The sequence below is a fragment of the Corvus moneduloides genome, chromosome 22 (genome assembly GCF_009650955.1).
Source record: "Corvus moneduloides isolate bCorMon1 chromosome 22, bCorMon1.pri, whole genome shotgun sequence".
NCBI lineage: Eukaryota > Metazoa > Chordata > Aves > Passeriformes > Corvidae > Corvus > Corvus moneduloides.
The window spans coordinates 4,288,800-4,346,909 of record NC_045497.1 but is presented as its reverse complement, the minus strand read 5'-3'; the positions used below and the strand labels follow the sequence as shown (position 1 = coordinate 4,346,909).

Here is a 58,110-nt window from a genome sequence, read left to right as displayed (position 1 = left end):
AGGCAGGTGCTTTAGCAGGCATCCAAGGGGTGAAGGCAAGGCCCCCCCTCCTTGATCCTGCTCCACTGCCACTGAAAAGCCCATTCCTGGCCAACATTCAGCTTTGTGGAGTGGGAACCCGAGGAGCCACGTTATGAATGTCCCCTCTGTGCTCACGGTCTCCAGGGCCTCTGCAGGGGGCTGACCTGGCTCAGGCACAGAACTCGCCCTGCACCAGATCGGTGACAGTTGCTGTGTGAAGTCCATGTTCCCCCCACTTTCTTGCAGAGAAAACAATTCCCTGTTATGTCCCCTGACTGCCAGAGCTGCTTGGGATGTCGGGTTTGTGTTTGACACAGGAAGGTGGAGAAGGAGAGGGGGAAATCTGCCTGAAGTGGGGCAAATTTGCCTGAGCCAGTGGCCAAGCCAGAAAATGCAAAACCATCCATCCAAGGAAAAAACCATATGCGGTTATGTTTAATAATTATTTCTTTGTATAGCACGGCTCTCAGAATTGCCCTTTGATTAGAGGGGGGAGGTCTCGCTGCCGTGCGCCAGGGCAGGTGAGTCAGTGGAAAATACCATCGGCTCCATGCGGGATTGTGCTTGTAGGGAGAGATGCAGAGAAGCAAAGGGGGTTTCCCAAGCATCCTAAACACCAGTGGCCCCAAGGCAGGGCTGTGGAGCTGAGTCACGCCAGGTGATATGACACGTTTCATTGGGTTCGTGATGGCTTTTGCCTTCACAAGGTCTCGCAGGGCTTAAGGGACAGGAAAAACTGCAGTGGCTCGTCCAGCAGCATAGTGATGCAGTTTTTTTGCTTGGATCGGGGATGATACCCTGAGTATCATCTCCAACAGGATTTGTGTCCTTGGTGGTGTTTGTTATTACAGCTGGGTGTGAGAAGAGCCTGGAAAAACACATCCCCATTGCTGCTGGGGTGGCAGCCAAGGAGAGGTGACACTGGACACAGCATTAGTTGCGTTGAAGTTTGCCAGAGCCCAGCTCTGCTCCCCATGGTTCAGTCTGGAAACCATGGGGATGTCTGGCTATGAGACCAAGGCATGTGGCCAGAAGCTGTGGTGAGGGCCATGCCTGAAATGGCTCTTCCTGGCAAGTGAGTGGTTAACTGGGAGTGTTTATAGAGCAGCAGCCTGATAAAAAGTGTTTTCCAGGCTCTCTGTGAGTGCAAGCTTGGCTTTGCAGGGATATTGGCTTTGCTCTGTTGAATGCAGTGATGAGCCTGAGTGATTGGAGTTCCTCAAAATGAGGCTTCTGCAAACACAGCTTGGAACTGATTGAGAAAAAGGTCCACTCATCAGTAAAAGACAGTTTTACAAAGCAGGTCCATTGAAAGATGGGTTTTAAACTATTAGAATAAAAACTAAAACTTGCATTAGGTGTTGGGAATAAATTTTCCCATGGGAGGGTGGTGAGACCCTGGCACAGGGTGCCCAGAGAAGCTGTGGCTGCCCCATCCCTGGCAGTGTCCAAGGCCAGGTTGGGGTGGGGCTCGGAGTAACCTGGGATAGTGGAAAGTGTCCTGCCCATGGCAGGGGGTGGAACGATATGGTCTTTCAGGTCCCTTCCAGCCCAAACCATTCCGGGATTCCATGAAAGCAGAGATGGGGGCTGCAACTGCTCCGAGGGGGTGACCCGATCGGCATCCCCAGTGTGACCCACACCTGGGTTTTGGGGTCTCTCTAGTGGTCTCCCTACTGCTTTCGGAAATCCCTTCGATTCCGCCCCCGCGGCTCTCCCGGTTTCCCGGAACGGATCCCGGTGCCCGGGGCCGGGGAGCGGCGGGGCCTGTCCCGGGAAGCGCCGCCCCGGGAGGGCCGGGCCGGGGAGGGCGGAGCGGCCCCGCCGGACCCACCGCGGCCGCCGCCGGAGGTACGTGGGGTCGGGGGAGCCGGGAAGGGACGGGACCCCCTGTTCTGGAATCCTTCGGAGCGCTGGGAACCGGGAGCGGGGCGGACTGGGCTCGGTTCCGCCGGGAACGGAGACCGGGAACGGGAGGCAGTGGGAGCTGGGTCCGGCTCCGGCTGAGCTGGAATCACTTCCAAAGCTTGGGGAAACACCTGCAAAGCGGGGCAAACACCCCTCAAAACAGGAGCAAAGACCCCCAAAGCGCGGTCGCGCACTCCAGGGTTGGAGCGGCGGCGTCTGGGGAGCGGCGGTGCCTTGGGGTCCCCCCTGGGAGCACCTGGGCTCGGGCACCTCGTCAGCCCTGGCAGGGACCGGGGGGCCGTGCTAGCAGTGGGGAGAAGAGCGGCTGTGGTTTCGGGAAGGATCAGCTGGCACTTTGAGGAAGGATCAGCGGCAGGGAGGGGGTCAGGCAATCCCCCACGGCAAACCCACCCCGCAGCCGGTTCCCACGGGTGGCAGCCCCACAGGGGTGTCACGGATCACGAGCCCGCGGCTGGCGGCGTCCGTCCCCGGGAAGGTGCAGGAGCGGTGTGTGGGCCAGGCTGCTGGGAAAGCAAACAAAGCCAAGGAGAAGGACACCTGCACGGGCAGGTCGGGGCCGGGCGGTCCAGGAGCCGAGCGCCGGTCACTGGGGGTTCGACCCTTCCTGTCGTGACGTTCCCGCCGAAGAAAGAGTGGCCTGGAGCTTTGAGGGGCTCAGCAAACCCGCAGGTGTCTCCCAAGCGTGTCCCAGAGTGGTTTCCTGCTGATGTTGGTGTTTGATTTTTGGAGGTGACATGGTGGGGACAAGTGGTGCTGAGCCCAGGGTAGCAGGGTTTGTTGGGAAGTGTGGATGTGTGAGCAGAAGCCAGCGGTTCCATGAGTGTGTCCCGTGTGAGATGGGCTACCCTTGGCTCTGCGTGGTGGATGGAGCCTGGTGAGGTGAAGCTGCACCAGGAGGTGTGGCCCTGGCCTTCTGGCTCCTTAAAGCCTCTCTGGAGCAGACCTAGGCCAGATGGGATGCTGCCACAACACATCCCTCTACAACAAATCCAAGCATCCTGCAGCTGTCCACAGCCCCAGATGTCCTGGCATGAGAGCCAGAAAGGGAAATCTCCCAGGTGTCAGTGGGGAACATGTGGGTGTGGGGCTGATGAACCAGCCCTGGACTGAGGTGACTCGGAAGTATGTGAAATGCCTTTGATTTTAGCTGTGTAATTACACAGGCTGGAAAACCTTTGGGAAAGGAAATGCCTGGAAAAGGAGGAATGTTTGGCCATCGGTGCCCTGGAGAGAGCTGAGTGTTGGTGCCTGGCGCCGTGGCGGTGCCGTGGGAGATGCCAGAGGGCCAGGGCTGGGCAGGGCTGTCTGCCTGCTCTCTCACCTGGAGCCCAGGAGGAGGGATCCCTCCGGCAGCCCAGGTATGTGTCTGCTTCCCAATGCTGCTCCATGCTTTTCTCATTCCCAGTGTATTTCACAGGCGGAAACTGATGTCAGGGCTCTGTGGAAGCAGCTGAATATCCTGTGTGAGCAGTGCAGGTGACCTGGTGCAACCTCCATCCCTATCAAAATACCTGTGCCCACCTTGCGGAACACTGCTGCTCTGTGCCTGGCTGCTCCGTGTCGCTTGGCTGCCCAGCCAGCTCCGTGTCCCCGGGCTGGCTCTGTGTCCTCCAGCGTCACCTCTCACTCCTTTTCTGCGCTGGGGGCTCCTGGACCATCCACAGTGGGTTTTCTTTGTGTGTCTTATTCGTTGGAAAAGCATGGGGAGAGGTGATGCTGTGTTGGGGAAAAAGGCGTTGCTGGAAATCCAGGCAGAGGATGACGAAGGAGGTGAGGCCGATGGCAGCGTGAGGTGCCAGGTTAGTGGCTTGCAGGAAGGGGAGATAATCATCCAGGGGCTCTGGCATAAAGCACTCCAGAAGGGCTGAGAGGAAGGGGAAATGCTGGGTTCTGCTTCAGAGGACATCAAAAGGGCAGATGGATAAGGTCTAGTGCTGGAAGGCTCTGGAGGAGGGTGTGTTATCTGGGTGTTATCTGGCACGGAGACGGGGAGAGGTTCCAGAACAAAAACCAGGAGGAGGCTGCAGAGGAATGGCTTTATCTCAGCGGAAACAGCAGATTAGGAGAATTAAAAAAAATTCCAAACTCAGAGGTGCAAAGTGGTGTCCAAAGGAAAGCAGGAAGGAGAAAGAGTCAAAGTGCTGGGATTTTCCCACGCAGGCATGCTTTCCCAGGCCGAGGTGCACAGGGAATTCAGCTCCCCGAAGAGAGGTGAGCACCCCTGCTGCCTGGAAAATTGAATAGATCTTCCCAACGACATTAGAGTGAATATAAAAGCAAACCTTTACTTGAAAGCTTTCAGGTACACCATATGGTATGGTAATTCTACAGTTCTTATAAGGTTAGTTGATCAGTACACTCATCATATACTGTCCAATTAAAGGGTTAGTTGGTTAAGGGTAGGACAGCCACAGCTTCTCTGGGCAACCTGAATATAATTCCTGGGGTCCTGCCACACTGGAAGCAGTCCAGAGGCTTCTTTTGCCCCACTTTTGTTACGTCTGGTCCACATTCTGGTTGGAAAACAGAAAGTCCTAGTAGCTGGTTCTCTTCTTGGAATGAGACTAAACAATATTTTAGGAAAGTGTCTATAAGGTTAGCTTATTGTTCCTAAATGTAGGGAAGAAAGATAGGAAAAAGTACTAGAAGCTACAGCCATGCATCAACAATCTAAAAAGCTACAAATGTATGAAAAATATAAAAAGCTAAAAATCGTAGGCATCACCCCAAGCCCCCATCCCTGGTTTAGCAGAGCTGGCCCTGAAAGCATTAGTCTGGCAGTTGCTCCCCGTGCCGATCCCAGAGCCTGGACCAGGAACAGCCACAGGACCGTGTTTACACAGTGACCAGGGCACAGCGAGGGCTCGCCGACCTGCCGAGAGCCCGTGCCAGCGTGGCCTCGGTGGCCACGGCAGCATTGTCCCCAGGAACAAATGGCAACGTCCTGAAACACAAATGTAAAGGGACTCTCTGTCCCTGTCCATTACCACTGTGCCGCAGGCGCCGCTTGGATGGATGTAATGGAATTATGGGGAGAAGGAGTCTGGGAGGCAGTTTCTTATATCTCAGTGCCAAAGGCCAAGGTGATGGCTGCTGCACAGTCATGATTACAGCTCTGGAGAACGCCTGCCGTGGCCTGTGTGGTCCGTGCTGCTTCAGAAACCCTTGGGAATTCCCAGGGACACAGCAGAGGCAGAGGCATGTGGCTTGGGAATGGTCAGGCACCATGTTGTGGAAATGGGGTGTTTTGTGAGCCCTGGCACGGTTGTTCTGCTGTGGAGGCCACAGCCAGCGGGGTGGATTGCAGCATCCTGAGCCTGGGAATGGGCTTTCCCATGACGCCCTTGTTTTGCAGGAAGTGGCAGAGCTGGGGGCCCTGGGCTCCCTCTGGAGTGGGAGAGGGGGGAGAGCCTTGGGCGGGGTTTGAGGAAAACATCGCTGTTCCCCCAGCGCTGTCTACAACGTACAGCTGAGGAAGGGTTGTTAAAAATGAAATTTAAGAAAAAAAGAGGGTAAAATAGCTCTTAAATGTCTGTAGGGAATGCCGGGGCAATGGACATGTGGACGTGTTCTTTTGTGCTCTAGGCAGGAAGTATAAGCAAAATGTGGAAAAGTTCTGATAGTCTGCATGGGGCTGTCCCTCCAGGTTCTTATTCCCTGGTGAGATGCTCTAAAATGGGCTGGGATTTGTCCAAAAGATCAGAAATTGGCTAAATCAGCAGCAATGCTTCTTTTCCTAACTCAGCTGGATTTCTCTGGGTATTCCCTGCATCCCCTGGGCTGCATCTGGCCGGAAATATCCCTGTTTCTGGGGCAGGGGTAACAGGAATAGCAAGAAGGGCCAAAAAGAGAGAAACCATGGCAGGGAGTTGGAAGGAGATGGTCTTTAAGATCCCTTCCAAACCCAGACATTCTGGGATTCTATGAAAATACCTCACAAGTCCTGATCTGTTGCTTTTTAGACCTCACATGGAGTTTTGTGCTCCTGATGGGTTGAACCCCTGTGTAACGAGGGCTCAGCACGAGGTTGTGGCCACTGCAGGAGTGAGCTCCTGAGGATGTGTTGGGCCAGCAATTAGCAGGGAAGGGGGTTAATGAGCAGGTTCTCTGGGTGGAAGCATGAGGATGAAGGGAGAGCCTTGTAATCTAACACAGAGGAGACTCTGGAATCTTCGAATGGTTGGAGAACGAGTTTATTTTCCCCCAGAGTTTTCCAGAAAATTAGTGGTATGACTGGTGATGGAGTCACAGCCTGGTTTTTGGAGGCAGCTCCGAGGGGCTGTGTTGCTCTGTAGTGTTGTCCTGGGAGCCGTGCTCTGATGACTCCTGGGGAGCAAGGAAGCCCTGGAGCTCATCCCACGTCTGGTGACTGCATCGGGGTTTGACCTGTTCCCTGGACTGCAGACTCATCTCTCGTGATCCTGTGACAAAGGTGTTGCTGCTGGAGCGTGAGTGGGAAGGTGATGTCATGGCAGGGAAAATCCAAGGGTTGTGGAAGGCAAAGGAGCGTGGGTGCTGCTGAGGGCAGCGGGGGGTGTCGGGCTTCCTCGTGAGTCACCCAGCGGGGCCGGGGCCGAAGCTCCTCCAGGAGCACCGGGATGCGGAACGTGATCCAGGGCTGACCCTGTCGAGGGGGGTCTGTCTCCCACGGAGGGAAGCTGTTCCTGCTGCTGCTCCACCTGGGCGCCTGTGCCAAAGCCTCCAGGGTGTGTGGTTCGGGCTTATCCTGAACCTTCCCATGCCCAATTATCACTTGGCCATGTCGAAAGAGCATCCCGAAGGGCTCTGGCAGCCTACAGGAGTAGGGGAGAGGTGCAGGAAGCCCAGAAGAGGTGTGGGTGGCCCCCGGGCTTTGCAGCCCTGCTGGAGGAGTTTAATGGTTCAGAGATTCTGGTGTAAATCATTGCCAGGGCAGGGCATGGGCAAGCAGGGAATGGGATGGAGAGGGGTCTGGCTTGAATGCAGAGGAAAGGGGAAGGGGGCTGTAGGGGGCTGAAGTGCTCAGGCACCACTCACCCACCTGATGTGGGGACAAACTTTTTACAGGGCCTGTTGGGAAAGGACAAGGGGAGATCGTTTTAAAGAGGGATGATTTGGACTGGATATTTAGGAAGAAATTCCTCCCTGTGAGGGTGGTGAGGCCCTGGCACAGGTTGCCCAGAGAAGCTGTGGCTGTCCCACCCCTAGAAGTATTCAAGGCCAGGTTGGATGGACCTTGGAGCAACCTGGGATAGTGGAAGGTGTCCCTGCCCATGGCAGGGGGTGGAACGAGATGGGTTTTAAGGTCTCTTCCCATCCAAACCATTCTGTGAGGGTGGGATGAGCATCCAGACAGCACCGGGGATGCTGGACCTGAGGCAGAGACAGCAGCAGCTCCCTTCCCGGAATACTGACGTCAGGGCACTGTTGGAGCAGCGATAGGAACAGCTCTGGAAAGCCAGGAGAGCAGCTAATTCAATGGAGAGATAGACTGGAATAGAAAGTCTCCTGCTTTAATCTGATTGCTGGGCTGATGGGTAGCACTGCAAGGGATCTGTGAAAAACTTCCAGGCACAGAGGTGATGTAGGAGCTTAAATCCTGCCCGCTTCCAGGATTGAGGTGCCTGAGGGGAGCCACAGAGGCTGTGAACAGCCACAGAGGTTTAGACACTACGGGTAGAGGTGACCAGCCCTGTGTGTGTTCTGTGCCCACCATGGGTGCGGTGTGGTTTTCCTGCCCCAAGGCCATCACAGGTGTTCTCAGGTGAAGTCTTGGCTGGCTGATGTGTTTGTGACAAGGATGGGAGCTCAGCTGCATTATCAGGTGAGGAAAAAACCCCACAGGGCACAAGCAGAGAGCAAAACCTTTGTGTGGGAGGGCAGAGGCCAGTGCTGGTACCACCAGTCACAGGCTTGGAAGTGCTTGGGTGGCAGGATGGCTCTTGGAATGCTGGTGAGGACATTTTGGATGCAGTGTTTTCCACATCCTCAACAGCTGCTCACTAGGATGGAATTAAAGCTGGAATCAGGGGATGCCTTCCCCCAGGAGCACACAGAGCAGCAGCCCCATGCTGGAGCTGGGCATGGCAGGGAATGACAGGCTTGCCCCTGCCTGCCTGTGGCAGCTCCCATGGGGCTGGGATCAGCGGCTCCTGAGTGTCCCAGAACCCCAGCAAACTGTGGGAGCCAAGACTTTACCCTGCCCAGACCCATGTGGGGCCTGGGGTGTGTCCAGAGGGGCTGGGACACCCCTCCAGGAGTCTCCACAGCCATGCTGGAGCTCAGGCAGGGATCGGGGAAGTTTCTCTGCAGATTCCTCCTCGCCGGGTTTGCGTGCGTGCCTTTTCCTGCTGCAGCCACTCTGTTTTCTGGGAGTGCTGCTTTATCCTGGCCCTTGACCCTGCAAACTGGGCGTGTGCTCAAGCTAAACAAGCAAACATGAAGCTTTTGAGCTCAAGAGGGCTGAGCTGAAGGTTGTGGGGGGGTGTGTGGATATAGCACCACTGACAGCACAGCCCAGGGCCACCTCGAGCCCAACCCAGCATCAAGAAGCTGGGGAGGGAAGGAGAGATCCCTGACATGGCACATCCATAAATCTGCAAGGCTCACTGGGGTGGAGATGGGGCAGTTCAGCTGTGAGGATGCAGGCTGGCCGCCCGTGGGTCACGGGACCTGAGGTCAGGGAGGCGAGTTGGTAGGAGATGTGGCTCCGTGTGCTTATTTTTGGAAATCGAGCACGTCTGGTCCCGGTGACTTGGAAAACATTCAGAGGAAGCGGTAGAGGAGGAGTTCCCACCCGTGGCCTGGCTGGTCGGGAATGTTGGTGCTCAGACATCCCTGAGGGATCCAGCCAGGGCACTCAACACTAGCGTGTGTTGCTCCAGGGAGGGCGAGAGCCGGCCTGAAGTGAGCCAGGGGCCCTACCGAGGGTTCCCCATCCCGGCAGCCCTTGCCAGCAGCAGCCAGGGGAAGCCACAGGGTCGAGTTGGCTGGGAGAGAGGCAGTTTTGGTTTCTGTTCTCCGGGCAGGAGGGCGTTCCAGGGCAGGCAGCCAGCGCCGTGAGGAGCCCTTCTCCCTCCCAAACAGGGGGAGAGGAGAAACTGTTCAGCTAGAGAGGTGTTTCTGAGCATTTCCAGGTTGGTTTGCATTGACAACAGCTCTTGAAATAGATTTTGATGGCCTTCTTTTGGTGCTGTGAAGCTATCACACTCCTAAGGACAGGAAATCTAAGCCCTTAGCAAACATCAGCGATTTGATTGTTTTCAAAGGTTGGTGGATGTTACAGCTGAGAAAGTAGCAAGGGGTGGGAATGGGAATGGGCAGGAAGGATCCAGCTGCCCTGCTCTATCCTGATGTGCACTCCTCAGGCACGGCAGCGTGAGATTCCAGCGTTAGTTGGATGAATCGGTGTCGTGGTGGCTGCAGAGCCTTTGCTGTTTGCCGTGCACTCACCACGGCTTCCCTTCTGCCCCCAGAGCTCGCTGCCTGCCCGGGGAGGGGCCGCACGCATGCCAGCAGGGCTGCAGCCCCCCTGCCCCGAGCCATGCGGTGACGTGGGCACAGCCCGGCCCCCCAGCAGCCATGGCCCAGTCCCGGGCCAACGGGTCCCACTACGCCCTGACAGCCATCGGGCTGGGCATGCTCGTCCTCGGCATCATCATGGCTGTGTGGAACCTCGTGCCCGGCTTCGGGCCCCCCGACAAGCCCGGCAGCCACGCCGGGAACAGCAGCAAGCCCGACCGCGGCTCCGGGGGCATCCTGGAGAGCAAGACCTTCTCGGTGGCCTACGTGCTGGTGGGGGCAGGTCTGCTGCTGCTCCTGCTCTCCATCTGCCTCAACATCCGTGACAAGAAGAGGCAGAGCGAAGACTTGGCCATCACTCACGTGCAGCGCCAGGTGTCTGCGGAGCCCTCGCAGCAGGAGGACAGGTGAGGAGGAGGCATTTTGGGGACAAAGGGAGCGGGATCGGGTGTGGGAATGAAACCAAGGGCTGTTGTTGCTCAGGAAGATCTGGAGTAAGGAGGGGAAGGCAGCGTGTGCTGAAATAAGGATGCTCATGCTGTGGTTTAGGGTTTTGATATGTCCTGGAGACAGGAAAGGAATGACTCCAGCTGCGTTTTTGCAGCTGTAAGTGTAAGGGAGCCTTGTTGGCTTGTGAGGTGGGGTCTACACAGAGCTATGGTGAAGGCAGCACTGGGAGAGGTGCCACTTCTGGTTCTGTTGGCTCACAGGAGCGAGCTGAGAGAACACTGGGCAGGGTCGTGGGTAACGCAGAGAGCAGCAGGCTCCTGCCACACACTGGGAGAGCAGCCAGAGGGGCAGGAGAGGGGCTGTCTCTGCCTCGCTGGGTGCAGCCAAGGTGCCAAACAGCCTTGAAGACTGGCCATGGAGTTTAGACCCGGTGAAAGTCTGCAGGGCTCTGCTGTTTACTCAGGGAGCTTCGTGGAGCAGAGCAGAGGCTGCTGCCGCAGCACAAACACAGGCACAGGGGAGGTCCATGTCCACCGACACAGCTCGCTGTGCAGAGAGAGGCGGGGGAGCATTGGGACGATGTAGGGTGCAAGGGGACAGGAGGGGACAATGGCTCTGCTGGCTCTTGTCAGGGTCTTCAGATCCACCCAGAAAACTGATTTTCCATGTTTGATTGGAAAGGTAACTTCAGAATGCCAAGGAAATGGCAAGTAGTGAGTGCAGGTACCTGTGCAGAGATGGTGGCATAGAGCAGAGTTGAATCTCTCTGCAGAAGACCCCAAGGTACCCAACCCATAAGACATCAGAATGACAAAGACAGAGGGGTGATGTCCTTTTCTAATGTATTTTGACTGGGTTTTGAGAGTGGAGGAGTAAAACTGATGCTCTTTTGAGGGAAGAAATCACCACTGGGCAATAGAAAAGGGTCTGTGGGCAGAGAAAGTGATAATCAAAGATGGCCATAAATCACAAGGAAAATGTGTCTGAACTTAGGTGGGGTCATGATTTGTTCTGTCAAGCAAAAGGAAACTGGCATATAATGCAGAAGGGCAAAAACTATTTCTGGTGGGGTGGGGTGGTTTTATTCTTTCCTCTCCATCCCCTCCCCACAACGAAGCTGAAGTGATATGCTACCCACAGCCTTAACTCTTTCCCCTCTAGTCAAGAAGAGGATGAAGACGTCTCTTCCCAGTACTACGTGCCCAGCTACGAGGAGGTGATGAACACGGGCTACTCTGAGCCCAGAGACTCGGACAGGAGCAACAGGCTCAGCATCTCCCTGCCCTCCTACGAGTCCTTGGCGGGGCTGGATGACAGCAGCCAGGCCCCGGGAGCCGCGGGCACAGAGCCCAGCCCGGAGAGGCAGCCCAGCCGGCACAGCTCCCGCCTCAGCAAGCGCCTGAAGCCCCTCAAGGTCCGCAGGATCAAATCAGAGAAGCTGCACCTGAAGGACATCAGGCTAAATCTGGCACAGGGCAACAGCAGTGTCCCTATCACGATAGAGCCCCTCACCCCTCCGCCCAAGTACGAGGAGATCCAGGAGAAAATGCCAGCGAGCCAGCAAATGCCTTAAAAAAAAAAAAAGAGGAATCTGTGATGCTGCTTGGTTGAGGGTTTTTTAAAACCCACCATGCCAAGAGGGGCTTGGTGTGTGGGTGCAGAAGCAGCCAGGGCTCCGTGGAAGCTGCCACGTGGAGGACGTGCACAAGGATGGGACATGTTTTCCCTGGGACTGGGTTTTACAAAAGGCTGTGGGGAAAGAAACCTGATCACCACAAGTTCTGCTGCTGCGAAGTAAATGAAGGCTGGATGTGCCAAAGGTGTCACTTGTGGTGTTTGATATGAGACCACCCAGTGCATCCTCTCACCTCCTCTCCCCCTCGCTTCCAGAAAGACTTTTCCAAGCCATCAGACTGATATTGCAGAAAGATTTTCCAAGTGGAAAAGTGAAATGTTTCTTTTTTTGGGTGTCTTTTCTTTCTGAGGAAGGGGAAGCGTGTTGCCAGAGCAGCACCACGGCTTTCCCTGGCTCCCAACTGGGCTGGGCTGGTGGCCCAGAGCCAGCCCTGACTCCTGCCAAGGTCTGGTGGGAAGCAGCTGAAAGGGGCCTCCTGCTCCTCAGGGAGAGGATGGATTTCTTGCCTTGGTTGCTTTCCCTGTTGTGTCTTGTGCTCCATTCGAGGCAAGTGGGTGGCTCCAGGGGGTTGGGAGCTGCGTGCGCCGGTACCGGGGGTGAAGGCACTGCTGAGCGTCCTGTGCAGGCAGACTGGTCTGAATAAATGTTTTGTACGCTGTGTGTGTGCGTTGTGTGTGCGTTGTGCACTTGGGCCCTTCCCCAGGTTTGTGATGCCTCAGCTGCTGTAAGGCTGCTCCCTGGGCACCCCAGCCCTGTGCTGCCTCCCGGGCTTCCAGCAAAGCCATCGGCTACAAAGCCATCAGCACATCCAGCCACAGGCTCCCTTGGGCAGACTGAGATGGGATGTGGAGGTGGCTTTGCTGGTGTGAGGCTGATGTCCATGTGATCCTGGAATCCTGTAGGTTGGAACAGATCTCCAAGATCATCGAGTCCAACACCTGGCACTGCCAGGTCCACCGCTGAGCCATGTCCGTGTTAGGGACCATTCAGCAGAGACTGGATTGGTGCTGTAGTTGATGTAAGGTATGAGGAGAGTCCAAGTGACCAAAACAAAGAAGAGATGCTGGCCCAAAACCACACAGCAGTTTCTCTTGTTAATTATTATTTCCTATTACATCTCCTAATTTCTCTTGTTATGTCACAGGAGTTTTACTTTGCTGTGCCCCAAGGCATCATCTCAGATGGGCAAAATAACCTCATTAACTAAAGGACTCGCTTACTGAAGAGAAGGAATCAAAGAGTATAAGAATATACCCCAGACTGAGAGACTTGGGGTGGGGAGTCCTTTTGTGGGTCTTGTTGAGGGGTTGGAAAGGTGGTGCAGCTCCTTGGAGGTTGTGTCCCAGGGACAGGTGCCCCTAAGAGCCCACTGGGCATCAAGTCCTCTCTCCTTGGTAAAGAAATGCAGCTGTAGCAGTGGTCCTAGAAAATCTGGATGACTAAAGTGAAGTTTCTTGTCTGAGCAGTTCTAAGGTAAAGTTTTATTGAGCTTTGTCAAAAAACAAATGAAATAGACTGGCAAAAGCAGCATCTTCTCCTACATCTCCTCCTGTCTCATGAAGGAAAAGAGCTGAAAAGCTGTGGTGAAGTGCAGTGACCTCAGTGACACAAGCTATGAGTAATGCAGGAATCATGCCAAAAATGTCCAAATGGCTAATGAGCATCTCTGGCTACTTGCATGCTTTTCCTTTGGTGGTATTTGGGAGGCAGAGGGAGATGTGGGGTGCTGAGAAGTGTGGGTGCTCCCAGAGCCATGACCATCATTGTCCTAGGATGGCTTTTCCCTGTGGCACTGTGAGGGGATGGGTATTCCTGAAGGCAAGGGCAATGGAGAAGAAAGTGGGGAGAGCACAGCTGTCTCTTCCATGCATGTCCTGTAGCAGGTTCATCTCACCCCAACCTCAGGCTGCTTGTTCAAGGGGAAAACATTGGCAGGTGAGAGATCAGGATGTGTTCAAGGTTTGCATGTGTTTCAGCATCTGCAGAAGGTAGCTCTCATTCCAGGACAACCCATGAGTTCAGCCTGGAGAAGAGAAGGCTCTGGGGAGACCTTAGAGCACCTTCCAGTACCTAAAGGGGCTCCAAGAGAGCTGGAGAGGGATTTTGCACAAGGGCAGGGAGCAACAGGTCTAAAGTGAATGGCTTCAAATTGGCAGAGATTTGCACAGAAGCTCTACTTTGCCAAATCTGCTGCTCGTGCCTCAAAATGAAGCATGATGAAATCTTGCAGGACTTGTGAGGCCCAGCTGGGGTTTGGTGGTGGCAAGTGTGGCTTCTTCCCTTTTTTTTCTGCTGTAAAAGGATATGTGGCAGCCTAGGACCAAGGGATATTGATGGAGAAGCACCAGTGGCTGACAGCATCCACCTGACAGCGATGCTTATCCCCTTGCCTGAGGTTGCCATACCCATTTGTGTGTGTGTGTGATATTAAATAAAAAATAAGCAAAATGAGGACTAAAGGTTCTTTGGCAGCCCTGGCAGGTGGCAGGGCCCCTGTGAGGTTTGTGATACGCATTCCCACGTGTGTCCCCAGCTGGCACAGGATCGCTGCGGCCACGCCGGCGCGGAGCTGTGTTTTGCTGCCAGGCCAGTTGCTTGGGAAAAGGGGAAGGAAAAAAAAACTAAACAAATCAAAGAGGAAAAACTCACCCAGGCAGGCAGCAGCAGGCTCCAGCATGGCCAAGGTTTCCAAGGCTACTGCAGCCACACTGCCAGCTGGGACAGAGCTGCTTTTGGGGTCATCTTGTACAATTCTAGTGTGTGAGTTGGTTGAGCCGCTCGTGGCTCAGGTTGTGTTGGGTGGGAGGTTGCTGAATGAGAAGTTGGGTTTTTGGTGCAAGCCTTGCAGGTGAGGGGGCTGGGCAAGGCGAGCCTTTCCAAAGAGTTCGGGGTGTTTCCAGCTGAAATCCTACACCGCGACCATCGGGAGCCACAGAGGGGCCGACATCGTCCTGCAGGTAGGGCCGAGGCAGCTGAGCATCCTGAAACGAGCCGTGGTTTGGACGGAGGGGAGGGAGGAGGATGTGCTGGAGTCCTCCGCGCTAAGTGCAGAGGTACCAGTTTATGCTGGGATTGACGACCAGAAAAGGGGCTTGGCAAAGCAGGGACAGACCTGGAGCCACCTCCAGCAGCGTTCCCTGCCTGTCCCTTGCCTGCTCCCAGTCCGCAGGTGTGGCAGATCGTCATGCAGCCCTGGAATTCTCCGCCTCAGACAACAGCTTCGTCCTTCAGGACTTCAACTCCCCCCACGGCACCTTTGTCAAACAGCTGCCAGGTCCAAAACGCGGCCGTCAGGGTGAGGCCGGGGGTCATCCTGAGCTTCGGCACCGCGGGAGCATCCTTCGAGCTGGTGCTGGATGGGGCTGCCCAGGTAGGGTGGGGCTGCCCGGGCAAGGGTGGGTGGGGATGTCCAGGGAAGGTGCCCGGGCAAGGATGGGTGCGTTCTGCTGCCCAGGGAAAGGTGCCCAGGGAAGGTGGGTGGGTGGATGCTGCTGCCTGGGGAAGGGTGGGTGGGGATGTCCAGGGAAGGTGCCCGGGCAAGGGTGGGTGCGTTCTGCTGCCCAGGGAAAGGTGCCCAGGGAAGGTGGGTGGGTGGATGCTGCTGCCCGGGGAAGTCTCCAGAAGCAGGAACTCCCTCCCAGCTCCTCCGGGCAATCCTCGGGAAAGGCGAGGGAGTCAAACGAAAACCTGGAGCTCCCTCTGCTGAAGAAACTCGGGCAGTTCGGTAAGGAGAAGGAAGAGCACAGGACAGGGTTGCATTAGCAAAGGTAGATCTGGAAAATGTCCTTTTCCTCTATTCGCATTTTATGTTTCCTCCCAAGCCACTTACTAAGAGGGAAGTTGGAGTTTAGATCAAACCTAGAGCAACTGAAAAGTTCCAATATTATTTTTATTATTTTGGCTCTTGAAGAGTCCAAGGTGCTGCCTAGATAAAGCTAGATCCTGCTGGAGCGGTGAGCAGCTGAATTCCCAAAGGCAGGATGCACACAGAATCGGCTCTGCACAGCGATGCAGAGCCGGTCCACGCGGTGCCTTTTCCTCGCTCTGTGATCCTCCTTTGGAGGAGCAGCTTTGAAGCCTGACCCTGCTGCCTGCGGGGAGGGAAGCACCTCGGCTGTGAAGTGTCTAACAAGGGGAGGGATGGCTCCTCTCGAGTCTCAGAGGAACGTGTTGTACAGAGGAGCAGCACCCGGCTGGGAACCGCATCCTGCCGTGCCCAGACAGGGCCAGTGTGAGGTTTTTGTGCAATCCCGCAGTGAGCCAGCGCCGTGGGCAGCAGCACGAGCAAAAGCAGCAGGGCTGGGATGTGCCCCGGGAGAGGGGAAGGTGCTGGACTCGCAGGGAGGCTGCGCTGGGGTCTGGGGCTCCGTTAACAGCCGGGTGTGGAAGGATCCACACCCAGATCCGACCCCACGCTGGCAGATGTTTAGTGCAGCCCTTGTAACTGAGACCTGGGTGGTGGCTTATCCCCAGTGTCCTGGAGAGCTCTGCTCGTCCAGAGAACAGCAGGCACTGCCCGAATTCCCAGTCTGAATGGGAAGGCAGAAGGGCAACGGGAGGCTTTGACTCACTGGAGTGGAGAAACGATGGGGCAGGACCTTGTGTGAGCCAGGAGAGCTGTGCAGGGAGCGCTGCTGGACCGTGCGCATGATGGGCAGAATTAGGGCAGTCAGATGGCGAGGGGAAAGCCCAAAAAGCAGCAAACCCCAATAATTTCCTTTTGCTTGAGCAAAGAGTCTGGATGTCCTGATTAATATCTGACCCTTGAGTAACGGAAATGGGAAAGGACTAAAACTGTGCTTCCGCTGAGATCTGTGCCTGGGTTTTGCACAACATGGTGCACGTGAATCCAGGGCTAAAATCCTTCCTTAAATCGTGCAGATAACATGGTGTTCTCCCACCCTAGATGTCCTGTTCCTTCTTGAAACGTTGCACAGGGTGGACTGGGCAGCTCCAGGTGGTTGCAGAGCCCAAACCCTGGTGTCCTGGAACTCCTCTGTGCCTGCACAAGGCTGTGCCTGCCCTTGCTGCAGTGGCAGCTTCCCCCCAACTCCCTGGGCAGGCAGCTCCCCGAGCCCCTGGCCATGCACCACATCCACCACTGCCAGGGCAACCCACGAGTGCCCGGGACAGGAGCACGGCCAGTGCCGCCTCTCTGGACACCTTCAGCAGGACCTCTGCAGTGAGCCCAGGTACTCCATGATGCCAAACCAGCCATTTGTGTCCTGGTGTCCTCACAGAGCAACTTGATTGGAGCAGAAAAGGGATGAGTGTTGAGCAAGTGGGTGCGAGTCCTTGTCCAGTGGAGCTGATCAAAATCCATGTGTGGTCCTGGGTGGCGTTCGGGTCAGGGAAGAAATGAGCTGTGACATCCCAGGGGGAATGCTGTTGCCCTTGCAGAGGGACATTTCCTCTTCCTTTTTCCTGGTGTGGGACCCAGAAGGGCCATGACTGATTTATCTGCACCACTGACTCATGCCTGTTCCCGACTCCTGTTTGAAGGGGTGTTTTTTCCTCCTTTGAAGTGGCTGCCTCGAGTGAAGGCACTTTAAACTGGATCCATACGTGACACACCTCTGAAAATGAAGTATGTGATAGAGCAGGGCAGAGGTGAGGGTTTGGGGGAGTAGCACAGCTGGAGAACATGACATTTGCCATGAATTTTGTGGTCTGGGGCTCGATGCTGTGGATTTCCTGCTGTGGGGTTGGGTTTTTTGAGCAGTCATAAGCCACACAAAGTCAACAGTGAGGTGCCGAAGTGCAGAATGGAGGCAGCACCGTGCAGTCCCGGTGCTGAACTGGAAACCACAGCGAGGGCGAAGGGAGGGACACACACAGCCAGGGTAGCACGAGCTCCTGTGCTGGGGAACAGCCCAAAGGATCCCCATGCCCTAAGGGCAGCGAGCAGAGCTGTTCCCATGTGGGAAGACAAAAAAGCTCAGCTTTCTGAGAGGCTGGGCAGTGCTGGAAAATAAGGGCAGCCTCTCTCTGCTGTGTCTCTGCTGCTTGGAGGCTGCTTTGGTTCCCAGAGGTGAATTACTCTCTCTGCTGTGCAGATTGTTTGCACTCTAAGAGTCTTTATTTTGGTTTCTCTGCTGGTTGTGAAGTGAGCTCATGCCCTGAATAGTGGCCACTGCCTTGGAGTAGTTGTGGGACGAGGGAAAAGGATGCTGCAGGGGGCATTTCTGCTGCCTGCAACCACCTCTCATGGTGATAATTTGCTGTCTTCCAGTCTCAACCAGAGTCTCAGGGAATGGTGCAAGCGCTGTGGGGGGACCCCCTTCCCTGGGGACTCACGAGGTGGATCTCCTCCTGCGGGAGAAGGTAATGCTGGGGAGCGAGGGAGGGAGGAATGCCATCCCTGTCCTTGGCAGAGCAGCTGAATCCTGCCAAATGGCTGTGTCCCACCGGGAGTCCCAGCAGGGTGTGGGGACAGTGGGTGGCTGGAGGATGTGGGAAGCTGGGGACAGCAGGACCCTTGCTGATGGCCATGAGATGGTAGCCCTGGGCAGGGGGTCTGGAGTCTCTGTGGCTGCAGACTGGCAGTGGCACCTGAATCTGCCCACAGGGTGAGAAGCTGCTGGAGAAGGAAATGGGTCACCTCTCTGGTTTGGAAACAGAGTCAAAGGGAAAAAATGTGGTGATAAGAGACCTGCAGGAGGAGATCTCGGCCATGGCAAAGAAACTGGCCCAGGCAGCAGTGAGGAATGAGGTTGAGCTGACCCAGAAGCTGCTCACCTTCAACCAAGAGCTGGGAGCCCAAACTGAGGAGATCAAAGCCCTGAGGGAACAGGTGCTGGAGGCTTCAATAGGCACTGAGCATGGAAAACACCTCTGGTACAGATGTAGCATAAAACACACTGGTGAGGAGCAGTTTGTGTGTCTGAAATCAAGGGAAACAAGATGGGGTTTCCTTCCGAATTCCGAATTCCTTCCTTCCTTCCGAATTCCTTCCTTCCTTCCGAATTCCTTCCTTCCTTCCTTCCGAATTCCTTCCTTCCGAATTCCTTCCTTCCGAATTCCTTCCTTCCGAATTCCTTCCGAATTCCTTCCGAATTCCTTCCTTCCTTCCGAATTCCTTCCTCCCTTCCTTCTCCATGCCTCTGGCATTAGGATTTCGGCAGGAACAGCCAAAGCACATTAAAGGTGGTGTTATTTGAAGCGATGATTGCTAAGAGTAGCTTAGCAATCTTTGGATGGTAAAGAGCAATCCCACCAAACCAGGACCTGGAGGTGCCAGATGTCCCTCTCTGATCTGGTCAGGAACACGGGTGACTCCATGTTTTGCAGATCAACAACCTGCAGAAAGACTTGATTCAGGCTTTCAGCCAGAGCAGCAGAGAATAAAAAAGGAAGAGAGATCATGAGAAAGGCATGGAGGAGAGACAAAAGGACAGAGCAGGTAAGAAGGACAGGCAGATTTTCCTGCATAAGTGGGATGAGTGATTCAAACAAACAAATAAAAAAAGAAAAAGAGGACTGTCACTTCCTCCCTCACTTTGCTGTTTGTACTAGTTTGAAAACAAACCAGTGGGAGGCACCAAGTCAGAATAACAATTTAATGGGGAAGTTAAAGTAAAGGAAAGAAAAAAACGAAAAGAAAACACTGGTTCAAACTGACAGAGTCAGGATACAAGCTGAGTCCCTGTTAGGCAGGGTGGTGGTAGCAGTCTGGTAGAATGGTGGCTGCAGTCCTCTGAAGCGGTGATCCTGTAGAAAAAAAGGGTCTGCTCTTCCTCAGAAGGTCCAGTGGTGGCTGTGTAGCTCCTGTCCTCTGGAAATCCAGTGGGAAGCCGGTGTCTCTGGTGTTCAGCCTCAGATTATATCCACGATGGGATGCTTGGTTCCTCCCTCTGGGTGGAGCATCTCACAATGGGGTAATGAGTCATGAGGCCAGGCGTTGATTAGGCTCATTAACAGAAGATAGTCTGGAGGGAGTTATCTATGAGTCATGCGGCAGGACAATGATGGGCCATTAACAGAAGATAGTCTGGGGGGGAGGAGGCAAGGAAACACTGCCCCACCTGATTTCAACAGCCGATGGGGATGGTAATAGAATACACTGCAACCCAGGACACCGTTTCAAACCACTGTTACATCATCTCATGCTGTGGGGGATATTTTCACTGGGTCAAAATGGAAGCATCCTTAATGTGCAATACTTTGAATAAATCTACTGATACAGACCTCCCAGAGGATGCTACAACTGCAAATGATCCAAAATAACCCATTTCAACCCTATTAAGGAACAAGAATAAGCATCAAAAAGCTGTGTGAAGTTTTGAAGGGCATGGTTTGGTCTAAGAGAAGAACCCAGAAGGCCTTGTGTGGCACTACCTAAACCAGCTAAACTACCTAAACCAGCCCTTTTTCTGGAAGGAAGAGGCAGATGAGAAGAGTCCACAGTGGTAAAGGAAACCTGAGAAACTGAGGAGCTCCAGCCTGACCAACATGACTTCCATTCCAGGATGTAACAACTCTTCAGTGGGAGATCCCAAGACTCTTTTGCTCCTCTTCAGTATTCCATAGGATTAAGACCAACAGTGGTCCCCAACCCAATCCAGAATCCTTTAAGTGTACTTCATAACAGGAGCCTGGTAATTAGCAAGTCTCATTCTTGTCCACTTTCTGTATTGACAAAGACCTAAATTATGATTTAAACTCTTCTAAAGAGAGCTTGGCCTTTTTTCCAAGGCTGCAGTTCATAGTGGCAGAGATGGCATTGGGCAGGAGGTGCACTGAGACAGAATAAACACTGGTGAACTCAGGTGGGTGCTAGAGTATGGCAGACTGTCCCAGGACTGGAAGGATTTTTTTTTAGTCTGGACAAAAACTTCAAAACACACCAGAAAAATTGGTGTCATATGTGGTAGCACTGCCCTTTGAGACTACAGGGAAGAAAGCAGTGTGAGACCAAGCTGTGCCCATCAGGGTGTGAAGTGTGGTGCCTGGAGCAGTGGACGGATGTTTTTATCTTCCTTGAAGTGCTCAGAGTGGTACCTGATATTCCCAGCTTTGAGAAATTACTTCGGCCCTGCAGTGAAAGAACATTCTGAATTTTGGATAAACTGAGTCGGGATGCGAGAGAAGGTGAAATACACAAAAATGTCACCAAGGTGCTTGAGGGACTGAAGCATCTGACATGCAAGAGGCTGAGGAGATACCTGAGATGGTTTAGCCCTGGGAAGAGGTGGCATCGTAACCACTGTGCATAAATACCCGATGGGAGAGGGTAAAACATTCAGGGTCACACTGTGCTGGGTGGTGTCCAGTGAAAAAAGAAGGAATAGGCACAAATTAAAATACCACAAATTGCACACAGACATGAGAAAGAACTTTTCCTACCATGAGGATGGTCAAACACTGGAAAAGGCTGCCCACAGTGGTGCTGGACTGTCGATCCTTGGAGAGACTCAAAGCATTACTGGGGGGGCCCTGAGCAATCTGCTCAGGTTTGAGCGAGGGATTGGACTGAGGATCTCCAAAGGTCCCTTCTAACGTCAATGATTCCATGCTCCAAGTCTGTATTGGCCTCTCTGACATCAAATCCTGGCAGGGAACCTCAGCCCCCACCTTTGAAACAAGTGAAAAGCATGGAACTGTTCTCATTTATTTAGGGCAATTCTTTGTATTTATTTAGGGAGTGCCCACAATGCTGGGGGTAGAAGCCACCTTTAAATCTTTCTTTTTTTTTTTTAATCACCCCAAGAATTCCTGTGAAGCACCTGTAATTTGTTCTGATAGCATTCTCTGTTTCAGAAAATAAAGACTTGTTGCTCTTTGAAATGAAACTTGGCATAAGTATGTCATTGGAAGTTACTGAACTGCCAGTTCCAATTGATCAAAAATTGTTATCCAGCAGAAACCCACCTTATCTATTGTTTCTAAATCTCAGTGCAGCCAGTTTTGTAAGGAACAGACCTTTGGCAAGGATATCTTTCCCATATCTCCACAGTTTTCATATAAGGTAATGCTGTACATGGACAAGCAGCTAATTGCACCTTCAGCTTTTAAAATTTATTTTCCACTTCCTCCTTCTGAAGAACAAGTAGCTTGTCCACATCTGTGATGTCAGAATGTTCTTTTGCGTCTTGTGCCTCTTTTTGCCATGCATCCCATGCCTGGGAGAAAGATCTCCAGAATACAAGTATTTATTTTCATTAACAACAGGAAAGCAAATTCAAAGGCATTAAAATGCAGATAATCTCTAATTTTAGACATAATGCACTTACTGTCAATTTAAAGCTGCTCCCTACTTATCCTACCTTCTAATTAACAACTCTTCTTGTTTGCCTTAATGTAATTTTTAAGAATGTCTCTGTTACTTGTCTGAAGTCAGAAGCCTTTTTGGAGTTCTATAAATGGAACACATTTTAAATGTTACATTCGTAATTTAATGCCAAGAGACATCAAAAACTATCAAATTTTAGTACAGCTACTTGGCTGCTCTTGTCACAGAGAGAGCAATGTGAGGGGAAGGAAAAGACCACAAGAAATGCACTAAACATTAACAGCAAGCAGGGCAACCTGGCACAGATTGCCCAGGGAAGCTGTGGAAGAAAAACCCCTGGAAGTGTCCAAAGCCAGGCTGGAAGGGGCGTGGAGCCAGCCAGGATAGCAAAGGTGTCCCTGCCTGTGGAACTGGATGATCCTCAAGGTCCCTTCCAACCCAGGGATTCAGGGATTCTCTGAACCTCTGACTGCTGGGATGGCCAGACACTGCCCAGGGACACTGGACAACTGCAGCTGGGGGAAGCCTCTACTTCTGTGTGTGTGCTTGTCACCTGAAAGAGGTACAGGATGGAATGGATGAGATGAAGACAGAAAAGAGACAAAGAAAAGAGAAAAGAAAGTGAGCCAAGAAGAAACAAGAGAGAGTAAAAGAGGCAAAGCAAAGAGGAAAGAGAGGAAAAGAGGGGAGAGAAAAGTGAACAGGAGAGAGAAGGGGACAAAGATGAACAAGAGAGAGAGAGAGAGAGACTGAGAGGCACAAAGAGGGGCAAAGGGGAGGGAGAGACAGAGGGACAGGGAGAGACACTGACAAAGATGACACAAAACAAACAAAAAAGAGCAAATCACACCAAAGAAACACGGGAGCCAAAGAGGGAACAAACAAATCTTTATTACAACTTTAGTGAATGACTTCTCTTCAGTTACACTTCCTCAAATATATTTCCGTACAGCTCAGTCATTTGAGAGAGTACATCAGTTTCAATGCAGACTGATGCAAAACCAAGGACGACTCTACAAAATGCGAAACTCCCTTGGACAAAAGTCCATACATGTACAGGGCTTTAGAATGCAATACAGGTGACAGAACAAATGACATGACCCTCCACAATTTCTATTTCTTGAAAAACCAATCAACTTAAATACACATTAGTACAATACAAAACCAAGGGTAAAACACAATGTCTATACAAGTACAGGGCATTAAACTGCAACACACATTCCACAATAACAAAACCAAAACAAACAAATATACAAAGCTATGCAATTCCTGGCCAACACAGGGTCATATAAAACTACAGAACGTAACATAAGCACAACAATAACCCGAATTCTAACCCCTAACTAAAATCCAGAGCTCTAACCCTAGCCCCAAGCCTAACCTACCACTAACCATTAATTCTAAGCCCTACTTCTAAGCAAAACCTTAATGGAAAGCCCTCCCCTTACTCCTTAACCAAAACTCTAACCCCATACCTAATCCCTAAACCAGAACCCCAACCCCTAACCCAAACCCTAACCCCATACCTAATCCCTAAAGCGGAACCCCAAACCCTAACCCATAACCAAAACCCTATACCTAATCCCTAAACCAGAACCCCAACCCCTAACCCTAACCCCATACCTAATCCCTAATCCCGAACCCCAACCCCTAACCCAAACCCTAACCCCATACCTAATCCCTAATCCTGAACGCCAACCCCCAACCCCTAACCCAAACCCTAACCCCATACCTAATCCCTAATCCCGAACCCCAACCCCTAACCCAAACCCTAACCCCCAACCCAAACCCTAACCCCATACCTAATCCCTAATCCCGAACCCCAACCCCCAAACCCTAACCACCTACCTGATCCCTAATCCCGAACCCCAACCCCTAATCCAAACCCTAACCCCATACCTAATCCCTAATCCTGAACCCCAACCCCTAACCCAAACCCCAACCCCTAACCCAAACCCTAACCCCATACCTAATCCCTAATCCCGACCCCCAACCCCGACCCCAGCCCCGTTTCCCAGCTGTAGTACCGCCTTTAACCACCAGGTGCCACCAGCGCGTCCCTGCGCTCCGTGCGCATGCGTGCACCCCGCAGCTGCGGTACCGCGCTCCGCCAGCAGGTGCCACCAGGGAGCCGCCAGCCCAGTGCGCATGCGCCGCTGAGTGGCGGGGGGCTGCAATACCCGCGCTCGCCAGCGGGCGGCGGCAGCGAGTCAAAATCCCCGAGTGCCGGAATTTGGGTCGTGCCAGTGAGACAGAAACACGGGAACACGGGGAGAGCGCTGCTCCCTTCGTGCGGGTCACCTCTGCTTATGTTTTCAAGCCTCATCTCAAGCTATATTTGTATTTGAAAGCCATGTAAGTCTATATTCAGGATATCTTACATTCTAAAATCCTATATATATATAGGGTATATATATCTAATATATATATTAGATATATAGGATATATATTAAAAAATATACATACAAATATAGCAGATACGGGGGGGTATTTTAAAATTAATTTTTATATAAAGTAAAATTATTTGTCAATATATATATAAAAATAACAAACTTTGCAGTTTCAGTGTTTTACACACACGCACACCCTCTCCCCCTCCCTCCCTATGAATTTCCAGGCCCCTTGGGGCTGTACCCTCCCTTTTTGGGGAGCCCCAGTGACTGCCCGTGGCTCCGCGCTCATCTCCGGCCCCAGCAGCACCGCTCTCCCAGTGATACTGGGATGCCCCAATGACGCCATGGCCCCTCAGACTCCAACTCCCGGCAGCCACCGCGCGAGCCCACGCCAAGCGCTTCCGGCCCCTTTACGTCATCGCTGCGCGCCGCGCGCGGGCCGTGCCGCCGCCATGGTGCAGCTCGGTGAGTGCCGCGGGCTCGGAGCGGCCCGGCCCGGCCCGGCCCGGCCGTGACCGCCCCGCGCTTTCTCCGCAGGGAGCCGCCTCCTGAGGGGCTGCCGCGGCGGCCACGTCGTCATCCGCTTCGCCCTGGGGGGCTGCACCAACCGGCCGTTCTTCCGCATCGTGGCGGCCAACAGCAAGCGCGCCCGCGACGGGAAGTACCTGGAGCAGCTCGGCTGCCTTGACCCGCTGCCCAACGCGCACGGCGAGAAGGTGGCGGGGCTCAACCTGGAGCGGCTGCGGTACTGGCTGGGCTGCGGCGCGCAGCTGTCCCGGCCCGCCGAGAAGCTCCTGGGTAGGCGTGGGGCGGGCGCCGCGGGTGGGAGCAGGGGTGGGCCCCGGTTCGCTCCCGCGTCTCACCGCGTCTCACCGGGCAGGGCTGGCGGGGTTCCTGCCGCTCCACCCCATGACGGTGACCGGCGCTGAGAGGCTGCGCCGGCGACGACAGCGCGAGCAGCAGCCCGAGGCTGCCCCTGCGGACGGTCCGGCCGAGCCCGGCACCGCGGCCGGCACCGCGGCCTGACACGCCCCGGCCGGGAGGCTCCCGAGCGGCCCGAGACCGCACCGGTCTGGGACCGCACCGGTCTGGGACTGCGCCGGCCCGCCCGGGCCCGAGGACGCGTTCTGCCCGTCAGTGCATCTGACCCCATTAAAGTGTTACCTCTACACAGTCCATCTGCTGCTTTCTCCAGACTCTTCTCAACCGAAGTTCACTGTTGCCAAATTTGGTGCATAAATGAGGTTTTGCTGCTCTAAGGCAGGTGTAGAACCATTCCAGAAGGCACCTACAGCATTTCCTAGGCGTGCCATTGGCTCCAGCTTCCCTGCCTGCAGTAATGGCATGTCCTCTGCCAGCTTCCATTGGCCTGCTCCACTTATCAAGTGGTTTGACTTCTGGCTGTGATTTACTGTAACAGAGCAGTCCAGTGGTTCAGGGGAGGCCTGGCACAGACAAATGCAAATGGAAGTGCAGCTGTATTTCTGTTTACTTTCTCTAGAGAGTTTCTGGGCCTGTTTGTTCATTTACAAGTAAAAGAGAAAGATTTCGGTCCCATGTAAAGAGGGATTGGGGAAATTGTCCTTTGAGTCCTACTATTTAATCACATATTTGACCCTGTTTGAAGAGGCAAGAAATCCACCAAAGTCCCTCTCCTACTTTAGATGCACCTTATGCTTTTTGGGGTTTGCTTTGGTGCAATTCCTAGATGATTCTACAAACATCAAGCAAAGACAAGTTTCCAGTGTTGCATCTCAGTAAAAGCGGTAGTGTAAGCAGCCCAACAGAGGATGAGTAGACAAAACACTTTAAGAAAAGGGTCTGGCTTGCTCTCACAATACTGAGAAAGAGTGGTTTTATTTCTGCTCATGGATGAAAGATTAGGTGAGTAAAAAGCTATTCTTGGAAGTGACTGAGGCTATGAAAAGTGGTGGTGCTTTTCTATTACACCTCCCTCCTTTTCTGTGTATTTGGTACATCCAGCATCACGTTTTGTATAAAATGGTGAGTGCACTCTGGTGCACTGATTTGTAGGAAGTTCCTCCCTAGCTTACTCTAGATTTCCTTTCCTTGCTCCACGGGGAAGGTTTGCATCCACAGTGTTTTTCTTACCATAATCAAAGGTGCCACGAAGCTTTTCCTTTCCAGAGCTTTCCCCTTTGAACACAAGGTCTGTCTGTAATGTTTCTTTTAAGACAATTCTGTGGAGACCTGGCTTTTGGCCCCACTAAAAAAAATGCAAACAAACAAAACCAAACCAAACCCCACACAACCCCTCAGCCTTACATTGTTACTAAATAAAGCATTCCACAGTCATCCACAAGGCAATAAAACAGTTGTTTTCATGCCCTTTGCCATAGTAAGTGCTCTGGGGCTGCTCTGCAATGCAGGAGGGTGAGGGACTATTGGCATCACACACTAATTTTGCGTGACAGTGGTAACAGGAGGTAAATGAAGGAAGTTCTAAGAGGAGAGTCTGGCAGTGCCTCACCTAATTCCCTCCTCGTTGTCCATGCAAGTACTGCGTCTGTCTCTTCTTATGGACCCAATTAGTAACTTTTTCTAGATGTATGAACTGTTCCATGTGAGTCAGAAGAACAGTCTGTACAACAATGCACAGCCTCTGGGCCACTATAACCCCAGCCTGCTGTGGAAGCAGTGGGGTTTTGTGCACAGATGCACAGTACTGTGCACCAGGACAGGACAGCTCAAGCTTTCAAAAAAAAAAAATAGGCATGCTGGGCACACAAAGCATAATTCTCAGCAGCTGTGATGCTGACAGCAGATGAAGGCTGAGAACAAATTACAGTGAACAACTGTAGTACCGTGCAAATGGTGAGAGGTGCAGGGCTGGAAAAAAGGGGGGTGTCTGAGGCCTCCTGGAATGTGGTAGAGAAAACCAGCAGCAGGTAGCTCTGAGCACTGAATGCCATTTACACCTTGGACTGAACCTACCTTTCCAAAGATTATTTTCTCTGGAGCCATGAAGAGCCCCTGTTGGTTAAGGGGGCTCTACATAATAAAGAGTGCATAGGAATGTAGGTTCAAGGGCTTGTTGCTCTAAACACTTCACTAAATAGTTTACAGCAAGAGCTTGGGTAAAAGGAGCAAACATTTTCCTTTCCTGTAGGAAGCAGCATTCTTCTTACTCAGTTGTATTCCATCCCCTCTTCCCCAAAGAGTTGTGTGGGCTAAAAAATAAATAACTGTAGTAAATTAAAAACAACTGAAAGGAACAGGCATAAAGCAGAAGCAGAGTAGGGTATCATCAGGCTGGCACACAGCAAAAGCCAGGCTTGAAGAAAGCTATGGATGAAGCTCAAACCTCCAGCACAGTAATTCTTCACAGGACTGACAGCAATACTGTTACATTTCTCATGTTCAAGTAGCTCTCGTAAGCTTGGTTAGCACTGTACTCACACAACCCAAAATCTTCATCTCTGCTCTGATGCTGTGATTTCCTCTGCTGGCTGTTCCTTTGGCTATTGCAACAAGATTTGTTATCCTTTTTGAGAGAGAGCTATCCCCGGATCCTAGAAAAAGCAAGAACAAAACAAACAAACAAACAAGCTTGCATACAGCTTACATACACAGCTGATAATGCATCACCCCCACTGCAGTCTGCTCCCCAGCCTGCAGACTGCTACTCTGGGCACATCCTGCATTGGAATTCATCTCATTAATGTTACTCATTGCCTGCTTTCTTCTGCTCCCCGGACTTCCATACTCCACACAGGATGAAGCAACCAAATACCTTTTTGGGTATTGGGCTGTGCTCTTGCCTTCTAGATCTAAAGAGAACGTGGCCACCACTGGGGCTGGAGGCATTAGGCAGCAAGCTGCAATCACCCAAAATTGTCATTATTCCATGTATTTACCATTTCTGCATGGTATATATGAGAGAGGGTGTTGACAAGGCTTTTAACATTAAAAGCTTCTTGTACAGCATAGAACACTGTCTCCCCAGAACCTTCAAACCTGTTAGGACACAGCAAGAACTGCAATACCAAGTAAGGATTCTAGTAAAAGACCTCCAGCCTGTCCCAGTGCTGCTGCCCTGCAGCTTTTGCTTCTGTCTTGAGTGTTGCAGACTGAAATTTGCCAACTGACTGTGCTACAGGAGCAGTAGCCTGGGGCACAGGAACAGCAATGGAAAGTTGCTACAGCCATTTCCCCAGTGAGCATCCACAAAAACCTTCCCTGCAGAAAAGCTGGGCTAAATGAATCATTATGAAATAACAACCACAGGTTTGGAAAATGTCTATTTAGATAAACAGATGCTGGAGATCTCCCTTGGCATTTCAGCCCCTGGTACTCAAAGAGTTCTCAAGATGTGTATTTGATTTATGCAATCCATTGGGTGCTGTTATGATAATGGCATCTAAAAGTTTCTCCTCTCTCCTGAGGCTGTCTCCCAGTCTGAGGGAGGGAGAACATACATTTAGAAAGCTACCTTTTATGCAAATTCTTTTTTTAATAAACTGTCTCTCCTATCGAGTGCAAGATGTTTAATTACTCATTTGTAGAAAATAAATTTACTAGAGAACTCTTTTAAATACTTCCCAATATTGTTTTTCTTTATATATACATAGATACATACTATATATATATACACACACACAATTTTATTCTGTTTGATTCTTGAAAAGACTTATTTTTGCAATCAAAGAACAGCAGAAGTTCTGAAATCATGAGGTTGTCTTTTCTGAGAAACAGCAAAGGCTGAGTGAGCTGCAGACATGCTGAAATGGTTACAGGTAGCTTAATTACAAATGTGAAAACTGGTTAGGTCTTTTCTCCATCCCTCTCCCCATTTTCTCTGCTTCTGTACGTGTGTAATAAATACATTTACAAACATCCACAAATAATTGCCATGAAGCAACCTTTAATGATATGGACTTAATCAAAATTAACCTTTAGGCATCACTGAAAAACAGCACAGCGTAAAATCATTTTCCTGCCTAAACCCATGCATCGTTTTTCTAATCACTAACTTGCAAATTTAGACAGAATATTTGAAGCATTTGGATTCCAGAAGGTAAACATCACCTTGCAGCTCACAGTTCACCAGTGACCATATACAGTAATTTCTGTAAAATACAAAATGTCTGTCAAAGGAAGAGAATAAGCAAGTTAAGCAATGCCTCTTTTTAAAGTTATTTCTAAGGATTTGGTGCAGCTTCCAGTTCTGCATGATGGTGACAGGCTCTGTTTTTCTTCCAGACACCACTAGTATTGCTCAAAACCCCAAATTAACACAGACTGATGTTGACTTAAAAGTACTATGTATGTACCACTACATAAATACATATGCAAAATAAAGTCCATATCCCATAAAATAGAAAATGTAATATAGAGTCTATTGGGCAATGCATACAGGCATAGCAATAGTTTTATAACTATATAAATGTAGTTCATATTATTTACAGATGGAAATGGAGACAAACATTATCATCAAATACATTGATTTTATGAATCTTTTGAAGATTTTCACTTGCAACCGAATGATCTGCAACTCCAGCTACGTGGAAAAGTAAAGTGCTCACAATCCATTTAGTGCAATAATGCTGGCTACAAAACTTAAGAGGAGAAAAAAATTTAAGAACTAATACCACATTAGCTAGAGGGACCAAACAAAAAATAAAATAATTTTTAAAAGTTTGAGAAGATAAGGAAAAGAAATTAAAATTACAAAGCAGGCTAACAAGAAAAGAAAAATTCTCCAAAGTCAAGCCTTTAGATTGTCAGAAATCAGAAGTGCCAAATGTAGTTTCTCATGCTATTTTGTCCCAGCTTTGTCCTGAACTGTCCCATAATCGAAGAAATGGCACAGATTTGCAGATATGACACTATGTAAGCCCAAACAAAGAAATGAAAATGAATGTACTCATCAATCTGATAGCTGACAGTCCCCTATCTCTGAGTGCTTGACTTGATAACTTCAGTAGTATTCCTCTGTTTAAGTCACTACTGAGTAACATGAAACTTGCTTCTAAAATAAATTTTTTAAAAAGTAACGCTGGGGAGCAGATGATAAAAATGAGAGGTTCTTACAAGTCATGTATTATGCTTTCAGCACTGGATTACAGTAAGCCACAACAACTAAAGATTACACATATTATTTCACCTTGGCATCATAGATCAGAATAAACTTAGGGGAGCAGTGAAGTACAACCCATTTAAAGGAGTGACTCTCTAGAGAAAACCCTTCTTCTGGACCTAGGGACCAGGTGAGCAAATATAATCTCTTCAGGGATGCCATGTGCAGCACATGTGAACACCAAAATGCCCCTCAGCCTTGGTAAACATTGGCTGCCTACCCAAATACAGAGGCAGACTGACAGGAACTTTAGAAATAGTTTTATTTATGACTTAAAATTAACTCCTGGCCTTAACTAGAACTTGTACAAATTCTCACACACCACCTTCTAAAATCAGATTAATTAATAAATCTCACAGATAATGAAACCCAAAGCCCTTTTACTGTTTTAACTGAGATGTGGAAGATGCAGCTCTAACTGACAAGCACTTAAGTCACTGATCCCCATACAGACTTCAGAATGTGCCATGGTAAAATTGTATAAACAAGAACGATGTGATGCAGGCTTCCATACAAATGATTTTTCTTAAGAGTAAACTTCAGAGTAACCTTCTGCCCAAGGGAGGTTGATGGCAAAAGACCTTTCTCTGCAAAGCTGTATTATGGACAACTGCTAAATTGGATTCTGGACAAATCCTCCTCCTAAGTCATCACAAACACCTGTAGTCTTAATTAAAATCTAACGAGGAACGAAATATGGATGTATTGGCAAACATCACCAAGGACCACAGCCAGGACCTCCAGAGTGGGGTGTGGGAGCCAGGCCACAGCGCTTTCAGCCCACTGTGGTGTCTTGTAGCAGTTCTGCTGGTGGGAGCTCTGAGCACCCAGAAGCCCACGGCACTTGGCAGAGGACTTACACCACCCAAGCAGGACCAGTTGCTCTCAGCTTTTCCAAAGTTTTGAAAAGCACCCTCCAGAGCCAGGCCTCCCACGGGCAGAGGCTGTAGGTTGGACCAGCAGCTCCCAAAGGTCTCACAGGCGACCAAGGCTGCTCTGCCTGGCCAGGAGGTGGCACCTTCTGCCCCCCAAACTGGCAGGTCACCACTCCCACGGTGGCAGTCTCTGCAGCAGTGTCCAGCCTAGCAGCTCACTGCCACTCGAGAGAGTGAGGCTGTCCTGCCCAGGCACCAGACTTTCAGGTCTCCTGCCTCATGCTGGACAATACCAGTCATCCCCGGGATGACAGCACCACGAGGCAGCTGGAGGAACGGCCCCACCACTTCCTGCTGCTGTGGCCCCAGGGCCTCTGCCACCCCAGGGGAAGGACGAGCAGTGCCAGGCGCCGCTGACTCACCCCTCACCTTCCCACCAGGCGGGGGAAAGCTCACCAAAGCCAGCGCAGACCTTTCTTTCCATTTGCCAAGCCCACTGCTGCCGGCCCAGGGGCGCACAGCCCATCTTGTCACGATAGGGAGGCCAAGGGTGACGCAATGAGGCAGCAGAGGCTGTGGCAGCTTCTCCCATTTATTCGTTCCGCGCACGGGGCAGGAGCGGACGCCGCTCCTCGGTGGGTGGCAGCTCCTCGGTGGGCAGCAGCTCGTAGGTGACGCAGAGAGAGGAGAAGAGGCAGCCCAGGAAGGACACCAGGCTGGAGAAGTACATGGCACTGCTGGCGCTGCCCACAGCCGCCGTCAGCGGCCCCATGGCCAGGGCCACGAGGATCTGCGCCAGGAAGTACTGGCAGCTCAGCAAGGAGATGTCAACGCCCATCCCACGCCGCGTGCCCTCCGCCTGCGAGCCTACGAACTGTGGGGACACAGCCACAGAGTAAGGGGGTGTCCCGGGGGCTCCTGTCCCCTCCCCGGCCCGAAGCTCACCTCTCGGCTCTGGTAGTAGTCGCAGAGCAGGGAGTAGGGCAGCGTGCAGAGCGTGGCGAACAGAATGCCGTAGGTAGCGCACAGGGACAGCAGCACGTAGACATTCCTGGAGAGCGTGGCCAGGCCCGTGCCCAGCCCAAAGGCCAAGTATGCCACAAAGTACAGTGTCCGTGTGCTAAACCGCTCCTCCAGCTTCTCCAGCACAGCTGCAAGAAAACGGTACAGCTTTCGGGGTGAACTGCAGCCCTCCCCACTGCCAGCGGTCAGTGGGGCTGAGGGGTCCACCTTTGGTTAGGCAGCCACATCTCACTGGCAACCACTACATCTCTGAGGAATTGGTGGCTTGCATGTGAGTGCCGAGGACCCCTTCCAAATCCAGCTGCCATGATGCAGCATTGCTGCCCTATCTGCACAGAGGGCACGGCAGAGCTGAGCAGTGCCCCTGTCCCAGAGGGTTAAATGGGAACTGGTGGGGGTGGGCAGGCAGAGGCATGACATACGTGACAAAGTGCTGGGGTGGCACATGACACCTGAGTGCTCTGTCTGGGACACACAGGCACTGGGTGCTGCTGCACCAGAGTTGTGCCTACGGTGACTGCATGTATTTCTGGATTCAATGTACATCGAAAATGCCGCTTGTGAAAGGAAACATATCCAAGGAGAGATGTGTTTTCATTGGATTGCTGACCTCACCTGCTGTCAGTGCAGGCCAAGCTAACTAGCAGAGGTGATCGGGTGAAAAAGAACACTTGGCTTCAGCACTTGTGCCATGTGGTAGGCTATGTGCAACATAAACACTGGGCTACCTGTTGCAGAAACACCACATTTAAGAAACATATCTTTTCCCAAAGCAGTAGTTAAGATGGATGTACCAAGTACCTGAATAGAAAGCAGCACTGAATGCATAGATGCACATTCCCCAGCAGCCCATGGTGACCCCAGTGTTGTACTTCTGATACTCATCTGAGTTGTGAGGTGCTTTTGGGTTCCCTTGGAACACTACTTCTCCCATGAAGTCAGTATAGAAGAGCAACATCCCCTCAAATGAGAGCCACCCTGAAAGAAGTGAGAAGTTACCTATTAGGATTTCAGAATATCTGATTCCCCTTATAAGTTTACATGGATGTTATCAGCTATATTACAAATCACACCCTAGGACAGGTTGTGCAACCTGAGTGTTACATAACACCCAGCCACATTTATCTGAGACCGCTGCTCCCTGTGCATAATGCTGCAATGTTTGTTAAAGACATTCAGGCTTTTAAAGACCAAGATTTACCATTTGAATTCCTAAGTGGAATCCTAGAGGCTGACTAAAGGCCACAAAATACTGGTTTAGCAAGACAGAAAAATAGATGACAGCAGTCTGTGCTGTCTTCAGGTTCTGACAGGACACAGCGCTCAGTATAACAGAATGGCTCATCCCATGGTAATTTCAGGTTGCTGTTATCTTCCCACGTAGGACTGGAAGGAGTGCTTCTTATGGCATGGCTGCAGCCTCCAGAGTGCCTCTGACACAGTTAAAATCTCTACTCACAAATTGTCACCAAGGTCACTGATGTAGACAATCCCTTAATTCCTTTCACAGCCAATGAGTATTAATTACCTGGTCCCTTCTGTCCAATTTTGTGTAAACTGGAGTGACTGCAAGCCCTTCCTAAACACCAGTCACACAATGTTAAAGACTAAAGGTAACACTATGCTGGTTACAGGCAATGCCACATTCCACACCTCCTCTTGGCATGTTCTGGGACCCCTGTACGTGAGCTGTCAGAGAGAGGAAAGTAAATGCCAGTCTCAGGGTGTAAGCATGGAAATGCAACTAATCTCATCTTTCTGCTTGGTGTGAACATTCCACTTAACAGATGTGCTGATTTAGGCTGTTGTTGTTCCCTTTCTAGGAACACAGGCTTTACTGCTTTGTTGGGGTGTTTGGGGTTTTTTTTTCCTTTCTAAGTGTCCTAAGAAACTAAGAAGGTACCTCATTGGTATCTATATGGAAGAAATCACGTTGTCTCTAGTTAGCAGCCATTGCAGCAATAGATAAAATACTGAAAAAGGTTCACCCGGGGTAGAGTACTTCCCAGTGAAGGCAAGCCAGAGCTTTGGGAGTACCTAGGAAGTGGTTGATGCAGAGGTTACGGAGAGCCTTGGGCATGTGGCAGATGGTTGAGCAAAGCAGCTTCACGGAGAGGGGCTGCTCTGAGGTCTCTCCTGATTCATTCAGCTCGCTCTCATACTTCACACCATTCAGCAGGATATTGGCAACCTGCACCATAAGAACTGCCAGGTCAACAAGCACAGTAAGGGAAGCACAAACATCCTTTAAGCAGATGTATGCAATATTGCACGCCTATCTGATCATCTGAAAGTTAAACTCTGCTGCTGGAGTATGTTGACTTGGAGACTGAAAAGTATATTAGATCGGAACAAGTGTCAAATGGCAGCACTGCACTGCAGCTTTCAGTACACTTGAAACAGCTCTCTTCCCTTCACTAGGGCACTTGGCAACCACATCCAGATGCACAGGCACAGCGGGAATGCGTAAATTCCACTGCATTTATAGGAGCTGTACCCACATTCAGGCACATGTGGATCCTAAAGTTTTAGAGACACTGAGGAAGAAGAGGATGAGTTTAATTGAAACACATTCTCATTGCTTGCTAACCTCGATGCTCAACCTCAGTGTGCCCAGTATGTACAATCCTGGCCCTAACAAAGTCTGCCCTCACAAACTGGGTCAAAGTACAGCAACAACAAACAAAACAAAAAGACACCACCCCCCCAAAAAAAAAATCCCCAAACCAAAACAAAAAATAACAGAGGACAGTTTACCTCATCCCAGATCATAAAAAAATGGGCCAGCATGCAGAGGTCTCAGACATTCCAAGTTATCACCAACAGTGGGAGGTGAAGTCAGAGTCTTATCCCTCAGTAAGGGAAAGCTCACCTCCCTGATGGAGCCAGATGTAATGACTGCCATAAGGAGAAGCTCATGGGAGAATCCTATCCCTGGCCCTATTTTGCAGGTCTTTCTGTGGAAAGGGAAGATACAGGCTCAATAAAAATGTGACCTTTTCTGCTCTCATGTGGTAGCTCCCTTGGTAGTGAAGCAGGACTAAAAATACTGACCTAACTCTCACACCTGGCCCAGTTAAGAGTGGGACATTCCCATTTCTGCCACCCTGACAAAGGCAGCTGACAGACTGCCAGTCATAATTCACATTCTACCCACTACTTTACTGATAGAGTCATAGCAGGTGTGCTGTTCCCATAATGACTTTTATGAGGAAGCTGTCACAAGAGTCTTTAATGAATAATTTGTGCACCACACTTTTAAAACTATATGAACAGATTAATAACACTCATGTTTACATAGACATATCATTGATTTCCTGCTCTTACCTGTTGGCTGAAGGTTACATTTCTTCTTCTGTTATTCTCTGGGCAGTGTCCTGTTACAGCATCTGGAATGGCCAAGGTCTGAGGTCTTTTCAAGATCCCCGATGACCGTGGCTTTATTGCATCCAGTGAACCCACTCTCAGCACATCACTGTCAGGCCCTGATGTTAAGCTGCTCTCCCCTTGCTCCAGAATTCCATTTGCTCCATGGAAACAGCCATCAGGCACCCGAGGAAAGCTGACACTGACAGGCTGCCTGGACAAACTAGCTGGAAGTGCCATGTAACTATTATGCCCGCCTGTAAAACAGTCTATAAGCACACTGTCAATATTTGAAGTCCCAAAGGATGATGCAAACTCATTAATTCCCGTCAAAGAATTGTCTCTGCTGATAAAACTCCCATATTTTGGCGTGAGTGGGCTCATGGGGGAAACAGGACTTGTAAAACTTGCCTGTAAGTGAGCTGAGTTATGAGAAGCAGAGTTTTCATTTACACTGTCCTCAAAGAAGAAAGGTGGAGAAGGAGGGAGAGGAAGACTTGGACTTTTCATCACCTTTTTCTTCCTGTTAGAGGACTTTAAGGGTCTCTCTGGAATGCTAACTAGAGTCAGCACAGTAGCAATAGTCAGTACAACTGAGGTGAAGACATAGATGACACGAAGTTGCCCTCCTACAGCTTTTCCAAAACTGGTTTTATCCCAGTGTATTCCTCCAACAACATAACCAAAGCCACCTCCAAGACCTGGTGGAAAAACAGAGCTAAGATTATCTTTCCTATCCAGTCCCACAAGTCAGTAGCAGCACAGCATCTCTTGTCCAGTGAATCACGAGTAGAATCTGACATTTCTGTTTTACCAGTTGACTCCTTTTCATGTCAAATGCACTAATAAACACAGCTGTGCCACAAGGAAAGTCTGGATGTACCAATATGGTACAGAAAGAGGGAGCAAGTGCTGTGAAAGTGATGATACAAGTAATTAAAAATTGTAATTTTTCTTTGCCAAGAACAAAATACCTTACCTTTATCTATTTCAGTCCGTAAACAGAAGTGTCCACCAGCCTTGTGACAAGGCTCTGCAATCATTCAGCTAAGACTGTTTTCCTGAAAGTGAAAATCCATTTTCCTCATATGAGGAATGCAGATCTAACTGCATCCAAGACAGATCCAATCACTTCAGAAGCGTAGCAAGCTTATTACTCAGCACTGTGTTGACAGTGCACAAAACTGTCACTGTGTTACTACCGATGAACAGGGAAGTTTTGAGAGCACCTCTCTCTCTCCATTCACATGGTCAAAGTCTTAAAACACTCTCCTTTCTTACTCTCAAACACATTCAAGAGTGTGGAATATTGTCCTAGACAGGACAGCACAGCAATTGAAGATGACAGCAGTGAGGGATCACAGCACCCAGTATGCACTTTCGCCTCCAACAGAGCAAATACAAAACGCATATTCCAGACCTGCAGGAAGCCAAACCTCCTCCCTCAAGGGATAATTTTCTTTCCATAGGTCTTACAAAATATGTGACGGATCTTCAGATGAACAACCCAGGACTGTACCTTGTTTGAGTTGTGGTAGTTACAAAAACCTTTTGCAATACATAGATTTTTTTTTTCATGGTTAATTAGTGATACCTCTCAGTATTTGGTCATTATGCTTATTCAGGAAAAGACCAGTGATTTACATCCTGCTTTCTCACAGCAGGGCTTGTTTGCTTAAGGCTCACATCACCCAGGAAGCACCAAGAAAACATACCTGCTAACAAAGCGTGGATGTTGAGGCCCCTGTCTTGATCCACTGGGCTGCACACATCCATCATGTAGGCATGACTGGGATTGTCTGCTGAATCTGCACTGAAGTCCATGAGGACAACCCCACAGACTGTAAGGATGATCCCCCATTTGTGGTTATTCTCAGTGTCAGACCAGGCACTCCCTATATCTTTGCCGTTCAGCATAAGTGAGAGCCCAAGCAATGCTCCTGGGAACAAAACCAAAACAAAATCGGTCACTATTTGTAAGCAAAAGAAGCCTGCAGAGCTCCAGGTTCCAAAATCATTATTCTACCAGCAAGCACTATTGCTCTTGTTCAGATCAATGCAGCCTGGGAAAGTAGTGTGGCTTACAGGATATACATAATCCTTTTCCACTATTTGAGCTTAACAAATGTCTAGAGTTTGCTTTGGCCAAAAACATCCACGTTCTTGACCCTCAAAACATCATGCTTTCATTCTCTGAGAGGCTTTTATATGTGGATCTCCAGCTGCCAAAGCATCAGCTCAATGTCACTCACCACCTTCTTCAGACCCACAATACCCAACACCTCAGGAGCATTTTGTTCAGCTTAGTGCCACAAGGGATGTCACAGAAGAGAGATGCACAACGTTTTGAAGTGTTATGCGCATCGTTTCTAAAAGACACACCTACTGCTAAGACCAGAATGAAAGGTCTTCTCCTCCCAAATCTTGATGTGCACCTGTCACTCCAGGCTCCCAGCAAAGGCTGTAGCAAAAACCCTAGAAAAAAGGAATCACCAATGAACAAGCCTGTCTCACAGAGGAGTTAAAACAGGCATGCCTTAAAAGGCAATTAAATGCAGGACAGGACTGGTCACCCAGGGGCACACACAGCACAAGGACTGAATAACATAATGTGCTGCTGCTCACTGCAGGGCACTTCACTCTGCATCAGTAACAGAGAGTTTGACACCAGGTGAAGAGTCAGAGTACAAGTTACACGTTCTTAAGCACTCTGCTCCTCAAAAGCTACTTCATTTATCCCATATTAGATGTGAGATCCCCTGCAGGATTAGCTTGGAAAACAGCAGGAAGCAAATATACAAGTAGGAAAGTGCCTGTATTAATCTGTGCCAGCCTGCTAGGAGGGGCCCATCTCTTCTTCTGAAGCACATGTTGTGAGTGCAAGAACAGGCAGAACAAAATTTTCCAAGTGGTATCCATAGTGATGGATACACTCCCAGCCCTGCCTCTGTGCTAAGGAAAGTAATCCAATGCCCATATCACCAGTGGTCAATGGTCTTTCATCATTGGAACACCTCATTTGTTTCAGAAAGTTAAACAGGAGAAAGCAATCCCACTCTGGTTTTTTTTCACACACCTTGAAAACTGTCTCTGTATGCTTTTTTAAATAGGGACATAAATGGATATACCAATCCTCTTATGCTTGTTTTTAAATACAGGAATAGAGAAACCAAAGCTTACCCTCACACAAGTTTTAAGAGGTTGAGAAGCTGTTAAAAAAACAGATCTCTGGAGCACATTGGTCTTATTTCAGGTGGGGCACAGCAAGAATTATCCTCCTATTTGTTTGTCTAAAATTATGGTTAGTATTTCTTAACCTCGTGAGAATATACTCAACAACAGCTAAGGTACTGCTAACAAAAAATAAAAAAACCACCTTTTGTAGTGGGAAAAATAAGAGGGAAGAAAAGTTACCTAATATAGGGCTGATGAACCACACCATTCCATACAGTTGGTCTGGAAGCCCCATCTGGAGCAGCACAGGGGTAACATAGGCTGTTTCCATGGCATAGCTGAATTCAAGCCCAAAGAGAATGCACCCATTGAACAGGAGTTCCAAGAAAGACCTCTGAGGCTGGAGATCCCCAAAGTCAACCAGGTCAATAGGACATGGAGTATTCGGTGGTGGTGGTGGTGAAGGGCGGATGTGTTTCCTCCTTTTTGGGTGTCTCTTGAAGTTGTTGGCCCGGTGACTTATGTGCCGTGTGGCCAGTCCAGAATAGCCTGGAACTGGTGATCTCCAGACTTCCTGAGAAGCCACACCTGACAAGAGTGCAGCATCACTGACAGGGCTTGGTGCAGATGGTGGAATCATCATGGGTAGGGGTCTGGAAGACAAATAGCTCAGAACAAAACGGTCGATTAAGAAAAACTTTGCTTTATTTCTTTTACCTAAGTTCAAGTCATTTCTCAACATTTCACATATGAAGTGTGGCCTTTGTGTTAATTACAACTTCTTCTTTCCATCTCTCGATGGAAGGCATTTGTGTTTCATGGGCACATCTCTGCATCTTTGCACAAATGAGACACCAGAGATACTGTCTAGGTTACTGAGGTATTGCCTACCACCACATGGGATGAAGACTGAAATACTTAAAGCAATTAACAGTCATATGTCACGCTTCCCAGAAGTTCACAATGGGTCAGCAAAGGGTTTACATTTATGTAGAATTCACTTAAGTTAAACTCACTCAAGCTGAAAAAATAAATCCCAATCTCAGTCTGCGTTTACAGTGATGCAAAGCCATGGCTTGGCAGCAGATTCCAGACCCCTGCTGCAACATGGAATCACTTTGGTAAAAAATCCTTTTGCTACTGATCCTATCACTCCTGCCGCCTGTGCTGAGGCCAAGGCTTAAGGCAAAACCTTTTTCTCAATGACCGAGTTCAGTTTTATTCCTATTTCCATTCCTGAATTCAGCAGAGATATCTCCACTGCAAGGACAGGGTCTGATCCTTAGGAACTGAATCATGAGAAGATGATACATACCCCACAAGCCACCCTCAGAACTGCTACTCCTCTTTCATTGCTAAATGGTACTCAAGTGCTGAATAGGCTCCTTGGATCTCATCAGGATCACTTCTGTAGCCAAAGCATACACAGTGTGGTGGGTAAAACAGCCAAATGGTTTCCAAAATAGCACATCAGATAGATGCCAACAGATCTGCTGCATAAACGAACCACATGTGATTTCTTGACTCTTTATGCCAGAAATGGAAACAGCTCATGAGTGAAGTCTGACCTTTTCTTTATGCCTCCTTGCCCACAGACCAAAGCTGCTGCTGCACTAGAATGGCTCCGCATCACCCCACCCCTCTTCAGAAAACCCTCACAACTGCACACTAGTGAGTAAAGTAAGTTTCTTACTTTTTTTGGTTACAGTTCCCCTGGGAAAAAAACTCCCAGCTCTTCTATTCTTTGGCTGTACAGAACTCCCCTAAATCTCATGTTTTCTGCTGCTTTCTCCGGCACATTTCACACACTGGTCTTTCTTCTCGCAGCCCTTAGTCTACACAAAGCCACAATTTATTGTGCATCTCCAACTATTACCAAAAGTAGAACTCCATAAGCCCATGTTTACCATCACGGTGACTCAAGCACTGTTAAGCATGGTGGATGATGCCTACACAGACCAATCCCCAGCTCCATGGAAGGATCCAGAGACACTGCACAATACAAAACTGTCTGCCAAGCACCTCACAGAAGACTGCAGCTGGAGTAACTTGAGTGCATTTGGGGCCTGAGGAGGATAAGGAAGGATGAGAGTGATAAGACATCTATTGAAATATTGCTAACATTGTATCAAGGGTTTCCTCGAGACTGCTGCTCCTCAGACCGAGATGTATATAATGCAAGAGAGAAGAACAGGCAATTCATAACCCCAGCTGCACATCTTGACAACCCTCACCTCACACAGCACCAACAGCAAGCTGCATCTTGCTGGGACAGCTCATTAGCCACAAAGTCCCATGCAGGGACCAGCAGAAAGAGAAGCATATGGAGACTTCATGAAGATGTCTGCACCAGAGTTCCCCTTGACACTGTTTCTGCAAATTACTGAAAATAACTTCAGACCCATGTCTCTCACAAGCAGAGTACTTACTTTGCAGAGCACCTTTATTAGCCTCCAGGACAAAGTAATTTCCTCACAATGAGAATTTGTTAAAAATGAGGAGATACCTGAAAGAAGACATAAAGAAAACCAAATCAGATTCACGACAGTTGCTCTAACAACCCTTTCACAGAACCATGACAATGAAGAGGAGCTAGCAGCCCCCTTCACTACTATTGCACTTTGCCATTTGTACACAGGGTGTTATCTCCTTATATTCACCTATTATACTAGATCCTCCTTTATCTTCCTGCTCTTTACTGTGTATTGCAAAGAGATTGCATTCCAAGTCATAAGTCGCAACGTTTTGGTGACAGAAGCAAAGAAACCCTATGCATAGCTCAAAAATACACGTGGTGATCTGCAATTACTTGGAATGAAAGGCTATTATTGACAGCATGTCACTGCTCCAGCAGAAAATCAGTGTAGAACTATGAACTAAGCCTATATTCTTCATCCCCCATTTTTCTCAACTTACTGGATGTTCACGGGAAGACATCTCAAATCTACCCTCGGGTAAATCTACCTGGTGATCACAACAGCGGCAAGGCACGAAACCTCTCCTTTAGTGGGGCTGTTAGCCCTCGGTGTCAACAGTTATTTTGAATTTTTGGCACGTGACGTTTATTATACCAACAACTGCACATCACAGTCTGAAGGCGATGCTGGTTCTGCTGGCTGCTATCCGCACTAACGTGTGTGCACAGGCAATGTGCTTGGCACGCAGGGTCGCCTGCCCTCACCGCTCCTCCTGGGCACCGCTACGCCAAAAATAAGTCTTTACTTTTCTGGCAGAATCTGGTTCCAATTTTTTCTGCGTCGGGTACCGAGGGCTCCAAAAACCCCACAGTCATCGGCGCCGCGGGGGAAGGCCGGCCCTGACCCCGGTGCTGAACCGGCCGCCGCCTGCCCATCCTTTGTGCCGGCCGGGCAGGAGCCGCGCCGGGAGCGCCGCGCCACCGCCCCGGGGCGGGGCCGCCGGCCCCTCACGGCCCCGGGCCTCGCGTCGGCCTCGCGTCCGCCCCGCGCCGCCAGCGCGCAGAGACCCCCGCACTCCCGGCCGCCGCTCCCGCCCCCGCCCCGCCGCCTCACCTGCCCCGGCCCGGCCCGGCCCGCACTGCGCCGGCCGTGACGCCAGCCCGGCCCCGCTGGCGCGCCCCGCCCCCGCCCCGCCATTCGCCGCCGGCAGAGGCAGCGGCCGCCCCCGCCCGGGCCGCGGGAGGGTCCCGGCCGCCGCTGCCCGCGCACCTGCTCCGCCTCCCGCCGAGAGTCCCGAGGCTGCGGCGGGGGTCGGCAGGAGCCGGGTCGGAGAAGTCGCCCCCTCTTCACGTCAGTACCCACCGCCCCACGGCCTCGGCGCAGCAGCGCTCGCTGCAGCGACTCCCGCCCCGGACAGATGCAGCTTCCGGGCCCTCATTCCCAAATTGGCACTGGTGAGGCGGATCGTGATATTAAGATTTTTAGCGGGTGCAGAGATATTTTTTGATAGGCCTGTAGAGCAGATGCCACAGAACATGCTGCACTTTTCTATTTAACAGTCTTCCCCTTCCTAGGCTAAAGAAATTAGGCAATTTTATTTTATAGCGCCATATTTTGGACTTGTGTTTCAAATTTCCTCATGGTTTGCAAACAAAGATGTACTACTACAATTATGTAGTAGAGTCTGCTCTATTTTTTTTAAACTTCAAATTCAGAGCCTTAATCATTAAACATTCTTAATTTTATCTTCAGAGGTTACCATAACACTGCAAGAATCCCTAGTATATATTAGTATTTAGGTCTCGTAGAATTTATTGTAGCAGGAAGATGGCACATAACTCACCAGCCACAGTAGGAATAAAAGGAATTGTGTCATTTGTCTGTAGAAAACCAGCTGTAATTCATGTGGTAGAGGGTGCAATCACATTTGGAAAAGACGCCGAAGAGCACTGTCTGAGGCAAGTAGGGTTCAGCTAGGGGACAAGCTCACATAAAGCCCGACAAGAAATTGTGACAAACTGGGAAAATCTTGCAGCACACAAGGACAGGCATGAGAGATCACTGCGCACTCTTATCACCACAGATTTCCTGCCACCTGATCTGTATTGTTCAATTTTTTGACATCAGTTTGGCCATTATATTGGTCAAGTATTCTTCATCAGTGTTTATGTAATTAAACAGCAGTTTAATTACCTGTTTACAACACTAACAGTTATTCACCCACAGCACAACATTCGCAGGGTAGAAGGGGGTTTGTACTTCTCTAAATGAAAAGCGGGACTGGGTTCCTCACCTGTCCTCAAATGTTGTTCTTCAAAAACCACCTCCCAAAAAGCATGTCGGCAGTCCCAGCAAAACTCTTCCCTTTGCTGTTTTGTAAGACAGGGCTCTCTGTAAGCACCTTGTTCCCAGGCTGACCCTAAGGTATATGCCTGATTCTGCCAGATTAGGTAAAACTGAGCAAGAAACTTGGCATGCACTGGCATTTTTGCACTGCTGTTTTCAGCAATTTGATACCTTTTCATCTCCTTCTCCCATGTGAAAATGCTCATGCAAGATAAACTGAACAGAGATGAGAGTCAATCCAATGTCATAGAAGTCATATTTGAGTAATGGAATAATCTCAAAAATACACCTATTTGCCCCAAACAACACATGTTCCATGCCAGACATCATTGCAGGCTTCTGTTGAGGCTACTGCAGGGTCCCCATTTTGACCTATATTCTATCCTCAGTCCTCCTGGCAGATTTGAAGCTATTTTGGTACTGGGATATCCCTCACCTGTCTGTGCTCAGCTTTTCCTTTTACCTGCCCGGATATGGAGCTCCTGGGTCTCCATCAACTCAGCATTGCCACATGCCATTTCTCAGTGCTGATCCATATGGCTGTGGCCACAGCGGGATGCTGTGTGTCTGCACCTGGGTCTCATGCATAATATCCACAACAGTCACTTCTCCACTTGCTGCCTATTGAGAGAACAAACTGGTTTTAGAAGCCACATTCACAATGAACCGATTAAAATCATTGCTGTTGCTCTGGAAGAAAACAATCACATTCTCATTCAAAACCACAGGTTGAAAGCATCCCTTTCATTTACGTGCCTCCAGTGTCACAGCCACTGGAAAGATCCTTCATGCTCTGAGCAGCAAAGGCAAAAAAAAAAGAAGAAGAAGGAGATTTGAAACCCTAAGGATGAAGGACAGGAACAGAAGCAGGTCCAGTCAGGTGGCACAGCTGGTAAGAGAACATCAGCAGGCAGGTCTGCTGCCAGAACAGACAGGTGGAGCAAGAGACAGCAGTGCTGGGAGGAGCCATTGCCATCAGAAGTAGTTGTAGGAACACCAGCTACTTCTCACCCAGCTTCTGGTGCTCAGGGACAGCTACGTGGGCTGGGACTAAGCCTGTCACACACCCACAATTGTTAACTGCCTGCTTTGATAAAGACCCAGGCTCAGCCACTCCTGCAGTTACCACAACTGAGAACACAGCACAACAACCCCTGCTCCCACCAGCCTCAGTCCAACCACTACCCATGCGCTAGAGAGCTCTGCAAACACTGGGAAGATGAAAACAATACTTACAAGTCCCATTCCTTGTCATCAAGGATGACTTTTTGTTCCACCTGGGCATGGAGAGTGGGTTATATCATTAATGCTGGCAGGCAGTCATGGCCATTTTATACAATGATTTTTCCTCATAAACATATTTGAGACATTAAGCTCATGTTTATTCCACAGTCAATTAAATAAAATTGTCTGCTCAAAACTTACACGGATTGCCTCTTACACCATTTAGCACACTTTGCCCACTTGGGGACAGTGGGACAAGTGACTCTAGTCCTTCCCAGGGTAACAACAAAGGAGAGAACAAAAGCAATTCCTGCTGTGCATTCATTTATTAGCATCCTTTGGGCTTTAGACAAAACAGAAACCACAAATCTCCTCTTCTCTGTGAGCTTGCACATAAATTGCTGTTGAAATGTAAAGTTACTCATTTACTTCGTACTAGTTTAACCCAACAATGTTCAAAAGAGCAGGTTTTGGTGGTGAATACCTATTGCTATGAATCTGTGCTGTTCCCTCCTAATTTCTCTGGGTGCAAGATGGTTTGCATTCACTGAACACTTTTGTTAAGTCTTTCCACAAAGCAGCTTCTGACAGCATATTCATCTTTGCTCATTTACAGCTTGATGTTAGGCTCACTGTTTCATTTGCCAGCAGGCCTCATTATTTGCTTTGCTCAGATCAGACCATTCCTCTGTTTCTTGGAAACCTCTCTTACTATCCCCATAATCCTTTCCTCCGAAGCAGACATTAGCTCCAGTTGAGTGAAATTCTGTGCAAGACACCAACAGAGAGTATGTTGTTATCCCTCTTGAAGAGCGGGGTTTCTGTTCTGTGATGCTGGGTGTTCCTTTTTCTCCTTTTAACTTAAAATTAATTTGAAACATTTTCCAGTTCAGTTCAGTGGATCCACAGTGTCATTCCATGATCCATCTGGAACTGGCAGCTTCTTTTCCAAACATGACTTGATGTTTTGAGGGAGAGAGATACAAAGTCTATAGCAAACAGACTCGCCATGGACGTTGTTTGGTGCTTGGGGGCTGCTGCTTCAGAACACCTAAAGGCCACTTGGATGCTGGAGCAAAGATTAATCGACGCTCAGTGACCCAAGCAAAGAGAGGCCTGATGAGTTACCAAGTTCTTGTGTCTGCAGATGGACCTGTGCACATACTCTGCAAGCTCTCCCCCACTTCCTACAGAACAGCAGGCAGCCTGCTCCTGTACAAGCAGAGTCATGAGGGAAAGGCTACGCTGGAAGAGATCACACCAACCCCTCTTCCTTCAGGAGGACCAGGAATGTGTACATTCTGCACTGCTGTGTTTCTGTGGGAGACCGTGGGCACAGCTGCAGAGAGCTCCTCAGAGCAAACCACGCAGGCTTGTCATAGCAGTACAGCTCAGACACCTTGACACAAAAGGGCTGCCTTGCTAATATTGTAAGGAAACATCAGAAACTGTATTCCCTTCTGAAGACACAAGGAGAAGTGGAAAAGGCTCTCAAATTAAGTAACTTTTTTTTTTCTAATTTATCAGAATTCACTTCATTTAAAGTGGGGGGGGGGAGCTACTTAGTGTGGAGGACTTCCATTTTTCCCCTCTTGAGCTCCATGGGAAAGGAGGTGGGGTGACAGGCAGAGCAGTAAGTGAGGAAAATCCAGAGCAGCATAGGTAACAGAAGAATAATTGCCAAGCCTAGCTCCAGTCAAATTGCACAATTTCCAGGTTAGTGATGCTGTCATATACCGGACAGCTTTCATTTCCATAGCACAGAAAAGACTTAAGCTTCCCTGTGCTCAAAATGAAACACTGAGTATTTCTTGCTCCTTGGGAGGAATACGTGATCCAGCTTAATCTGTCCTTTCTGCCCACCCCAACCTGGCAATAACACAGAAAACACTAAATACCCTTCTTTTCCTACTGTGCATTGAAATGACAAGTTAATTATTGCCCATGCACTAAAGTCTTTCAAAAGGAAAAACAAAGCAGCCTTTGCCTGGTTTGGGAGAATAAGGTTCAAGTTTGCAGGGTCGAGGGCAGGGGGTGGTGGTGGGGTTGGAAGGCCACTCCTTATTAGCTAATTATTAAGCAGAAAGGTTTGATTAAAGAAATGTCCTAGTTTTGGCCAGGGCCTTAATGTTATTCAATACCCCCTCACGCCATTGCCAGGGATGGGGAAAAGCCTTTGTCTTATACCTTTTGTTATTAATATTGTTGCTGTTACTGTTCCTTTTATCTCATTGCTGTTTCCACTAAATTGTTCTTATCTCAGCCTGTGATCTTTGCCTTTTATGCTTTCCATTGGAGGAGGAACAAGCGTCAGCATGGTTTTAGCAGGACTACTAAATTGGAGAATAGCATTCCTGAGCCACAACAAGAAAGCACTCAGAATTCATGAAAAAGTTGAGATCTCTTACCCATTTGTTTCCAGTGGTTAGCCTCACTGAAAGAGTATTTGACTGAGTCATGTATGCTGTACTAAGCCTTAGCACCACAGCTGATTTGGCAAACCCATTGCCAGTGATATTAAACAGCACATTTGCTTTTTCACCACCTTGTGCTTTCAAAGTGTTTTAGATAAATATATATTTATGTGTACACAAACACAGTGACTATCTTAAGTTCTTCAAGCTGTGTAGGATTTAGTGCCATGGATTCAAGACTTCTGTCTGACATAAAATAAATTGCCCATGAAATTTTGGGTGAGTTTTCAGAAGGGTTTAGGGGAAAAACAATCACTCATCTTACATGACTTTTTAAAACAGCTTCTTTGTTACTGTATCTGAGACCAGAGTGTCCTGGTCTGTAGCATCTTCCTATTCCACTTAGGCAGTCACTGTATTTTAGCAAAATCATACTTTGAGTAAGCTACAGTCAGGAACTCTTACAGTGGAGATCCAAACATCTCAGCTCATGTCTAGAGAACAAGGTGTCAGCACCTGCATTTTCTCCACTTGTACACAGACATGACTCCAGATATTTCCATGCACACAAAACCAGCCCACTGATTTTTCACAGTACTTTGGCAAGGGGAGAGGGAAGGAAGGTCAGCCTTGAATCAGTCAGACAGTTGAACTAGATGATAGTTGGAGGTCCCTTCATACTGAACTATTTTATTTTGTTCCCCAATATTTTTCTTGAGAACTAGACAGCAGCATGATTACTTAAGAATCTAGGAGTAAAGCCCTGTGCACTTGCTAGCAAGCATCAGGCCCACCTTTTTTAAACAGTCTTTTTTCCAAGCAAGGTTGGAATTACTCCAAATTTTCCTATAATCCCTCAGAAAGCTTGATGCAACTCTTTCTTTTATGCAGTAAATTCCTCATTCTGTCCAGTGCAGTTAACAAAAAGTCACATTATTGATCAACTTCCTTCTTTTGCACTATAATAATTTAAAACAGATCAACCCTAGACCACCTGTAAGTTTGCAAATTGGGGACCAAGACATTTCTTCAATGGCAAGTTCATAACAGTCTTACAATTACTTAAAATTAGTTCAGCTAATGACAAAAATTGCTAGAGTTAGAATCATGGAATATCTCAAGCTGGAACTGACCTATAATGATGATCAAGTCCAGCTCCCTGCTCATCACAGGTCCTCCTAAAACTAAACCATATCACAAGACATTCCTTGAACTCTGACAGGCTTGGTGCCATGCTGACTTTCCTGGGGAGCCTGTTCTGGTGACCGATCATCCTCTCAGTGAAGAACCTTCTCCTAATGTGCAACCTGAACTTCCCCTGGCTCAGCTTCATTTCATGACCTCGTGTCCTGTTGCTGGTTACCACTGGAGTTACACAGATGAATACAGGTGTTCACCATACAGGCTGACACATCCTCTAAATCCCAACTGCTCCTTTTGCAGTCCACTTTTCCAGATCATTTCTAGAGCCAATCCCAGCTTGCTTTCTTCCCTTGAACTCTCCCTGTACATCTGTTCCAGGCATATGAGAGCTTTTGCTCCATTGTTAAATCCAAATGAAACTCTGCTTTCCACAACACTTACACTACCAGTTAAAGAAGAAAATTTATATTTCTGTAAATGCCCAGTCATGCCAATAAGGTCTATGGCCTATAGTATTGAACACAATGTAAATACAGAGTAGGACAGAAAAAAAGAAGCAAGTTCAAACAAGGTGAGGTGCATTTCAATTATATGTTCTTAATGCTTCTATGGTAAGATGAGCTTACCACGTAAATTACACCGCCCCAGCATCCCTTACCTGCCAACTGAGTAGGCGTAAAGAAGTTGGTGGGCAGTTAATATACACTGTAAGAACATAAAGAAATCTTGTATGTGCCAGTCCGAACACCACCTCCATATCTGGCCCTCAGCACATTGTCATATGAGTTCAATAGCCCAGATAAATCAGTTCCTGAACCGAACTCCTACACTGGCTATATTAATGGATTCAATTAAGCATTTAAAAAGGCACTTGAATTTTTACTTAGGAAAAGGAAAAACACAACCAAAACCCCATACCTAAAGCACCACCAGAAATAAGAACCAGCATTTTGCTGCAGAATGAAAAGCAATGCTAACAGCACTGACCTATTTTCATTAAAATTGAGTTCTCAATTCATTGAGAAAATAAATTCAGCATAGTGAATTACTACAGAAGATATGAACATGAGTCTTTAATATTCAGGAAAATTTCATTAATGCCACACTTCACCTAAACCATTCAAGTGTTGCACAGGGACAGCCAAATAGTCTTTCTTCCAGTGGTTTGTACTTGATTTGACTCACGTTTCAGCTCAGACATTTCCACAACAGCAGTACATACACATTCACTCCTTTGCTGCCCGGAGCTCTCTGCAGACTGCTCAACAAACACTTCTGTTTGCTTCTGCAGAACAACCTAGTGCTGCCCTCAGAATAATAGCAGGACGTTTATCCAGCTCCTGCCCTCACCAACCACCCCTTCAATGGCTGGTCTCCCACCGGCAAGGAAAACCCAACACAGTTCAGAGAATTAGTCACTAGAGGGCACTTAGAGAATCCAGAAGATTGAGAATGTGCTTGGGATCAGAAGGCCACGACAGTTTTAAGAATACAAATGACGAGATTTGCATTTACTTCCTAAGAAAACTCCTGCAACCAATATTTTAAGATACAAAACTAGGGAAATAATTATATTGCAGATTATGATCTTTATCATATTTTGGTTTTCCATCAACTGAATGAAAGCAGGCTGGGTAAAAACTCTCCTCTGAGGCAACACATAGAGTAGGCTACGTTGGCCATGCACTTCTGGACAGATGTTGAACAAAAGTGTTAATTGCTGGCATGTAAGATAGGAATCACGTAAGGTATTGGCTGTTGCTGCTGGGTACAGCTTCGGGGAAAGAGGTGCAGGAACACACAAACCAGTGTGGCAAACTCACTGAAATACAGCATTTCATTTCACTGCAGTGTCTCAAACTGACTATGCATTTCACAAGAGACAAGGATGTGATTATGCCCCAGAGGCCTTGCAGATTTTATTCTGGATGTGACAAACTGCTGAAAGGTGACAAGTGCTGTGTCAGGAAAGCAGAAGCAAGAATCCTGGATGGTGGAACTTGCAGTCACCTCGAGCAGGCACAGGCTGTTTATATTTGGGCTCTAAACTTAATTCTCATTTAAAGACAGAGCATAAATTAAGACTGCTCTCATCCCTGCTGTGTTACCTGAACAGCTCAATTCTTTGCTTCTTGTATTAATTGTAAGCTGCAGCTTTCAGCCAGTACATCCTGTCTTTAGTAAAATTAAAATTTTCTTGGCTACCAAGAATCTTATTTCTGTATACTTCTGATCTTCTGCTGGAGAAAGAAAGCAGAATTCATGATCAGTGAGCTCTGCAAAACCTCAGATCATTGCTTTTGTGAAGGCCAAGTGCAGGGCAGCACAAGGAAGGGTTGGGCCACTTCTGTGCCAAGGGCTGACAGGAAGAGGTGGTGAGATGAGCACAGGTCACAGCACCTGGCCGTGGGCAAGGGTGGTGAATGGTGACCCTGGCAGGTCTGTCACACACTGTCAAAGCACTGCTACACTGGGCTGTGTTCTCTAGCAGGCGCTTGGGCTGGCTCAGTGCCCAGACAAAGATGGGGCACCCAGAGCTCACAAAATAAAGCAGAATGGCACAGAGTGGTACTTGGTGGACACTGCAGGAAGACTGAAGGTGTGCCTGCCTCTTGCTAAGTATTCATTAAAACTTTGATTTATAAATTGGCTCTGTACCTTGTCTAAATTGACTTTGGAAGCCTACGGGAAATACTGCCCCACTTCCCTGTGTTTGCCACAGGGGAAATGAGAAACCACTGGGTCCCTGGGGCTAATTACTTTCTTCAAAACCCAGCACTGCTCTGTTTCTGACTCAGCGCAGCGTTCAATTTTCTGCTGAGATTGTATCTATATCGCATTACAGGATGAGTTGCAATAGCACCTGATGTTAATTGCAGTGCACAGACTGCTCCCTTCTCTCCTTTACACCAGTTATCAAGAAAAACCAGAAAGTCCACTTCTGCTGGTTTTAATTTAGCCTCTTCCATCCATACAGAGTGCCCGTCAGACAGGAGAGGCAGGGGCTGTCATCCTCTTTCTGCCTGAAAATACCTAATAACAAGGTAGAGACTAGCTGGATGTCTACATATAGATATCTACATTCCATCCCAAACAATCAGATACCTTAGGGAGGCAGAGATGTTGGGATGCATGACAGCCACTCAGTGTGAACAGATACAGACAGGTACCATAATATTCCTGGATTGCTCCAAAGCCAGACATCCTTCCTTGCCTCTTGCATCCACTGAAAGCAGAGAAAAGACAGAGATGAAGTAACAGAAAAAGGACATCCCCACGCTGGTCTCAAAGCTTGTCAGTCTCTTTCAGGGCCTATGCCTGCCTAAAACACCAAAGCAGCCCTCAAACGCACCAGAATACAAACCACAGAAAACAAGAGGGGCATCCTGACTGGACAAGTGCATATGGCCTCAGCAAATTGTCCTGTGGGAACTAAATTTGAGAACATTTGCTGGGTCATGAGTAAAATTTACCTTTTCCTGGACCATAGTAAAAGGGATGAGGGGGTTTAACATCTTATCATTTTTTTGTTTTCCCTCCTAAATGTCCACCTCTGAACAGTGGCATTCCAGTACTCACCATGTATCATATGATGCTTGGTTTCTGACAAGTCATTTGCTAGCCTGTCATTTGCCAGCCTATCATTTCCCACTCCCCTTCTGCCAGTAGCAACCAGGATTTTCTGTCATTTTTCAAGTGTTAACCCAGCACTGGTAGCCACACTTCCTTGGCATCATACGTACAACAGAAGAAATGATAGGGATTTGTATCATGTGCACACTTTCGGTGCACATTGAATGAACAGCATTAGAAAGAAAATTAATTAATTAATTGGTCTACTGGAAAGCAATGCCTCTGGGACTAGCACTGGGGGCTTTGGATATTTTTGAGTGAGAATCCTTCAAGCCCAGCCTCCCACTAAAACAGCAGGAGGGCAGCCACAGTAGATCAGGTAGCAGTGCTGTTTCCAACAGTGGACAGTGGTTGCTGCTGCTCAACAAGTCCTGCCTTTACTTCTACTGGTGTAAAATAAACCTATTCACGTTGCCATGCAATTTTGTTGAGCGTTTTCAGCTGAGTCAAAGTGCTGTAATCATCTCCTCTCTTCTGATTTCTCACCTTTTTTAGTTAAAGGCCATTTCCTGTTCGGCAGCCCATTGTTTTCTCTTCTTTCCCCATCAGCAGTAACAAATTAACTCTGACTAGAGTCCAAACTTGCAACATGATGTTTCCACCTGGAGTTGCTCTGGATTTACTTCATTCTCTTAGGACAGAGGAGGTTAAAAAAAAAATAAGAGAGGAGAACAGAACATTCCGTCAGATAAACATTGCTAATGCTCTTGAGCAAGAGAAATAGAAAAGGTAGCAAACAGATGTAACTATCTGCTACAGCAAATAAACAGCAGCAAAGGTGCCCTGGACACTTTGTTGTATGGTATTTTCTGCATTGAGTCTGATACTCTAATATAATTAATTGATCTCTCCAACAAGAGTCATGACCTTATTACAAAATTAGAGGTCCAACCTCAAAGTAATATAATTAATCTCCTGCCTGGTATAATAAAAAAAAGGCTTGCTGGTTAGTTTGACTTCCTTACCTTTTTCTTCCCCTCTCCCATGAGGAATAAGTGATTTTTTGCAGGTACACAGTAACTCAGTCCATCAGTAAAATTATCATCTCTTTGGGTGTAGGACTAGCAGAGCTTGCTGAACTCTCAGACAGCACAGTCATCTTCCATATGTGTTCTCTTTTCCTGTTTGACTAACACATGATTCCACAGACCCTGCATGTCTACTGCTTCCCTCCGTAGCTATTGCATCAATTGATCTTTTCTAGCTCTGAAAAAACTCATATTTGTCCTGGAACCTTGTGCATACATTTTCCTCAACAGAAGAGATGACCAGGGCTAGTCTCTCCCTCAGCTTTAAAGCATACTGGACAACACCTGAGCCTGGATCTCTCCCAGAATTAATTTCTCTTGAGAATTTCAAGAGGGCAGAAGCATGAAGATGCTTGTGGACAGCTGCAGTTTTTACCATTGTCAATTTTGTTAGCTAAACAACAATCTGTGTACTGGTAGCTCTGTGCAGGAAGGGGGATCTAGAATTCTGATGTGCTTTTATTACATGTATCACTCCCAGAATTGCCAAGCTGGACAGCTGGCATAGCCAAACATCACATCAGTATTCTCAGAAAACTGATGCACCTTAGATTGCCTCTACTTGTCACACCAACTGGATCTTCACCAAGACAATCATTGTCTTTGTTACTCTTCTCCAAAATGGAATTTTCTTCCCTTTGCAACTCTCTATAAACTCATCAGCACTTGGACACTGTCTAACTTTGCTCACCCCTTCATGGATACTTACATGTGGAACACACACCAACTGGAAAGAAAGGGTTTATTACATGTTGTTTATCTCAGCCACTGCTACAAAACTCCTGATAGGAGACTCCATAGAAAGCAGGAGTTGGGAAGGGAGGTTCTATTAAATGGACTGTCCCACAATCCCAGAGTCTCCTCAGAAACCCCAACTGTCACCTTCTTCTGTGGTCAGTTGACAAAAGTCACGGATGTCATGTCCCTCTAAAGCCTAAGTCAGAACAGCTGCTTTCCTCTTTGTTTTGCACAGAGTGCACCTGAGTAGCAACACACACATTACATAATAGTAAGTCAGAAACTGAAAGGAGCCAGATTGCTAAACCCTTCTATGCGGATGAGATTTTTTATTTCCATCACCTGATAATTTAATTGCTCAATTAACTCTGCCTGAATGCCTTGGCTGTGGAAGAGGAATGTTCCCTTGCAGGTCATGGTAAACCAGACAGGAGGCAAGTAAGCAATGCAAACGTAAATGATTCCTCTACAGCAAACCAAGTGCATCATCCAATTGTGTTTTCTCTCCTGCTCTGCTCCTTGCTCCTCGTGTTTTAGAGACAGAACAGGCACCAGACAAATAAAAGACCATAAAACTCTGGTCAAAAGCCAGTATCACAGGCCTCGCCAACATGTTTTAAAATCCAAAACTTTCTTAGCCAACCCAAACCTAGCTTGGACACTTCTTTTTGCATTTCTGAAATTCCATAATAAGCCTAATTCAGGTAGCAGGGTAATCTCCTCCTTGAGGAGGATTTTGAAACATCTGCTGCATCACTGAAAATGATATTCTTGTTTTTCTTTACCCAAGAAGCAAGTGGAAAGGATACCACTGAAGTGGCACTTCTTGACCATCCTGGGGCAGACCAGGACTGACTGAAGGCCTGTGGATGTAATCCTTGTGCATCAGCAGACCACACCTCAGAGGGACTTCGTGTTCTGATGAACATGAATGAATGGCCCATAGCCATTATTGCAGCAGCCTACACATAACTTAATTGTGCCTTCTTTCATAAATACAGCAGTTAAGTTCATAAACCTGTGTCTCTGCTGCTCATGTCAAAACCTGAGTGCTCCTGTACAATTTATTAAATCATGTTAGATTATTTATTTATATTATTTCTCATTTATAAATTAGTGGGCAAAAATTTGTATTAAAAATAATTTCAAATTGCTTAGGGATATAGGAGAGTCTGTATCACCTGAGACTTTTAAGATAGTCTGCCAGGATGCTTGAGAGCATGTTAATGTTATTAGATCCTGCCTTGGGCCAAGGAGATAACACAGAGGAACTCTGTGACCTTGCAAGATCTTTTCTAGCTATTCCTGGAACCATTCAATGCAAATGGCCTGGAAAAGCAGCAAACTAAAATCTGGTAAAAGAGACACTTCTGCTCTAGGTTCTCTGGAAGAAAAAAAAAGGCAAAAGAGGCTGGAAAAGTCTACATCTAACAAAGTAATGAAAGAGAAAAGAGTTTACAATTGAAATCAGTGAGTACTAAAGGGAAAAACATCCTCTGCTACATGATTCCTACTTAAGGTCTTCTCATGAACACCATCATTAAATCCCTACCCATATTATAATTTTAAACAGCTCCTTCAACCTCCATTTGTGAACTTCCCCCTGGTAGTGCTCCTTTACATCCTCATGAGAGCTCACATTAAGTCATTCCACAATGAGCCTTTCCTAAATTCCTCCCTGAAGCCACCTCTAAAACATGTAGGGGTGAAACAGAATTTACTTGGCAGATTACTGACCCCCTTTTGCTTGTATTTAGGATGCAGAGTCTCCTGAATTCTTGGTCATTAGAAATCATCAGCCTGTTGATTCTACAAGTACTCACCATGCTAGAAAATCCTGTTTCTGCCTCATGCCATGCAAAGCCTGACTGGATGTTACTTTGACCTGAAAAACAAGAAACTAGGTAGGTTTGTAGCCAAACCTTGAGCTGCTGACTATATCTATGTCAGGAAAAGGTGCATCTCTAGCAATGACAAATTATATCTAGAATATGTCTTTTCTTAGACAGATCCCATAAATCAGGGCAGTTCAAAAGAATTTAATTAGAAAACATTTGTCCCAAATGTCATAATGACAATCTTGGAAATTCAAGATTAATGAAAGCGAGAAAGAAGCTAAAAATAGCAGCAACTATGCGTAAGCAGCTTGGGAAACAGATAACAGAAGTAAGAGGCAATGAGGAACTGGAAAAGAAACTCAAACCAAAACAACCCTCTACCTTTCAGCAGACAATCAGAAGTGTACATTAGTATAAAAACAAATGCATCAATCTATGAAAACACCTGTAATAATCAGATTGTCCATTATGACATTCACAGGGTAAAATCTGTCAACAGTAATACAGAAAAGGTAGGTATCTCTCATAATTATTTCTTTTCTGGAATGCAAGATGGTGCATGTCGTATCATATATCATATCATGTATCATAGCTTAAAACAAAGTCAGTGATATTTAAATAATACTGAAAGTGAGGTATTATTGAATCAGCATCCTGGAGCCCTACGAGATGTCTGAAGATCTCATTGCCAATGCTTATTTTCTGCAAGTCATTGAAAAATAAGGAAGTTTCATAGGTCAGAGAGAAAAACTAATCTTTAGAAGTACAAACAGGACAATCCAGGACTAAGACCTCTCTCAAGTATTTGGAGACAATAGCCAAGAAATAACTAAAATAACTCTAAATCTGCATCTTGGAAAACTATATTAAAAAACAGGAATAAGTTTAAGTGTCATTAAGAAATTGAGAGGCTTTGCAAGGAGAGACAAGAGACCAAAAAAAAAAAGTTACTTATGGCTTCTGACTAGAACTTCTCTGCTAGTAAACAAAATCTTGGGACATCAATAGTGACAGAACTCCAAGTAAAAGGAATTTTACTTTCAAAATGTTTGGATTAAGGAAATGCAATTGTAGCTTAATCTGTTTGGGATACCATCAGAAAACTGCCTTTAAGATTATAAATTTGCCTTTTTACTCCACCTAACTTACGGAAAAGAACATTTCAGTATGAAGATAGAACATCTGGAAAGAACTTGATGATTGTTACTTTACATATGAAAAGTGTTTCTATTCCATTCTTTGAGATTTTATCATGCAAATCATGCAGAAATGGGTGACTGAACATTCCAAAAGACTTAAGGTAACTTTTACTCTGTTTGCTTAAGCAAATACTCTGATACCTGTCACCAGTTCAAATTTAATCTTGTCCCAAGGCTAGAAAACAGGTCACAGTAAGTTATGTTTGCCCTTTTTGTTGTGAAACTTCAATGCATTTTCATACCAAGGACACATGAAATAACTTCTAGGCCAGCTGACTTCACTGGTACCTCTTGACTGCTACAGGATTCTAAAATATTTGCCTTTTTTTGAAGAATGCAAGAACTGAAGGATAATTTGGTCCTTTAATTGTTACATTACCTAGGGACAATTTTTCTAAATGAGCCTGAAAGAAGTGCCAAGTTTTAATTTCACTATTACATGCAAACCTGAACCAGAGCTTCACAGAAAGCCCTACCGTTCTGGTGTTTGAGATCTAAAAGCACTCTAGGTTTTACTTTGTGTTGGAAGCTCATCAGGTTTCAAGCACATTTCCACATTTATAATGCAGTTGTGCAGACCCAACACAAATGAATAGGCAGGAAGGCACAGGAAACCAGAGCACTACCAATTACCTGCAACATGAATAATGTTCTCAGAGAGACAATCACAGAATCCATTAGGTTGGAAAAGACCTTTGATGGTCATCGAGCCAGCCTGTGACCCAATACCACCTTGTCAACTGGACCATGGCACTGAGAGTCACATCCAGGCTCTCATCAAACACCTCCAGGGACAGGGACTCCACCACCTCCCTGGGCAGCCCATTCCAATGCCCAGTCACCCTTTGTGAAGAATTTCTTCCTAATGTCCAACCTAAACTTCCCCTGGTACAGCTTAAGGCTGTGTCTTGTCCTGTCGCTGTGTCCTGGGAGCAGAGCCCGACCCCCAGCTGGCTGTCCCCCCCTGTCAGGGAGTTGTACAGAGGGATGAGGGCTCCCCTGAGCCTCCCTTCTTCCAGGCTCAACAGCCCCAGCTCCTTCAGCTGGCTCCTCACAGCACTTGTGTTCCAGACCCCTCACCAGCCTTGTTGCCCTTCTCTGGACACACTCCAGCCCCTCAACATCTGCCATGAACTGGGGGTGCAGAACTGGACACAGCACTCGAGGTGCGGCCTCAGCAGTGCCGAGTGCAGGGGACTGGCCTGGTGCTGCTGGCCGCACTGTTCCTGTCACCAGAGGCCGGCGAAAGGCAGACAGCCGCTTTTGGAGCCGTGTGCTGCCTGTGAGCTTTCACTCCAGACTGCAGCGGCCACCGCTGCCCTGCTGCCGGCTCAGGGTGACTCAGGCAGGAGCAGCACTGCCAGCCCGGCCCTCCCGGTTCTGCAGCTTTGTGACTCAGGCTCGCACTCCCCGCTCCCGGTGGGCACCCCGG

General features: G+C 48.5%; 3 protein-coding genes across 6 annotated transcripts; 2 read left to right on the top strand and 1 right to left on the bottom strand.

Moving 5' to 3' along the window:
• Positions 1–1,801: 1,801 nt before the first annotated feature.
• Positions 1,802–12,196, top strand: TMEM51 (transmembrane protein 51). Of its 3 annotated transcripts, XM_032131781.1 has the most exons (4): positions 1,846–1,872; positions 3,114–3,308; positions 9,405–9,857; positions 11,062–12,196. In XM_032131781.1, the coding sequence occupies exons 3-4, from the start codon at positions 9,511–9,513 to the stop codon at positions 11,471–11,473; spliced, it is 759 nt and encodes a 252-aa protein (XP_031987672.1). In that variant the 5' UTR covers positions 1,846–1,872; positions 3,114–3,308; positions 9,405–9,510; the 3' UTR covers positions 11,474–12,196. The 3 variants fall into 3 exon arrangements, with proteins under 3 accessions (XP_031987673.1, XP_031987672.1, XP_031987674.1); XM_032131782.1 differs by lacking the exon at positions 3,114–3,308 and having other exon boundaries at positions 1,802–1,872; XM_032131783.1 differs by lacking the exons at positions 1,846–1,872; positions 3,114–3,308 and adding an exon at positions 7,190–9,065.
• Positions 12,197–24,417: 12,221 nt separating this feature from the next.
• Positions 24,418–28,663, top strand: MRPS16 (mitochondrial ribosomal protein S16). Its single transcript, XM_032131908.1, has 3 exons — positions 24,418–24,625; positions 24,698–24,958; positions 25,041–28,663. The coding sequence occupies exons 1-3, from the start codon at positions 24,505–24,507 to the stop codon at positions 25,184–25,186; spliced, it is 528 nt and encodes a 175-aa protein (XP_031987799.1). The 5' UTR covers positions 24,418–24,504; the 3' UTR covers positions 25,187–28,663.
• A 103-nt stretch (positions 28,664–28,766) lies between these two features.
• Positions 28,767–57,626, bottom strand: SLC45A1 (solute carrier family 45 member 1). 2 transcript variants are annotated; one of them, XM_032131901.1, is made up of 11 exons: positions 55,465–57,626; positions 51,348–51,468; positions 43,898–44,082; positions 38,939–41,204; positions 37,907–37,999; positions 37,240–37,464; positions 35,486–36,225; positions 34,196–34,349; positions 32,960–33,136; positions 32,081–32,286; positions 28,767–32,009 (listed from the first exon to the last, which is right to left on the bottom strand). In XM_032131901.1, exons 4-11 carry the CDS (start codon positions 39,438–39,440, stop codon positions 31,728–31,730), a joined length of 2,379 nt encoding a protein of 792 aa, XP_031987792.1. In that variant the 5' UTR covers positions 39,441–41,204; positions 43,898–44,082; positions 51,348–51,468; positions 55,465–57,626; the 3' UTR covers positions 28,767–31,727. The 2 variants fall into 2 exon arrangements, 1 of the variants encoding a protein (XP_031987792.1); XR_004244221.1 differs by lacking the exon at positions 28,767–32,009 and having other exon boundaries at positions 32,203–32,286; positions 32,774–33,136.
• Positions 57,627–58,110: the final 484 nt, after the last annotated feature.

Coding starts and splice junctions, on each gene's coding strand:
- TMEM51 (XM_032131782.1), top strand. CDS start 9,511: ATGGCCCAGTCCCGGGCCAACGGGTCCCACTACGCCCTGACAGCCATC. Junction 9,858..11,061: donor CCCTCGCAGCAGGAGGACAG/GTGAGGAGGAGG, acceptor TTTCCCCTCTAG/TCAAGAAGAGGATGAAGACG.
- MRPS16 (XM_032131908.1), top strand. CDS start 24,505: ATGGCCCCTCAGACTCCAACTCCCGGCAGCCACCGCGCGAGCCCACGC. Junction 24,626..24,697: donor CGCCGCCATGGTGCAGCTCG/GTGAGTGCCGCG, acceptor CTTTCTCCGCAG/GGAGCCGCCTCCTGAGGGGC. Junction 24,959..25,040: donor GCCCGCCGAGAAGCTCCTGG/GTAGGCGTGGGG, acceptor CTCACCGGGCAG/GGCTGGCGGGGTTCCTGCCG.
- SLC45A1 (XM_032131901.1), bottom strand. CDS start 39,440: ATGTTGAGAAATGACTTGAACTTAGGTAAAAGAAATAAAGCAAAGTTT. Junction 38,000..38,938: donor GTTCATCAGCCCTATATTAG/GTAACTTTTCTT, acceptor CCTTTTTTCTAG/GGTTTTTGCTACAGCCTTTG. Junction 33,137..34,195: donor CTGCATCAACCACTTCCTAG/GTACTCCCAAAG, acceptor CACTTCTTTCAG/GGTGGCTCTCATTTGAGGGG.